Source organism: Muntiacus reevesi, chromosome 11 (assembly GCF_963930625.1).
Source record: "Muntiacus reevesi chromosome 11, mMunRee1.1, whole genome shotgun sequence".
Classification (NCBI taxonomy): Eukaryota; Metazoa; Chordata; class Mammalia; order Artiodactyla; family Cervidae; genus Muntiacus; species Muntiacus reevesi.
This window is the reverse complement of record NC_089259.1, coordinates 18,393,092-18,465,180: the sequence shown is the minus strand read 5'-3', so window position 1 is coordinate 18,465,180 and position 72,089 is coordinate 18,393,092.

Here is a 72,089-nt window from a genome sequence, read left to right as displayed (position 1 = left end):
TCAGCAAGCTGGAAGACTGGGTAGTGGAAATCACTGAAGCTGAACATAAAAAAGAATAAAAAGAAATGAGAAACATTTAAGAACCTCTGAGACAACATAAAGCATAATAAAATTCTCATTTTAGGGGGTCCCAGAAGGAGAAGAGAGAGAGAGAAAGAGGGAGAGAACATATTGGAAAACATAATAGCTGAAAACTTCTTTAACCTTGAAAAGGAAACAGATATCCAAGTCTGGAAAAACATGGGGAGTCCCAAACAGGATCAACCCAAAGAGGATCACACCAAGACATACTGTAATTAAAATGGGGAAAATTAAAGATAAAGATACAATATTAAAGGCAGCAAGGGAAAAGCAACAAGTTACATACAAGGGAACTCCTATAAGGCTATCAGCTGATTTTTCAGCAGACACTCTGAAGGCCAGAAGGAAATGGCACAATACATTTAAAGCGATGAAAGGGAAGAGCTGGATTGACGTGTACACACTACTATAATAAAGAGATAAGTAATAAGAGCCTACTGTGTAGCATAGGGAACTCAACACCCTGTAACGACCTATACGGGAAGAGAATCTAAAAAAGAGTGGATATATGTGTATGTATAACTGACTCACTGGGCTGTAGAGCAGAAATTAACACAACACTGTAAATCAACTATACCCCAAAATAATTAATTTAAAACAAATAAATAAATTAATGAAAAAGAAAAACCTACAACCAAGAATACTCTTCCCAGCAAGGCTTCTACTCAGATTTAACGGAGAGAACAAAAGTTTTACAGACAAGTGAAAGTGAAAGAGTTCAGCACCACCAAACCAGCTTTACAAGAAAAGGTTAAAGGGACTTGTCTACATGAAAAAGAAAAAGACACAACTAGGAACGTGAGTATTATAAAAGGAAAAATTTCACTGGTAAAGACAAACACACAATAAAGGTAGTGAAACAACCACATATAAAGCTAGTAGGAAGGCTGAAAGGCAAAAGGAATAAAATCATCTATATCCACAGTAGGTAGTTAAGAGATACACAAAACAAAAAGATGTAAAATACGATGTCAAAAACAGTAAAAATGGGAGGAGGGGAGTGAAAAATCAGGGTCGTTAACATGCATTTTTACTTAAGACATCACCAACTTAAAATAATCACATATATAGATTCCTATATATAAACCCCATGGTAACCACAGACAAAAAACCTATAATAAATACACACACAAAAAAAGAGAAATGAATCCAAACAAAGCACTAAAGATAGTCATCAAATCACAAGGGAAGACACTGAAAGAAGAAGAAACAAAAAAGAACTACACAAAACAACCGAAAAACAACTTTAAAAATGATAATAGAAAATAAAATAAAATAAAAATGATAACAGTACACATCTATCAATAATCACTTTAAATGTAAATGGACTAAATGCTCCAGTCAAAAGAAACAGGGCAGCTGAATGGATACAAAAGACTTACACATATGCTGCCTATATATATATATATATATATATATATATATACACACACACACACACACACATATATAAAGAATGAAATTTATACTCAGCAACAGGAAAAAAAGAAATCTTGCCATTTGTTGGACTAGAGGATATTATGGACTAGACAGTATTATGTTAAGTGAAATAAGTCAGACAGAGAAAGACAAATATTGTATGATTTTACTTATATGTGGAATCTAAGAATATAAAACAAATAAGCAAACTTAATAGAACAGATGAATGTGAGAGTTGGACTATAAAGAAAGCTGAGTGCCGAAGAATTGATGCTTTTGAACTGTGGTGTTGGAGAAGACTCTTGAGAGTCCCTAGGACTGCAAGGAGATCCAACCAGTCCCTTCTAAAGGAGATCAGTCCTGGGTGTTCATTGGAAGGACTGATGTTGAAGCTGAAACTCCAATACTTTGGCCACCTGATGTGAAGAGCTGACTCATTGGAAAAGACCCTAATGCTGGGAAGGATTGAGGGCAGGAGGAGAAGGGGTGACAGAGGATGAGATGGTTGGATGGCATCATCAACTCGATGGACATGGGTTTGGGTAAACTCCAGGAGTCGGTGATGGACAGGGAGGCCTGGTGTGCTGCAGTTCATGGGGTTGCAAGTAGTCGGACATGACTGAGTGACTGAAATGAACTGAACTGAACAGAACAGAAACAGACTCAAAAGAAAAAAACAAGTGGATGTCAGAGGGGAGGAGGTCAGGAAAAGGAATGAAATAGGTGAAAGAGATGAAGAGGCGCAAACTACCAGTTGCAAAATAAATGAGTCACGGGTATGAAATGTACAGTGTGAGGAAAAAGTCAATAACTATATAATAGCTTTGTGTGGTAACATATTGCAATTAGACTTCCAGTGAGCAATTTGAAATTTATAGAAATATCAAACTACTATGTTGTATAACAGGAACTAACATAGTGTCAGAGGTCACTTACACTTCAAAAACAAACAAACTCATATAAAAAGACATGAGATATGTGGTTATCAGTTTGCTATGATTCACAGAGTCAAAGGCTTTAGGGTCATCACTGAAGCTGAGGTAGACGTTTGGAGGTGTTGGTGGGAGGAAAACTGTATGAAGGCAATCAAAAGGCACAAACTTCCAGTTATATACATGCTCAATAATATATGGATGATATGTCAGTTGAGTTCAGTCACTCAGTCATGTCCAACTCCTTGTGACCCCATGGACTTCAGCACGGCAGGCCTCCCTGTCCACCACCAACTCCTGAAGTTTACTCAAACTCATGTCCATTGAGTCAGTGATGCCATCCAACCATCTCATCCTCTGTCCCTTCTCCTCCTGCCTTCAATCTTTCCCAGCATCAGGGTCTTTTCCAATGAGTCAGTTCTTCCCATCAGATGGTCAAAGTATTAGAGCTTCAGCTTCAGCATCAGTCCTTCCAATGAATATTCAGGACTGATTTCCTTCAGGATGGACTGGTTGGATCTCCTTGCAGTCCAAGGGACTCTCAAGAGCCTTCTCCAACACCATAGTTCAAAAACATCAATTCTTTGGTGCTCAGCTTTCTTTATAGTACAACTCTCACATCCGTACATGACTACTGGAAAAACCATACCTTTGACTAGATGGATCTTTGTTGGTAAAGTAATGTCTCTGCTTTTTAATATGCTATCTAGGTTGGTCATAACTTTCCTTCCAAGGAGCAAGCATCTTTTAATTTCACGGCTGCAGTTACCATCTGCAGTGATTCTGGAGCCCAAAAAGATAGTCTGTCACTGTTTCCCCATCTATTTGCCATGAAGTGATGGGACCAGATGCCAGAATCTTAGTTTTCTGAATGTTGAATTTTAAGCCAACTTTTTCACTCTCCTCTTTCACTTTCATCAAGGGGCTCTTTAGTTCTTCATCACTTTCTGCCATAAGGGTGCTATTATCTGCATGTCTGAGGTTATTGATATTTCTCCCAGCAATCTTGATTCCAGCTTATGCTTCATCCAGCCCAGCATTTCTCATAATGTACTCTGCATGTAAGTTAAATAAGCAGGATGATAATATACAGCCTTGATATAGCCCTTTCCCGATTTGGAACCAGTCTGTTGTTCCATGTCCAGTTCTAACTGTTGCTGACCTGCATACAAATTTCTCAAGAGGCAGGTCAGGTGGTCCAATGTTCCCATTTTTTATCCAGTTTGTTGTGGTCTACACAGTCAAAGGCTTTGGCGTAGTCAATAAAGCAGAAGTAGATGTTTTTCTGGAACTCTCTTGCTTTTTCGATGATCCAACAGATGATGGCAATTTGATCTTTGGTTCCTCTGCCTTTTCTAAATTCAGTTTAAACATCTGGAAGTTCACAGTTTACATACTGTTGAAGCCTGGCTTGAAGAATTTTGAGCATTACTTTGCTACCATGTGAGATGAGTACAATTGTGCAGCAGTTTGAACATTCTTTGGCATTTCCTTTCTTTGGGATTGGAATGAAAACTGATCTTTTCCAGTCTGTGGCCACTGCTAAATTTTCCAAATTTGCTGGCATATTAAGTGCAGCACTTTCACAGAATCATCTTTTAGGATTTGAAAAAGCTCAACTGGAATTCCATCACCTCCATCCACTGGCTTTGTTCGTAGTGATGCTTCCTAAGGCCCACTTGACTTCACATTCCAGGATGTCTGGCTCTAGGTCAGTGATCATACCATAATTATCTGGATCGTGAAGATCTTTTTTGTATAGTTCTGTGTGTTCTTGCCACCTCTTCTTAATATCTTCTGCTTCTGTTAGGTCCATACCATTTCTGCCCTTTATTGTGCCCATCTTTGCATGAAATGTTCATTTGGTATCTCTAATTTTCTTTAAGAAATCTCTAGTCTTTCCTATTCTATTGTTTTCATCTGTTTCTTTGCATTGATCACTGAGGAAGGCTTTCTTATCTCTCCTTGCTACTCTTATATACTGATATATATATATATATAAATTCTTTATGATATACACAATGGCAACAGTGACAGACTATTTTCTTGGGCTCCAAAATCACTGCAGATGGTGACTGCAGCCATGAAATTAAAAGATGCTTGTTCCTTGGAAGAAAAGCTCTGACAAACCTAGACAGCATATTAAAAAGCAGAGACATTACTTTGCCAACAAAGATCCATCCAGTCAAAGCTATGGTTTTTCCAGTAGGCATGTACAGATGTGAGAGGTGGACTACAAAGAAGGCTGAGCGCTGAAGAATTGATGCTTTTGAACTGTGGTGTTGGAGAAGACTCTTGAGAGTCCCTTGGACCTCAAGGAGATCAAACCAGTCAATTCTGAAGGAAATCAATCATTAATATTCATTGGAAGAACTGATGCTGAAGCTGAAGCTCCAATACTTTGGCCACCTGATATGAAGTGCTGACTCATTAGAAAAGACCCTGATGCTGGGAAAGTTTGAAGGCAGGAGGAGAAGGGGACGACAGAGGATGAGATGGTTGGATGGCATCACCGACTCAATGGTCCTGAGTTTGAGCAAGCTCCGGGAGATGGTGAAGGACAGGGAAGCCTGTGTGCCGCAGTCCATGGGCTTGCAGAGAATCAGACACAACTGAGTGACTGAACAACAACAATGATATATATGGAAGCTATTAAGGGAGTAAATCCTAAGAGTTTTCATCACAAAGAAAAAAAAGTTTCTTGCTATTTCTTTTATATCTATATGAGATGATGTGTGTTCCCTAAACTTACTGTGATAATCACTTCATGATGCATGTAGATTAAATCAGGTACACCTAAAACTTACACAGTGCTAAATGCCAGTTATACCTCAACAAAACTGGAAGAAAAAAATAAATTGCCCATACCCACCTCCTGCACACCAAATCTCCTTTATCCTGCTCTTTTTCCAAAGCACCTATCATTTTCTATATATTTTATCATGTATTTATTTTGTCTATTATAATTGTCTTTCTCCCCTTTAATAATGAATATAATTTCCACTAGGGCAGGGATCTTTGTTTTATGCACAGTGTATCCCAAGCAGCCAGAACTGACACTAGCACATAAATTACTTATTAAGTGAATTAACAAATGTCACAAATATATAACTATATCTATTGAAAAATTTCCTAAAGTTAGAATTGCAGAGTCAAAGGGCATTGGCATTCAAAATTTCCATATATATTAAGTTGTTCTTCAGGTGGTTTTATTAGTTTATATCCCCATCAACAATGTACAAAGCTATCTGTTTCCTCAAACATCAAATATGTTGCCAAACTTTTTGTTCTTGGCAAATTGGGTACATGAAAAAATGATACTATCATAATTTTATTTTTTATATTTCATAGTATCAGTTAAGGTTAAGTGCATCTTCATGTTATAGAGCCATTTGTTCTTATTTTTCTGTGAATTCCCTATTCTTGTTCTTTGCTAATTCCTTGGGGATGCTAACACTTTAATTATTGATATATACATTATATATATATTTACTTATATTATATGTTTATATAAATTAATACAGGCACCCTGGAAACGTTCCAATCAGTTTCTTATAAAAGTAAACATGTTTTGCCATATAATCCGCAATTGTGCTCCTGGACAGAGAGATAGGCTTAGGTTCACACAAAATCCACACATGAAGTGTTTGTAACGGCTTTATTTGTAATCACCCAAAATGAAAACAACCTACATGTCTTTCAGTGGGTGACTGATTTTCACCCCAAAAACTATGGTATGTCTATATCATGGACTACTACTCAGTAATGAAAAGGAACACACTGTTGCTACATGCAACAACCTGAATGAACAAATCTCAGGAGAACGTTGCAGAGTGAAAGAAGCCAAACCCAAAAGGTGACAGTACGATTGCATGTAAGGGACATTCATTTAATGGTAACATGATAGAAATGAAGGACAGATTAGCGATTACCTGGGGTCTGAGTTGGGGAAAGTGGGGCGAGAGGGAGGCAGACGTGAGTGTGAAGCAATAACACGAAAGCCACTTTTGGTGCTGAAACTGCTCGATGTCTCAATCCTGGTCATACATACACAAAACACAAAATGTGCAGTAATGTTCTATGCTAGTAAATACACATGCACAATACAAGCTCGTAAGATATTTAAAAATAAGACAGAACAAAATTAAAACCCTGGCGGTTTTAGACACATAGATATCTCATACTACCACGTAAGAACAAAGCAGTAATGCCTCATCTTACATTGCAAATACATTCTCCAGCTTGCTGTTTGCCTTATAACTTTGTTTATACTGTTTTAATGACAAAAAAGTTGTTTTTGTGTGCTTATTTTATTATATTAATCTTTCCTTGAGCAGCTTTAGAAGTTTCTGCCAGGCTTAGGCCTTTCTGTGGTAAATCGTTTTAAAATAATACCATGTTTTCCTGTAGCACTTTTATGACATCAGTTGTCATATATTTAAATCTTGAATGCATTTGATGCACAAAATGAAGCAGGGTTGTGATTGTATGCAGTGTAGGTATACGTATGTGTGTGTGTGTGTGTTAACAATTAGCTACCCAATTATCTTATTGTTATTTAAAGAATAAACAACCACTGCCCATCAGATAAGAGTGTACATCTTTATAATATACTAATATATATTCTGGTATATATGTGGTAATATATTATATACATATGTGGTAATATTCTTTTTTTTATTTTTTATTATTTTATTTATTTATTTTTTATTTTTTTTTGTGGTAATATTCTTACCACATAAGTATCAGACATTTCCAGACTTATTCTCTGTTCTGTATCACTAATTTATTTATTCATAGAACCAGCATTCTGATATCTAAATTATTATAATTTTATGTAATGCTTTAATGTTTAATAGTTCTCTTCCCTTCTTTTTTTTCTCCTTTTTCAGAATTTTTAGAACATTTTAATATGAATTTTAAAATCTAGTCCTTGCCACTAAAAAAATTTTTTTCAAGAAAGGGAGAGGACAATCAGCAGCATCAATTTATACTATTTTCATAATTAATAATCCCAGGATTTACTGAGATCATGCTAAACCTGGAGAATTTCTGCTCTACTACGTACTAGCTTAGGCAAATTACTGACTCTGCTAGGCAGCCTCAGTCTCTTTACCAGTAAAAATGAAGACAACGACAGTGACCATCACAGGGCTTTGGGATAATACATTACAGAGCACTGAACACTGTGTCTGGGATAAAAGTGTTCAGTGGATGTTTGTGGTCATCATGCCTCCTTGTTCCCAGGGGCTTTTGTAAATCTCTTCAACTAAAAACCTTACCACACCAACTGTTTGTTGCTTGCCTATGTGACTGTGAGCACACAGGGACAGAACCACGTTTATCCCCTTTCACACTATTTAGAATGTGGTCCCTGCTTCGTTTCTTCATGGCCTCTCACCTCTACATCATGGCTGTTTTCAGTATCTGCTCCTTCCCAGTTGCTTCATATCCGTCCTGATGTTCCACATTGCCTTCACATTGTTCAGACCCCCTCTCTTGCCTGCATCTGACCTGCTTAAATTGGTCTCTGAAGCTCACAGCTTCAAAAACCCTCCCATCCCCTCATCCTCCTACTCCCTCCTTCTCTGCCCAATTAAGTCCATTCCCTGAGTTGAAGATTCCAGTTGACTTTCCTGGTTACATAGTCAAGTCATAAATGATGTGATGGTACTTAAGTTTAATGCTGTAATCCACAAGCAGGTTAAATCAAATGTATTTCTGATTGATATAATGTACCTAGCAGTTTTCTGAAGTCATCTTACTTTTTCTATTAGAATATAATTACTTTACAATGTTGCATTAGTTTCTGCTATACAATGAAATGAATCAGTGGTATGTATACATTTAGCTAAAACTTTTGTAGCTAAAATTCTTGAGTTCCAACTGACCTGCCACCCAACCCACCTACTACTTCCTTTTTACTCCTCATCCTGTTTAAGTAGTTCTTCTGGAAGTTGAAATGCATTCAGTCATATATCTTTCTCTTCCTCTTTTCAAAGAGATCATTACCACTTGCCTGAAGAGGTTTTGAGGAGCACTCACATTAAAACTATAGAAGGGAAACCCTACAACTCTTAGGATCCCCTAAATTCTGCAGAAAGCTTATCTAGGTGGAGAGCTGTATGCTTAAAGTCCAGTTTTAACAAAAAGATAAGCTTGGGTTTTGCAGGTCAAGACACTTCCCCAGGTTCCTGATATCCAGGTATAGCTTCTAAAGTGGGACTTCCCAGGACAGAGTTTCCAGGGTTCAGAGGCTTCAGGAATTGTTAACATTTTTCCAAATCCAAGCCAGAGTCCAAAGTTGAGATGCCCACCTCTGTCCTCAAATACTGCAGACCCCACAGCAATTCCTGCCAACAGAGCTACTCCTGTGGGGGACCCAGCTCTATTCTACAAGCCATCTTCACAAATTTTATTTTCCAACTCCCTTGTTGAGTCATAAGAGAGGAATTTCAGGGAGGGTAGTGACAGCAGTGTCAGGGTCTTAAGCTCACACCTTACTGTGCTTTTATTACACTTCCTAGTCACATCTGAATAACTCACTGCAGGAGAGAAACACTCTGGCTCTCAGGAGTACGATATGGAGTTACTTACTCTCCACCCCTCAGTTCTCCTTCTCATGGGTTAGCCTCTCTCCAGTATCATGTCCTCCACACTCCTCACCTCACACCTCAGTTCCTAGAACAGCCTCCTCACCGCCTTTCCACCTTCCTTCTTCCCATGTGACTCCATCCCACACACAGCTGTCAGAATCATCTTCCAAGAAATCCACTTACATCATAAAACAAACTTAATTACTCCTGCTCCTCTCTCCCTCCCAACACTCCAGGCTCAGTCTGAGTTCCATCTCCTCCCTGAAAGGGTGGCCTCATCCCTTGCTCTTCAAAGCTCCCATAACCAGGACTGATATTCCTGGTCATGGGTTGTTCACTCCTAGAGTATGCTCTGATTGGGTCCCATCCCTTCTAAGCCCTTCTGATGCCTGTGCAGTAGCATTCGTGTCTAGAGAATTTATTGCTTCTATTATTCAGCTGGGTACTTTATCATAAACTGTATGCTGTTCTTATTTAACTATTCACAATGGGCATACACTTTGACTGTTTTACTAGATTCTGCACTCCCCGAGGGGAATCACTCTAGCTCAATCGCCATGAGCAAGCCCAGAGGCACATGCAGAAGTGGCCCTTAGAGAACACTTGCTGAAGGAGTCAATGGATGAGGTAAATAACTAACAGTAAAAACACTGCCCCTACCCATCATCGTGTCCCCTAGCAGTTTAAGATCCCCTTGTCCTGCCTGGGGGCTTCCTAGGTGGCTCAGATGGTAAAGTATCTGCCTGCAATGCGAGAGACTTGGGTTCAATCTGTGGGTCAGTAAGATCCCCTGGAGAAGGGAATGACAACCCACTCCAGTATTCTTGCCTGGAGAATCCCATGGACAGAGGAGCCTGGCGGGCTACAGGACATGGGGTCAGAGAGAATCAGACACGAATGAGCAGCCTAGGGCTACCCAGCCTGCCAAGTCACTTCACCTCTGTTTCTGCCTCTCCCTCTTCCTGATTATTATTCCCTAGTATGCACACCCCTCCTGGCTGTCTTCTTCACAGATCTGAAAAGAAGCCCCTCTGGGTGTACCCATGTGAGACTCCACAGCTTTAGTGTCAAGACTCCTCCCAATGGCGCGCATGCCTGCTCAGTCACTCATTATGTTCCACTCTGTGACCCCATGGACTACCCATCAGGCTCCTCTGTCCATGGGATTTCCCAGGCAAGAATACTGGAGTGGGTTGCCATTTCCTACTTCAGGGGATCTTCCCGACCCAGGGATTGAACCCATGTCTCTTGCATCTCCTGCATTGGCAGGCAGATTCTCTACCACTGCACCACCTGGGAGTCCCTCTTCCAGATGGTATTTGAAAGTTATTTCTGGGAGACTTTAAATTGACAGTCAAGACTCCAACAAGTCAGAGATTTCTGGGCAAAACATAGATGCCAAGGAAAAAAATCACAACTTCACAGTTGACACCCTTATCAACAACATATTAAATTTATCTAAAAAAAAAGATCATGGAGTCAGCCACCTTTTTTAAAAACTGAAAATAGTCTCTCCCTGTCCCCAATCCTCCAATCCTCTTTCTAACCTTCTCTGCTTTCTTCTATATCACTCATCTCTTCCCCAAAAAAGTTTGTAATATATGTGTTTAATCCCTTTACAATTCATTATCTGTCTCCCCCAAATAGACTATGAGCCTCACAAGGGCAGGGAATTTGTGTTATTCAAGATACACAAAATATAAAGTTTATAATCTTAACGGCTCATAAGTGTACAGTGCAGTAGTATTAAGAGTATTTACACTGTGGCACAACCAGCCATGCACAGAACTCATTTCATCTTCACCACCTGAAACTCACCTGTACCCACAACAACTCCCCTTTCTCCCTTCCCTCCATCCCCTGGCAACCACCATTCTACCTTCAGTCCTCATGGATCTGACCACTCTAGACACCTCATATGATACAGTGATTGTCTTTCTGTGACTGGTCTATTTCACTTAGCATAATATCGTCAAGGTATGTCCATGTTGCAGCTTCTGTCAGAATTTCCTTCCTTTTTTAAAGCTAAATAGTGTTCCATTGATACATAGACTACATCTTGTTTATCCATTCGTCCATTGATGGACAACACATGAGGTGCTTCCACCTTTGGGCTATTGTGAATAATGCTGCTATGAACATGACTGCACAAAGATCACTTTGAGACCCTTCTTTCAATTCTTTTGGGTACATACCCAGAAGCAGAATTGCTGAATCATATGCTAATTAAAAAGATATATATTTTCAGGTAATATATAAAAGAAAAGACATGGGGAGTTTTTGGGGTGGTTAACACCAATGCTATGGTTATATGGTTATATATATGGTTAACACCAGACCATGGTCATTTAGGGCTTCCCTTGTGGCTCAGCTGGTAAGAATCCACCTGCAATGCAGGAGACCTGGGTTTGATCCCTGGGTTGGGAAGATCCCCTGGAGAAAGGAAAGGCTACCCACTCCAGTATTCTGGCCTAGAGAATTCCATGGACTGTATAGTCCATGGGTCACAAAGAGTCAGACACAACTGAGCAACTTTCACAATTTAATGTATATCTTTTCTGTTTGTTTGCTTGTTTATCCATCTTCTCTACCAGAAATGTGAGCTCCAAGTGAGCAAGATCCTTATCCGTCTTGTTTACTCAAGGCCCAGAACAATGACTAACACAATAAAGATTTCAATAAACATTTTTGAGTGGACAAATTCTTTTAAATAGTTACTAATCACCTTCTGTAGGCACTGTACTCACTACTACACATCCTGATATAAATATGACATACCTTCTTCTCTCACAGTTTAATTGGGAGATGGTTTATAAGCAAATCATTAAATACAGTGTGAGTCGCAGAATAAATAAGTATGTAAAAATAATACAAAGAAAGAAGTTATTCTAAGTCTATTTGGAGGCAGAGATCAAGGAAGGCTTTCATAGAAAAGCGCTCCATACAAGGTTCTGAAGGTTAACTGGAGTTTCCCTAGAAGAAAAAGAAGGAAATGATATTGTATGTTTAGAGGATAGTAGGTTAACACCACCAGAGCAGGACACACAAGGATGTGTCCTGGACATGACAACTAATTTTGTGAAGCTAGATGTAATTAAAGGGAAAGGATGGCAGGAGAGGAGTCTAGGGCAGGGACATAGAGGCTTATTAAAACATCATGCTTCTATTTGATCCACAGGCAGTCAGAGCTACCAAAAGGCTGTACACAGAAAGTGACACGGTGAGATAATCATTTTAGAAAGTGGACAGTGCTCTGGTGTAGTAGGAAGCCGGCCAGGAGAATCAGAGCTTCCTGGAGCCCCCAGCATGGGCATGGAACCAAGTAAGCTGCATTCACATTTATAAAGGCTGGAATGGGCTGCTAGACATGCGCTGGATCCAAATTTGCACTAATTCAGCAAATTCAGAGTCTGAATCTCTGTTCTAGCACTTTAAAAGGAAATTTGTCAGGGTTCTAGTCATTTGGGTTTTAGAACAGCTACTTGGGTTAGGATAGTTATATTTGATGTAGAATAATTAGCCACTGGACCCTTGGTTTTCTCATTCTACATCCCAAATTCCTTTTTATCTATGTCATTAAGCTACCCTATACTTTTGTTGGCCGACTAGTAATAAAGACGGTGTCTATTAAGCTGGGGCTAGTCCACGTGATTCGAATGAGTATATTCTGGGTGGTAGGAGGAGAACTGGCCACTTCAGCCCAGATCGCAGACTGCCTCCTCTTGGGTCCAGACTGCATGTGTGTCTGCGTTCTGTCACGCAGGCATGCCCAAATCTTTGCAACCCCATGGGCTGCAGCACGCCAGACTTCCTGTCCTTCACTGTCTCTCAGGTGTCCAGACGGCACAGGGGGGAAACAAAGTCACTTCAAATAGTTTGAGGATTCACATGATGACACCCTGAAATCAGCTTAAAATTTGCCTCCTCTAGTAACTCGGTCTCCATTGGGCCTCTGTCCATCCGACATGTCATCCTTACTCTACATAGATCCATCACCAGGTCCCATGGTGCCTAAGAACACAATGTATTCCACACTATAATAGTTTCTTAGGGCAGCTAGAACAAAGTACCACAAACCAAGTGACTTAAAACAACAGAAACATACTGTCTACAGTTCTGGAGGCTGACACCAAAGTGTCAACAGGGCCACATTACTGCTGAAACCTGCAGGTCAGAAATCTTGCTTGTTTCTCTCCTGGCTTCTGGTGGTTTTCGGGCAATCACTGGCAGTTTGGCTTGTTGTTGCTGTTGTTGTTTAGTCGCTCAGCTGTGTCACCCTCTTTGCGACGCCATAGACTGCAGCCCACGAGGCTCCTCTGTCCATGGAATTTCCCAGGCAAGAATCCTGGAGTAGGTTGCCACTCCTCCTCAGGGGTGGGGGTGGGGGGGTCTTCCCAACCGAGGGATCGAACCCACATCTCCATGTCTCCAAAACTGAAGGCAGATTCTTTACCCCTGAGCCACAGGCAACCATGTAACTCCAACCCCTGCCTCCATTGTTACGTGGCATCCTCCATGTGTATCTCTGTTTTCATGCAGCCAGAAAGACACAGTCATATTGAATTTAGAGGCTACTCTACTCCAGGGTCACTCCATCCTAACTAATTAATCTGCAGTGACCTTATTTCCAAATAAGAACACATTCTGAGGTACTCAGGGTCAGGATTCCAAAATATCTTCGGGGGGAGAGGAGGGGACCCAATTCACTTCTAACACTGCCTCTTCCCTTGGCTGCTTACCTGCAGTGTTTAGTCCAGAGCTGAGAATGTGACAGTGAATGCTATTTACCAATGTGAATTAAGTCACCAGGCCATCTGCCCGTCTGCAAAAGAGCACGGTAGCACTGTGACTACTACGTGCCAACACACCAAACAGCTTCGCTTTCAAGATGACTAAGGAAAACGCTGAGTGGGATTTGATCAAAGGTGTGGTCATCCTGACTGTTTAAAAAAATCGGAGTAAGAATGTTTCAGGGTCACTTCTGACATGAATGCAACACTGAACCTTAACAAAATATAGATTTGTGGGGATGTCCTGGCATGAGTCTGTGCTGCCATGTCATTTTAGGCCGTTCAAAAGCAGAGTATGACTTTCAATCATGGCATCACCATAATTAGTCATGGCAATATTTCCTTCAAGTTGCCCTTGAGGGTTGTAGAATCTCAGGCTGCCACCCCCGCAATTAGACTAACATCTGGCAAAGAGCCAAATGAGGGAGGTGGGGGAGAATTATACTACCAAATCAAATATGGGTTTGTTTTGAATTAAGCATTCAAACTTCTGGTAGAGAAATCTGCTCTGATTACACACTGCCATTTGTATAAGTAAAATATGTTAAAAGAAAAATATATATTGAAGGCCCTTTTAGCCTTTAACAGATGTCAGAGTTCTTTCTCAATAGGCTCTTTCCAGTGGGATCCATTGGACTCAAATTAATGACTGAGGGTGCTGACCTTGTGCCAGAGAAGGGTCCCTGAGAGCAACCAGGAAGACAAGGTTTGTGTGCCCCTCATTTCATTCCGTCCAAGCAAACAGTTGGCAAGAGGAGACATTTCCTATTGCCTGGGCAACGTTTTAATCACTGTTTAAATATTTGCCATCCTGTCTTTGTTTTGGTTAGAATTGCAGAGTTAATGCAATACAGATTTGTACCTTCTGCTGAGTGAAATATAGATTTCATCTTATGAACTAGAGCTATGTTCATTGGAAATAGCTTCCCCCGCCCTACCTCTGCTACCTGTCTTTCATTTTATGCATCAGATTAATCATTTTATATCTGCACAATGCCTTCAGGTTAGCAACAAACTGCCATATTAAGTCTCAGCAAACCTGGCCCTATGTATGACTTATTGGAAAATGTTAAGGACCTCAAGTCAATCTCTCTGAGTACCAGCCCAGAAAAATATGAATCCCAGGCAAGAGCCACACCATCTGATGGACATTCTGGGATCAAGGTAAAATGAGTTTCTGGCCTCAGGATAGTTTCTGATGGACAATTGGTTTGTGCCAAGGACTCTTTTTACTAACAAAGCGCCATAAAGTTTCAGCTGGCTCTAGGCTAACCTGGCCCCTGTGTAACTTGATTTCTTCAAACCTCACTAGCCAGGGTGTTCTTAAAGGGTCATATTAAACAGTAATAACTCAAATTTCACTGGTTCTTGCTCCCAGTTGCTGACGGAGGGCCTCTGGCTCCTTTTTTTTTATTTTTATTTTTGGCAGAATATCAAGTAAAAGTACCCTTTCTGTTTTAACATACAGTCAACTTTCTCTAGGCAACTCTTTAAAAATCCAGTGGGAGCTGGACAAAAAGGGGTATGAATGACTGACATCATACTCACCCCTCCTCTTCTTTGATAACCTAGATTCAGTTCTTGGGTGAAATTCATTTGTCTGGCTCCTTCTCCCTTCAGGATCAGCACCCTCTCAAATGTCTCCTCAATCCTAACCAGAGAAGAGGCTCTTCCACAAGAACTGTCAGACATGCTGGATTCCCAGCTTTGAATCTCACTCAGACTCTACCTGGGACCCTACCAGAACAGAATAACCATTTACTCCTCTGGGAATAACTTGATGGGAATTGAAAGGTTTGGGGTTTCTTATTCCAACAGTTGCAAACAGTAATTACTACCAAATCTTTTGCAAAGAATACTAGGAAAATTAGATAAAGTATAAAAAAAACATATGTTTGATGGCATTAGGAAGTTAAAATGATGCTAATTAATTATCAGGACAGAACCCAGGAGAAAGCACAAGTCAGAAGATGAAAGAGGAGAGCCCTACAACAGCACCAGTTAACTGCCCTGACATGGTTTCCGCCCTGACAGAGGAAGTGGGATGTAGTCTAACAGACTCCCTATGGTGAAGAGATGCAGCTAAGAGTTTCCAAAGACCAACGTGGCTAAAGTTGGCCGGCTAGTAGGAGAAGAAAGAGCTGCAGGGCAAGAAAACTGGACATCCATAGGGAGTCCCCCTCGAGGATTCAGCAGAATACTAATCAGTGCATACTTGCGAAGAAACTAGCAGAGGCCAGAGAAGAACTACCTGAAAGAATTACAAAGAACAGTTCCTGGAGCTCATGAAAGGACAGGAAAAGTAATCCCCCCACCAGACTGAAAAACCTCATCATTTACAGAGAGCTGAATACAGTACTCACAAAGTTCTTGCTTCAGTGTGTGTTAGTTGCTCAGTCGTGTCCCAACTCTTTGTGACCCCAAGGACTGTAGCCTGTGAGGCTCCTCTGTCTATGGAATTCTCCGGGCAAGAATACTGGAGTGGGCAGGCATTCCCTTCTCCAGGGGACCTTCCCGACCCAGGGATCGAGCCCAGGTCTCCAGAATTGCAAGCAGATTCTTTACCATCTGAGCCTTCAGGGAAGCCCTTCTTGCCTCAGTAGTGGGAAACAATAGCCCCCAGACTAAACAGTATTTCACTCCCACCTCACAAATATTAAAGGCAAGATTTCAAAGGATCAAACAATTCCTAAGTAACTTAACTACATCTAAGCCCAGAACACAGTTCAAGATATTTATGGGAATAAAAATAACCAGAACTCTGGTGGTATGTTTTGCCATAGATAATATACATGCTGTTCTTTCAAAACATCCCACCCTCACCTTCTCCCCCAGAGTTCAAAAGTCTGTTCTGTACTTCTGTGTCTCTTTTTCTGTTTTGCATATAGGGTTATCGCTACCATCTATCTAAATTCCGTATATATGTGTTAGTATACTGTAATGTTCTTTATCTTTCTGGCTTACTTCACTCTGTATAATGGGCTCCAGTTTCATCCATCTCATTAGAACTGATTCAAATGAATTCTTTTTAATGGCTGAGTAATATTCCATGGTGTATATGTACCACAGCCACCAGCCCAGGTGGGATGCATGAGTCAAGTGCTCGGGCCTGGTGCACTGGGAGGACCCTGAGGAGTCGGGTGGAGAGGGAGGTGGGAGGGGAGATCGGGATGGGGAATACGTGTAACTCTATGGCTGATTCATGTCAATGTATGACAAAACCCACTGAAATGTTGTGAAGTGATTGGCCTCCAACTAATAAAATAATATTAAAAAAAAAAAAAAAGAAAAAAAAAAGAAAATATTTGTAACAGAATAAAAATTAAAAAAAAAAAAATAATAACCAGAACTCAACAGATGAGTTCTACATGAATATGTATAATTTATAAAGGTGCCACTCTATCAAAAATTATTGGACCTGCAAAGAAACAGGAAAATATTGAGCAGAAAAAAATCGACCAATCAAAACCAACCCAAAGCACACAGATGTTAAAATTAACAGACAAAAGCATTTTAAAAGATATTTTAATTGCATTCCATATATTCAGAAAGTTGAGAAGGGGGAATATATTACCAAAAAAAAAAGACTCAAATCAAACTTCTAGAGATGAAAACACCACTGTAAGGAAGTAATAGCAGAAAAGACATTGCAGAAAAAAAAAAATCACTAAAATAAGTAAAACACAAAGAGGAAAAAGACTAAAATATAATTAACAGAGTGTTAGCTATAGTACAACTTCAAACAGTCTAATATACCTGTACAATATATACTGGAGTCCCCACTACATTCAGAGATTTCAAATCCTCTCTTAATAATTGATTGAATAATTACAGAGAAAATCAACAAGGATAGAGAAATTTGAAAAATACTATCAACCATTTTGATCTAATTGACATTTATGGAACACTCCATTCAACAACAGAAAATACACTTTTTCTTCAACCTCACCCTCACCATTACCAAGATAAACCATATTCCTGGCTATAAAAGAAGTCTCAATAAATTTAAAAAGATGCAGGTCATACAAAATATGTTCTTTGACCACCATGGAATTAAATCAGAAATCAATAGAAGAATTATCTCTGGAAAATCTCCCACATATTTAGAAAATAAATAAAATGCTTTTAAATAACCCATAAATCAAAAAAATAATCAAAAGGGAAATTAGAAAGTACATTAAATAAATGAATATGAATATACAATATGTCAAAATGTATGCTACTGCTGCTGCTAAGTCACTTCAGTCGTGTCCAATTCTGTGTGACCCCATAGACGGCAGCCCACCAGGCTCTCCCATCCCTGGGATTCTCCAGGCAAGAACACTGGAGTGGGTTGCCATATCCTTCTCCAATGCGTGAAAGTGAAAAGTGAAAGTGCAGTCGCTCAGTCATGTCCAACTCTTAGCGACCCCATGGACTGCAGCCTACCAGGCTCCTCCATCCATGGGATTTTCCAGGCAAGAGTACTGGAGTGGGGTGCCATTGCCTTCTCTGCTAAAGCAACAATTTAAAGGAAAATATATAGTTCTAATGCCTACATTAAAAAGGGAACCGAATCAATAGCATAAAGCTTCCAATTAAAGAAACGAGCAAAGTAAACAAAAAAATATCAGAGGAGAAATCAATGAAATAGTAAAAAGAAAAATATAGAGAAAATTAATGAAATCAAAAGAAGGCAAAAAATTGTCATAAAACTGACAAACCTCTACCCAGATCAGTAAGAGAAAAAGAGAGAAGACTCTTTTTATGATTATCATCAAGGAGAGAAGCAACATCATTACAGATTCTACAGATATTGAACAGAAAAGAACAAAATATTGTTAAAAACCTTATGACAATAAATCTGATAACTTAAGTGAAACGGAAAAATCCCTTGAAAGGCACAAATTACCACAACTCACACAAAATAAATAGGTTGCTTAAATAGTCCTTTATTTCTGAAAATGTTAAATTTGTAGTTAAAACTCTTCTTACGAAGACAATTCCAGATCCAAAGGCTTCAGCAGTGAAAGTGAAAGTCACTCAGTCGTGTCCAGCTCTTTGTGACCCCATGGACTATACAGTCCATGGAATTCTCCAGGCCAGAATACTGGAGTGGGTAGCCTTTCCCTTCTCCAGGGGATCTTCCCAATCCAGGGATCGAACCCAGGTCTCCTGCATTGCAGCGGATTCTTTACCAACTGAGCCACAAGGGAAGCCCAAGAATACTGACAGGGTAGCCTATGCCTTCTCCAGAGGATCTTCCCAACCCAGGAATCCAATCGGGGTCTCCTGTATTGCAGGCAAATTCTTTACCAACTGAGCTATGAGGGAACTAAACATATAAGGGAGAAATAATACAATTTTTACACAAACTCTTCCAGAAGATTAAAGAAGAAGAACTACTTTCCAATTCATTCTGCAAGGCCATCATTACACTACTAACAAAAAAAACTAAAGACATTACAAGAAAAGAAAACTACAGTCCAATATTCCTCATAAATATAGATGCAAAAATTCAAAACACAATTTTAGCAAATCAGATTCAACAATATATAAAAAGAATAAGACATCATAACCAAGTGCAATTTGTCCCAGGAATGCAAGGCTGATTTAAACTTCAAAAATCAATCAACTTAATTCACAATGTTAACAAACAAAAAGAAAAGCCATTTATCATTTCAATATATGTATAAAAAGATTATGGCAAAATTCAACCTACATTCTGATTTAAAAAAAAAACTTAGCAAACTAGGAATAGAAGGGAACTTCTTCAAATGGACAAAGGATATCTACAAAAAAAAACCTAAAGTCAGCATTACACTCCCTCTAAGATCAAGAACAAGACAAAAATGTCTGTTTTTACTCCTTTTATTCAACACTATAAAGAAGGATATAACCCATACAATAAGGTAAGAAATAAAAATTAGAGACATAAACATTAGAAAGCAAGAAGTAAAAGGAAGAAGATGACATGATTATCTGTGTGGAAAATCTGATGGAAGCTACTAGAACTAAAAAGTGAGCTAACACAGCAAGGTTGCAGCATTATAATACGATGTACAAAAAATAATTGTATTTCTACATACAAGCAATAAACAATCAGAATATAAATTTTTTTAAAAGCCATGCATAATAACATTAAAAAATACAGAATACTTAGGAAAATAAGAAAATATTACTGAAAGAATTTAAGATCAAAATAAATAAAGAGCTGTATCTTGTTCATGGATTGGATGAGGATATTAAAGGGAAAAACAAATCATCTGAGAAGCCAGCTCTATGGAATACACCTTCCTGAATTCCTTAACAGAGAAGTTAAACAGCCTTAGATTTAACCCTTTTTGGAAGCCCATGACCACACTATTAAAATATGTCAAATGGAAGAAAAGTAGGTGGATTTGTAAACATATATCAAGATAGGTCCTTTCAAAGAACTACATGTTCTGTACACTTCGGATCACTGAAACTTAATGTTTTATCTACAGATTGCTTTTGTGTTCAGGGTTTATTTTAGTCAGCAAATTTTTTATTGATTTCAACAGATCAACTCATCAAGCAGTTCCCCAGTGCCTGTGCACGCCAGACTCTGCTCTAGACACAGGAAATAAAGATGAAGGTTTCATATTGAGACATGAGCGCCCCAGCATTTAAGGAGCCAAACCCTTTGGTGACAACTAGGGCCAAATGAGGACCTCCTGAGGTGGTCCTGGGTGGGAACTTCTCATCATATCACAAACTCAAAGGAACCTGGCAGGGTGGGGCAGGTCAGGAAACACATGTGCACCCGTTATCAGAAGTCCCTCAGCTGCCTCTAGATAGCGTGCTGTTCTAGATAGATAGCAAGGTCTGCTCAGTTGCTCACTCATGTCCGACTCCTTGCAACCCCATGGCCCTCCAGGCTCCTCTGTCTATGGGATTTCCCAGGCAAGAATACTGGAGTGGGTTGCCCTTTCCTTCTCCAGGAGATCTTCCCGACCCAGGGATCAAACCCACGCCTCCTGCATTGCAGGGGGATTCTTAACCCTGAGCCACTGGAGAAGACCCAAATAAACCAATATCTATTATCAGCTACATATGTGTTTATCATCCTGAGGGCTGCAGGCACTGATGGCTCCAGCAGGAACTTTTTCCCTTCTGAACCAGAGTCCCAGGACTAATGATAAATATCTTATATGGGGCTACAGTTCTCTCTCAGGGTCGGACCGACAGTAGATGGCAGTGTTTCAGTGAAAGATCTTCTGACGTGAGTGTGCCCATCACACACTTTGATGGATGTGCACGTGCACATCAGCCTTTTAGGGATAGGTTCGCTCTCTTCCACACCTCCAGCTACCAGCACCACCCCAAGTCTACATCAAACTGATGGTGGTGCTGCTGCAGTCCATGGCATGAACCTAATCCAAGCAAAATACTCCAAGAGGGAGGTAGGGAGTGGGAGGCTTTCCCCCTGGGGTGCAGGAGTTAGTAAAACAGTGGACACGATGCAGTCAACCTCCGATCCCAGACTTCGGGGAAGTATGCCCCTTTAGTGACTGAGCAATCCCACCCTGAGGACAAGTACTCAGCAAACGGATGGCAGGCCATGCTCATCAATGAACCCACTAGTTTGCAGGATGGGTGGTTTATGCCATCACCAGAGTAATGACACTGTGAGAAAACTACCTAGTTTGATACTGTCAGCCTTTCCTCTCCAACTGCAAAAGCAGACATCTCTCAATCTCCTCAGAAACAGAAAGGAAGCATTCCCGCCCCAAGGAACACCCAACAGTGCATATGGGAAAGATACAAGGCTCAGCGTATCCAGGGCTCTTTAGTACACCCCACCCTCTCCCTCCCGCCTGAATAGGCAAACAGGTACCTCTACCTTCATCCCCACATAAGACTACAGCCCAATCGCCCATGTGAAGCATCTCACTGCTAGCAAAGTAGAGTTCCTGCAGTTCTCTCAGACTTTACCTTCTTACTCTTCAGAAGCTTGCAGGGAGCAGGAAATTGGGAGATCTCAATACCTCAGGAGTACTTATTTGCAGGGAAGGCAGTAAACATGGGCACATATAAAGCATATGCACGTATAAACTGTGTGCATATAAAACTGTCATGCTGTTAGAAGAGAACAAGTAAGAACTTGGGCACAAAACACGAATTTTTAAACTTCACTTATTTTCATTAGGTTTCTGGGCTTTTCTTTATTTGTTTTTTTTCTATTTTCTTCTCTACATGAACCAAGAAAGGGAATGGTATTGAAAATGTGTTTGTAAAGAGACTTCTCTAATATTTCCACCTCCTTGGAGATGCAGCAGGAGGAGGAAAGAAGTTGACTTACTTCATACCAGACCTTTAAAAAGTTCAATATCTTCGTATATCGTGAGCAAATGTGAATGATAACGATGCCAGCGTCCTGGACTAAGATACCACAAGTTTCCTCCGATGCAGTCACTCTCCCACCCCACCCCCACCCTCAACTAAAACAGACCTGAAACTCAGAAAGCCTAATTATCCCTGAGTTTAAAATTTTATTGGCAAGTCATCCAGGGACTTTATTTCCTTCCTCTAAAAAACAAGAGCCTCAGAATTTATTTTGTGAAAAAATATAGTACCTTTTCAGTATCCCTGTAGTCTGTAGATGACCCCCAAACCAAATCAAGGCGGTCACGACTATTGGAAAACTGCACTATGACGCCTGTAAGGGTGAACTGCTCTATTCATGTCTTCCTTTCCCTTCAATAGGAAATGAAGATAAACAGTGACAGTGGCATTGTATTGGCTTGTTTAAACACTAGGCTCTCCTCTTTTATTTTTTATTTTTAGGCTCTCCTCTTAAAAATACTGTTACTATGAAATATTTCTGATATGATTTTAAACCCCAGGGCATACCCTGCTAGCTCTGAACACCAGAAGGTACTGTTGACTGCCAAGGGCCATTAATCAGAAGAAGAAATGGATGCACAGGGCTGAAAATGGTGTGGGGATTCTGCTTCTCTGCAGACAGGCTCCCCTCCTCTGCCTCATTTCAGTCCAGGTCCCATCTGAGGACACAGAACCCCAGACAGAACACATTAACTCCCCTGTGATGGTGGGAGCCAGGGGGAAATATCGGGGCTCGGGGAGACCCTGTAGCATTCTGAATCCATACTGACGTCACTGGGTGTCACCATAGCCTGTGGCTAACGCGGAAGGGCAGAAAGGGGCATAACCTGCGCTTACACTGGTCCAAGCCTGGGCAGGCTCGGGGGCCCCTGCCGGGCCGCGTGCCGCAGCCCCAGAGGCATCGTGTCCTTCTCAGCGCTTGGGGCCCGTGCGCAGCTGCACCACCGTGACTGAAGCGGACACCCACCCAACAAGCCCAGGCTGCTTTCCTGACAACTCTTTATTCTTCCATGACATCTGAAAGGCAGAGCAAAGGAAATGGCCTTAGAAGGTAAACAGGTTACTTTCATTTACAGGCTTGATAGTTTAGAACAAGTCTAAACTAAATTATTTCAAGGTCTTAGATTTAATTTGTGCCATCAGTAACTAACCAAACATATTCAAGAGTTAGTGGGTGTAATGAACTGAAAACTAAGACAAAAGATACTATCAACATTCAGACCACTTAGAGCGTGCAGATAGAGCAGTTAGAAAAATAACCAACTGAAATACAGTCAAACCATCCTTCTAATCTTTTTATTTTTATACCTGGGGTAGGGCACAGGGAGAGGTGATGTTAGCTTTTGGTTTTTTGCTTGCAAAAGCACATTTCAGTTTTTGAGCCGGGCTGTGCCAGTTAGTGACATAATGTCCACACGGTAATATGATACGGTAAGCACAAACGAGGTGCACAGACCAGACTGCGGCCTGGGAAAGACAGGCTCTGTCCATATATCAACGGGAATGGCCTGGAACTCAGGGAGTGAGCATTTTGAAGCAATCGCACATGAATTCACCTTCAGGAGATTAGAGGCTGATGTCACCAGGAGAGTGAAGTCATCAGAAATGACCTAAACTAATGGGACATTGCCAGAACAAAGCCACACTGTGCAGACACACAGCTTAACTCCTTCTAGGCTTAAGAGTTCTCCTCCAAAGAGGATTTTTTTTTTTTTTTTTTTTTTTTTTGGTGAATGCGAGGAGCTTTCAACAGAGACACAAAGCCAGTATGACTTTCACTCTCTTTGGCATTAGCTGGTGTTACTTGATGGAAGAGGTTTGAAAATAAATAGGTCCCACTAACCAAATGTCCTAGAGGTAAGCCTCTTTTCATCCCAGAGTTCTACCTTTTCTGTATAGATCCCCAGGGGAAGAAGACTAGCAGGCTTTCAATCAATAGCAACTGAACTCTAGGGAGTAGATTGCTAACAATAGCAGGATCCCAGAGTGGAATAGCTGGGCCCCCAGAATGGTAGTTTGACAACACTACAACAAAACCATCCCTCTGAAAAACAGCTGGCTGTCTGAGTTTGTAATCTCAGTGAAGTCCTCCATGAGCCAGTGAATAATGAGATGTTGGGCCATCCCTGCCTCCCTGGAGTTGCCTAGCATCCAGGAGCCATCCTCTTCCACTTGTGATCTTCATTTTTGAAACCCAGTGCCACTTCCTTGTTTCACTCCCTTGTGATATCAACTCTTGTTTACTAGAGATGTCATAAGCCCAATTATACCTTACTTAAGTAATAGCAACATAACTTCAAAAGTTAAAAGTTAATCAGACACAGGAAATAAAGTCAGATAAATGAATCGCCTCCTAGGCAGTGGTCATATTAGCAATGAATCAAACAGGCTAGAGAATATCCTGCTGGAGGACTCAGAGGCAGGAAGTTGAACCTGGCCTTCACTTGGGGATGAACCTAGCTTTTAGAATCTAGAATCCATAACAAAATGGGATGGAGTAGACAAAAGCACCTTACAAGCAGAAAAGTACTCACTGAAGGATATTTTGATTTCATGATGGTCTTCTACAAAGCAAGGATAAAGAAGCAAAATCAAAAGGAATGACATGAATGAGAAGGCAAACTGGGAGGCTGGCCACCTACATGAAGTGATGGAAGTTACGCACAGAAAGTCTGCTGTCCCTAACCCTCTCTCTCCTTCCTAATGCCTGCCAAATGCCTAAAAACCAAACAACCTGCTGTAAGTCTGTGCGCTTCACATTTTTCTCATTACTACTCATGTAAAGAATACAAATTTTATAGCACTCTTCAGTACTGTCTCCTACATGAACAATTGAAACAAAAATTTTGCAAAACCAAGACTTTCCCTGTTGCCTAAGAACTGCTCTGATATCTTCTACTCTGTTTAATTCTACTTTTTTTTCAGTTCTGGTTTGATCCATGAAGTTAACTTAACAACCACTAATGGGTCAAAGTTCACAATTTGAATAATACTGAAATTTAAAGCCATTTGGGGACATAACAGATAAAATATGAATTGAGGTGTTCAAGGTAAAAAATAGGATCCTTAGGAGGGAAACCCCTCTGCTTTAAGGCAAAGTAGAAGGCTGGGATCACTTCATGAATTACCTTGGGCTCCCAGTGGATACCCTCATCAGAGCCTATCAATCTTCTGACTACATAACTCCTCTATCAGTCAGTCAGTTCAGTCGCTCAGCTATGTCCAACTCTTTGAGACCCCATGGACTGCAGCATGCCAGGCTTCCCTGTCCATCACCAACTCCCAGAGCCTACTCAAACTCATGTCCATCGCATCGGTGATGCCATCCAACCATCTCATCCTCTGTTGTCCCCTTCTCCTCCTGTCTTCAATCTTGCCCAACATCAGGGATTTTTCCAATGAGTCAGGCCTCATATCAGGTGGCCAAAGTGTTGGAGTTTCAGCTTCAACATCAGTCCTTCCAATGAATATTCAGGACTGATTTCCTTTAGGATGGACTGGTTGGATCTCCTTGCAGCCCAAGGACTCTCAAGAGTCTTCTACAACACCACAGTTCAAAAGCATCAGTTATTTGGTGCTCAGCTTTCTTTATAGTACAACTCTCACATCCATACATGACTACTGGAAAAACGATAGCTTTGACTAGACAGAACTTTGTTGGTAAAGTAATGTCTGCTTTTTAATATGCTGTTTAGGTTGGTCATAACTTTTCTTCCAAGGAACAAGCATCTTTTAATTTCATGGCTGCAGTCACCATCTGCAGTGATTTTGGAGCCCAAAAAAATAGTCTGTCACTGTTTCCCCATCTATTTGCCATGAAGTGATGGGACCAGATGCCAGAATCATAGTTTTCTGAATGTTGAGTTTTAAGCCAACTTCTTCACTCTTCGCTTTCACTTTCATCAAGAGGCTCTTTAGTTCTTCGCTTTCTGCCATAAGGGTGGCGTCATCTGCAAATCTGAGGTTATTGATATTTCTCCCGGCAATCTTGATTCCAGCTTGTGCTTCATCCAGTCCAGCATTATTTCGCATGAAGTACTCTGCATATAAGTTAAATAAGCAGGGTTACAATATACAACCTTGACATACTCCTTTCCCGATTTGGAACCAGTCTGTTGTCCCATGTCCAGTTTTAACTATTGCTTCTTGAACTGCAGATTTCTCAGGAGGCATGTCAGGTGGTCTGGTATTCCTATCTTCCATCTCTTGAAGAATTTTCCACAGTTTGTTGTGATCCACCCAGTCAAAGGCTTTGGCGTAGTCAAAAAAGCAAAAGTAGATGTTTTTCTCGAATTCTCTTGCTTTTTCGATGATCCAACTCCTCTATCACCCATTCCCAAACTTATCCACAATCACAGAAAGATAACACACCCTCCTGGATAGAACCTATCGGAAATCATTGGGCATTATTTATCTTAAACCACTTCAAACCAGTGAACTAAAGATCAAAGAGATAATGGCCAATGAATGGACTGAAACCATTATGAAGCTGAGACTGAAGTGGGCCCCAGTTTTCTGGATATGAGTCAAATAACACTGAAGTGAGTACATTCTTGTATCTACTTGACAGTAAATGGAAAAATTAGCTCCACTTTCTCACTTTAAAGGATCTTTGACCAGTCATCAGCACAGGTGGCTTTGAAAGCTAGAGTTGGCTTTCAAGGCCACTGAAACAAGTGGAAGCACCATGAAATTTATGCTGACTCAGTTTTGGACTATTGCAGACACTAATGCAACCAAACATCTTCAGACACTGGGTCAATTTTTAAAATACAGTAAGTATTTACTGAGCTCTTACTCAGCTGGACACTATAATAAATCTGGGGAGTCTTTAACCTGGTTGAATAATCTAGGTGTTTGAACTAACAGAACCGAGTGCTGTGATAGTGCCTATTGTCATAGCTCTGAACCTGAAAAACGGTCAAGACAGCACCATTTGTGGGTTTCTTAAATACTGTTCAACATTCATTGCACTGCAACAAAATGTTACTCTACATCCTTTGGATGTACTTTACTAAAATATCAATAATTTTCAAACATTCAAATCAACGTCAGTATAATGCATTGTCTGCTGAAAGAAGCAATTCAGGTATCTTTAAAAAGGGACCTGAAGTGGTCAGTTTCACTTTCTGTTTCCATTGAGACTACTTTCCTATGTAATTGCCTTAAAATCTAGAATGAGTGATAAATTTAACCTAGTTTTAAAATTAAAACCCATGTTTGTTTGCCTTTTTTTTTTTTGTCTGAAGTATTGCACCAGCCACTAGGAGAGGTCGTATGCAGGCCCATCCCTAACACTGTTAGATCCCAGCAAGAACACACATGGAGACCAGGTCCAGGGCACCCCTTTCTTTGCTCTGAGCTGCACCTGAGGAACTCTGATCACATGCATGTGCAGGCTCTGACCCCTCTCATTCTACCTTCAAATGTAGCAGTTCTTCAGAACAAAGTATGTGTACACCAGGCTAGACACAGAAGTCTAGGTGCTGGTCTAGAAGTGGGTTGTCAGGGTAAGAGTGAGGGGCTGGTCAGAGGTGGAGAGAACAGGCCTGGAGTCCAAGGAAGGAGCCCTGGGTGCTCAACACCTAAGGGAAGAAGGAGGAGCAATTACTGTGCTAATATTAATACATTCTAATGAACACATTCACTGTGCTACTAACTGCACACGCGATATCCACAGCCTGTTAATGAAACTCCATCATGACATCAACAGAGCAAGCATGAAGGTATATCCAGCCCTAGCTCCGAAACCAAATTCTAGTGTATTCACTCTTAGAAAACAAATAAAAGTAAACCCAGATTTGTTTTTACCCAAGTAGCATTTTTACTTTTTGTTTAAAAAAGATAATATTTCTCATATACTCATTTTTTTTTAAACAAGACATTTCAGTTTGGAACCCATTTTAATCTGAGCCTGCTTAGAGCAAGTTCATAACGATCTTCCACCTGACATTCTCTTTTGCTCCTGAGGTATCCTGCCCATCTGCAGGGGGGCAGGGCATGGGGAAATGCAGAGAAAGCATATATTTTTCAGCAGGTCCATATGTGAGAGAAGTGGGGGAAGAAGTCAGGCACTATTTAAGCTCACGTCTCCCGACGTCAGCTGGTATATCATAATAGCTTGTCTGTTAAGAGTGTCAAGTAACCCGTAGGAAAGAAAACATTTCTCCAACACCTGTAGTCCATTCCAGGGGGCAGATATGGCATCCTCTCCCAGCAGGGACCACTCACTGCAAAGTTAAAGTCAACAATTATGAACAGCTGCAGCCTTGCAACTAGCTGCCCTTGCTAACCCCCTTGGAGGGAAGAGAGGGAGAATTCTAAGAGTGGTAATCAGCAGAGGAGACTGAAATTACTTTCTTTGCATTACTTTCTCTTGTAAAATATGTTGAAACTGCCCCTGTATACTGAAGAAAGTCACAAGGCTGCTTTTCAATTTACCAAATGTCCTGCAATATTTCCAAGCCTTATAGACTCTGGTGATATCTAATAATCCATTTCACAGAGCTGGAACTCACAGCTTCAAATTGCTGCAGGAGAAGGTTCAAATATGCAAGGAAATTCTTTTGCATTTGAATAGTTTCTTTGGGAAGAAATCACTAAAATGTGCCATTGGTCACAAGCTGTGGGAACTCTCAAGAGTTAAGAAGGGTCCAACAGCCACTGCTAAAATTATATGTTTGGTAAATTCTCTCAAAGGATTTGACTTGCCCACAGGTCAGAAAAGAAGAGCCATAACCAGGTGATGGGAAGGTTAAAAGGATGAATGGTGGTTCATAGGCATCTTGGGAGAATGAATGAAAGGACAAAAAAGAACTTCAGGATTATTCTAAATTAATGCAACTAAAAGAATCATCAGAGAAAATGAAAATCATCTGAGAAAACTGTTTGATACTGATGGCTTTTTCTTGAGGACTAGCTCTCTGAGGAAAAGGCAAGAAAACTATCAGCTAGACCATTTATAGTAAAGAAGGAGAAAGAATCAGAAAAATAGATTATTTAGAACACTCTCCTCCTCTTCTTCTAGGTCTTCCAGGCTGCAAAATGGTGAATTGAGATTATCTCATGTGCTTTCTCATCTCTTAATCTAGACCAGAGTGAAAACCTGTTTCAGGCTGCATGTCTCCCACCCTCTGCCTGTAGTCTTTCTGCTAATGGGGATGTTCAACACATAAACCCGGTATTTGCTCAATTTTTATTGAGCTTCTCCATTTCACTTTTAAGTAAATTAGGTCATCTTATCAGCACAAATTGTGATTTAGAGAGAAGACAGAAGAATAAATCAGGTTTGAAAGTCCTTTTGCTGTGGATATCACATGTCTGTCTGGGCAATGTTTTGGTGAGCTTAGTGTTTGGTGCTTTCTTATGCTTGCCCACGCTAGGACTTGATAGAGTAAAAAAATCAAAATAAAACTACTAGCAAAAAGTTGATTCTCAGATGTCTGATATCTGGCTTGTCTGATGCCCAGATTGTCTGTTTTTAAACAAAAGCATTCTCATCTATAAATCTATCAACAAATCATAGGAAACCCTGTCCTCTTCGTTTTGCTCTGTCGCTACATTTCAAATGTCTGGTGCAGATGATTTTGGACCTGAGAAGCCAACCTATTTGAAAGGTTTTTGTTCAAATTTTTAAGAAAGCTAATGGCACCTAATCAAGAAGACTCAATCGAACTTACGAAAATAATTCAAGAATCACTCAGTTCTAATATTATAGACTTCTGAGGACTTCCAATATATTTTATCCCTTCTCTTTTGATTCACCATTACTTCACTTTTTTCCTAAAGTAATTCATGGCAACAGATGTAAACCAGTTTGGATTTCTATGTTTCACAAAAGTAAGCAGCATCCAGCACTCTCTTTAATTTCCAGCAAAAGCTTATTAAGGTACACAAGAGACTGTGCCTTGCAGATCTCCAACTATAGGAATATCATAACCAAGGTCTCTACCTGCTGCACCCTGATATAGACTGTTACCTCTGTACCAAGGCCACACATGCCACAGGCTACTCCCAGCCCATGACAGGGTATGGCAGGCAGTCCTGTTCTGGAGAAACAGGCTCCTCTGATAGCCAACGCTGACTCAAGGATTCCACAGTGGCTCTGCTGAACCTTTCTTAGGCTGCACGATGGTCAAGGTCACTTCTACCCAACCTTCCTTCCTTCTCTCTTTCACTTGTGGTTAGACTTGCATCATAGTGTGATGGCTCTGCCAGCTCCTTCTCCATTTTCTCATACAGGCATTCCCCCTAATAAAAACCTTGCACAAATTCCCTTAATAAAATCCTTGCACCATCCTGGTATCTGCTTCTCAGAGAAACCAGACTAATGCAGCTTGATTTTACATTCTCAGTCCCTTTCAACAAATATAGGAAAGCTAGGGTCTTAGTAGACAAATAGAGGCTCCTTGGTTTCTGTACAGTCTAGAAGAAATAGATGAAACTACTGTAGTCAGGAGCAGATGATCTCACTAGAAGAGTTGCTAGGCTCTTCACTCCTGTTAAGTTTAGTTCAATCTAACAGACAAGGGAATAATAGGAACCAGCAATTCCCCGAGTTGTGGCAATGTGATTCCAGCTGGGACAGCAAAACTCATGGAACTCTGCTCATTTGACAACTGGAGAAAGTATCACTTCCTCTGTTCTTCCTTCATCTCTAATAATTTTGGAAGAATTAGCAACTAAGTCAGAATTTGCTAGCTGCAAATACAATGTCCATTCTCTCCTTTTTTCTTATGAGGAAAATCTCAATTTTATTCAGAGTACAGTATGTTCATATACATTTTCCAGTCACTCTTGCTGCTAGAGATGGTTATATGATATAGTTCTAGCTAATGAGATGTAAAGAGAAGTCATTAGTCGGCTCTTACAGGAAACTTCTTTAAAAGAAAGTCAACTGGCACTTGCCTGGTAGTGCAGTGGATAAGAATCTGCCCACCAATGCAGGAGACATGGGTTAGATCCCTGGTCCAGGAAGATTCCACATGCTTCGGACAACTAGGCCCCTGCGCCACAACTACTAAGTCCGCGCTCTAGAGCCCGCAAGCCACAACTACTGAGCCTGAGTGCTTCAACTAGTGAAGCCCACAGGCCTAGAACCTACGCTATGTGACAAGAGAAGTCACTGCAAAGAGAAGAGCCAGCATAGCCAAAAATAAATATAAATAAATAAAAATTCAACTGGAGGGTTTTACATGTGGAAGATGATAAGTTGATGCTAAAATGTAGAAAGCTTCTCCAACAAACCCACAGCTAACATCATACTCAATGGTGAAAGATTTGAAAGCTTTTCCTCTAAAATCAGGAACAAGACAAGGGTGCCCACTATCACTATTCTTATTCAACATATTAATATTACTGGAAGTGCTAGCTATAAAAATTAGGCAAGACAAAGAAATAAAAGGCATCTAAATCAGAAAGGAAGAAGTAAAATTGTCATTATTTGCAGATGATACAATCTTATATATAAAAACTCCTAAAGACTCAACCAAAAAACTGTTAGAACAAACAAATTCAATAAACTTACAGTATATAAAAACAACATACAGAAATGTCATTGCATTTTCTATGCACTAACAACAAAACATCTTTAAAAATACAGAAAACTATCCCATTCACAATAGCACCAAAAACAATAAAATACTTAGGAATAAATTTAATCAAGGAAGTGAAAAACAATACAATGAAAACTACAAGACTCTAATGAAGGAAATTAAAGCAGACACAAACAAATGAAAGATATTCTATGTTCATGGATTTGAAGAATTGTTAAAACGTCCATACTTCCCCAAAGGAGGAGGCTTCCCAGCTGGAGCTACTGGTGAAGAACCAGGAGACATAAGAGACAAGGGATCGATCCCTGGCTTGGGAAGATCCCCTGGAGGAGGAAATGGCAACCCACTCTAGTATTCTTGCATGGAGAATTCTTACATGGAGAATCCCACATATTCTGTAGCCTTGAAGGATACAGTCCATGGGGTCGCAGAGAGTCAGACATGACTGAAGCAACTTAGCATGCACACCCAAAGCAACCTATAGATTCTATGTAAGCTCTATCAAAATGCCAATGGCAATTTTCACAGAAGTGTTAAAAACAATCCTAAAACGTGTACAGTTACACAAAAGATCCTGATGAGCCAAAGAAACTCTGAGAAAGAAGAACAAAGCTGGAAACTGAAACAGGCAAAGAGTTCAGACATCAGTATAATACTATAAATGTATATGACTCATGCAAAGAAAATAAGTAACTTAGGGCTTCCTAAGTGACACTAGTGGTAAAGAACCTGCCTGCCAATGCAGGAGACATAAGAGATGTGGGTTCGATCCCTGGGTCAGGAAGATCCCCTGAGGAGGGCCCAGCAACACACTCCAGTATTCTTTCCTGGAGAATCCCATGGACAGAGGAGCCTGACCCAGTCCATAGGGTTGCACAGAGCTGGACACAACTGAAGTGACTTAGCACACACATGCATGCACATGTTAGTCTTACTACTAGCAATGGGGTATATAGATGAAATGCTGTAATACAAATCCAAATTACCAATGGCTTATATATGGTAAGGACCCAACCCCACTTACATTGCTGCTCCACCATCCCCAGGATGTTGCCTTCATCTGCATGGTCCGGGATGGCTCACCATTACTACTCTGCATTCAAGCAGCAGGGTGGAGGAATGATGGCAAAAGGACACATCTCTCCCTTTAAAAGCACAACCAGGAGTTGTACATGTCACTTCTGATCACATCCAATTTGCCAGAACTTGGTCAAGAACATTAGCAAGAAATGTTAGTAGTGGTTAGCCGAGTAGCCAAGATCTCACTTAAAAATTCAATTTCTATAAAAGAAGAGGAAATGTGGAAATGGGAGAGATGGTGACTAGTAGTCCTGCTGCTACATGGAATAAATACATTTCTACATCCATTTCATCTACCAAGAATCTACATACTACAAGAACAAGAACAAATTTCTTATTTTGTCAAAACAAATTTCCTATAAGTATGATTTGAAAAACAACTTAAATTTTAATGTTAAGCTAATTCTGGCCTCATGATATTTTCCAATTCTCAAAGAATTCTGTTCAAAGTTCACCTTTCCTGTTAAGCTCCCCAGATGAAATACACCTGGTTCCAATTGTTCTAATTACTTCCCCAGTTTCACCAACAGCACATATCTGTCTGTGTGTAGCACTAAATGACTATGCATATGTGTAGACATTTTTTATTGAGCTTGAATGTATTTTTCTGTGATGAGGTAGAAATAATATGGCTTTTGAAGTCTGGTACTCATTGACTCAAATCCCAACTCTGTGGCTAAGTGGCTACATGACCTTGCTACAAACTCCCCACACACACTGATACCTTTGGTCTCAAAAGAGGAGTCTGCTCTGGTTCAACCCGTTTCTTGACCCCATCCCTCCCACTTACTCTGACAACTGTCCTCCCTGTGCCTTCAATCTCTCTTTCTCCACTAACTTCTTCCGTTTACCATATATACAAGCTCCTCTCCCTCTAATTTTTTCAAAACTCTCTCTCATCACTGTATCCTATTCTAGATAACTCTTCTCTGTCACTTCACCACATAGTTTCTTAAAAGTCTATGTCCCATTCCTTGCCTGCTGGCCGTCCCTATGCTGATTTCATTCCTAGAACAAAATGAATCTGTCATTACAAACAGCCCTGACTACTTCTAAAAGCCAATCTAATCATCTGTTTTCTGCAGTCTTCAACACAGTTGACCATTTCTTCATTTACAGAAATTTCCCCCCCCCCCTTGGTTTTCACAACCTCATCCCCTCAGATCTCTGCCTCTCCAGGCTTTCTTTCTGAGCTCCTTCATGAATTCCTCTCCCTCTATTATTTGTCAAAGGTTGATTTCCTCAGGAGCCATCTTTGGTCACCTTTTCTTCTCACTCTCCACTTTCCCTATGGATGCTAATTCATGCATTTGACTTTTGTAAATTCCAAACCACTTTCTCTAGCCCAGACTCTACTGATCTTTAGGCCATCCCAGTTTCCTTGGGTCTGAAGGATTTCTTGAGGCTTGGAACTTTAAGACTGAGAAAGTCTCAGGCAAACCTCAGTGAGTCAGTTGGCCTAGAAACTCAAAGCACCTACCAGACATTTCTACTTCAATATCCTACAGGCACCACAAAATGAACATGTTCATTCCTGATAGCATTGTCACATCCCACCCCAAACCCACTCACCTTTCTGTTTTAATCTTTTGAAATCAGACTTTTTAATGGATTTTTTTTTACTGAATTAAAAATTTCTTAAATTCTATAGTGCTTTACAACTTTCAAAAGTTTCACACAGATGATTTCATATAATCCCAAAATAACTCTTTTTTACCCTCCCCTAGTATTACCCCTCCTCCCTCCCCTCTGCTAACCACTATTTTGTTCTCTGTATCTGTAAGTCTGCCTCTTTCTATTTTATTCATTAGTTTGTTGTATTTTTTTCAGCCTCTATATGTAAGTAATATTATATAGTACTTGTCTTTCTCTGTCTGACTTAATTTCACTAAGCATAATTCATGCCTTCCAGATCCATCCATGTTGCTGCAAATGACACAATGTCATTCCTTTGTATGGCTGAATAGCACTCCATTGTATGTATCTACCATATCTTCCTTATTCATTCATCTCAAACCTGCTCACCTTTTATTCACTTCCTTGGTGAATGATGCCTACATACAGACAACTCCCTCAGCCACTGTGTCCACTAGTCACTAAAACCTGAACGGCAATGTACCTTTGTTGCCTTTGCCTTTCTCATCTCTTACTGAACTATGATTACTACATCCTAACCTCCCTACTCCCAGCCTTGTACACCAATCTATGTAGGCATCAAAGTTATTTTTCTAGAACCAAAATTCAACCAAGTTACTCCCCTGCTTTGCTGAAGGCTCCTATAAGTTCAAACTCCTTTCAGAGGACTCCTACTAGTTCCACAAGATCTAACCCCCACCTGTGTCTCCAAAAATCCTTCTTCTGATCCCTGTTCCCACCCCTTGTAATCTCCCAAACTCCCTACATCAGATACTGCCTCTTTGCACTTTCCTGAGAAAGGGAGTGCTGTTTCTCATACCCATGACTTTGCTCATGCTGTCCTCTCCACTCGAAGTGTCCCTTCCTGCTACCCAACCAGCTCTTATTGATCCTTCCAAGCTTGTCTCATGTGTCTTCATCCATGAGAAGCCATCCCTGTATCTAGAATTTACTTCTGTCATACGTCTTAACACTTGAAAATGCAATTACAGTTGTATTCACATCTATTTTCCTTGCCAGGCTGAGTATAAAATTCTTGAGAACAGGATCCGTGTATATTCATTTTGAATTCAGCGTTTGGAACACACTCAGAACTGAAATATATTTTTGGCTGACTGAAAACTCTCTGGGTCTAGATCCCCACTTCTAAGAGCTCAGATGTTATACCTCTTTTGAAAAGAATATCGTGGGGATTAACACACAGGAAAGTACCTACCACTCTTCCCTCATGTTTCTCTTCCCCTTTTCTGTTAAACTGAGACCTATATTTTCTATACACTTTATGTCCATGGGTAAAACCTAGACAGCATATTAAAAAGCAGAGACATTACTTTGCCAACAAAGGTCCGTCTAGTCAAAGCTATGGTTTTTCCAGTAGTCATGTATGGATGTGAGAGTTGGACTAGAAAGAGAGCTGAATGCCGAAGAATTGATGCTTTTGAACTGTAGTGTTGGAGAAGACTCTTGAGAGTCCTTTGGACTGCAAGGAGATCAAACCAGTCCATCCTAAAGGAAATCAGTCCTGAATATTCTTTGGAAGGACTGATGCCGAAGCTGAAGCTCCAATACTTTGGCCATCTGATGAGAAGAACTGACTCATTGGAAAAGACCCTGATGCTGGGAAAGATTGAAGGCAGGAGGAGAAGGGGACAAGAGAGGATGAGATGGGTGGATGGCATCACCAATTCAATGGACATGAGTTTGGGTGAACTCCAGGAGTTGGTGATGGACAGGGAGGCCTGGCGTGCTACAGTCCATGGGGTCTCAAAGAGTCAGACAAGAAAGAGTGACTGAACTGAACTGAAAGCCTGATAGATATTTCTAGATGACTGACACACTGGTTTGGATCTGGGGGTGAGGTAAAGGCTTTATTCCTCCTAGGATTATTGCAAGAAGTCAATTTAGGGGTTAATCAATATTTATGTCAGTATTGATTCCCAGTAACAATAGGTCATCTCTATATAAAGTTAGCAAATATCTATGCTGTCATGCTGTTCAACCAGGTTCACATTCATGGAAGAACAATCTTGTTTTAAAATAATTCTCATTGGTGCACCATATACATTGCAATTATCACCATAGAATGTTCGATAAAGATAACTGAGATTAAGTATTTGAAAAGAGAGTGTAAGACCATTTCACACCCACCAGATATCCCCATCAGGGGACAAAATTTTTCAGTGGGATTGCCAGATGTTGGCAAAGATGTGACCTGATGGAGATGTTCATGCACTGCCAGTGGAAGCACAGCTTGGGAAAGCACAATTTTAGAAAATAATTGAACATTACCTAGAAACTTGCAAACACCCTGTAATCAAATAATTCCACTGTATGTAGATACTGTGTACAAACTCCTGCATGCGTGTACCAGAAACGTGCACAAAAGTTCAGAACAGCACAGTATGTAGAAGAAAGAAAGAGAGAGGGGAAAATGGAGGGGAGGGAGGGAGAGGAAAGGAAGGAAGGAGGGAGGAAGGAATAAAGGAAGGAAGGAGATGAAGGAGGAAACCCAAGGCCCATAAATGCGAGTGAAATACTTTTATGATGATGGAAATTAATTAACTATAGTGATGTGCTTAACATAAATTAATCCCAAAACGTAAAGTCTGGAGGGAAAAAAAATCAGTGAAATTTCACTTACATAAAGTTTAAAAATCACACCAAACTAAATAATACCTTGTTTAGAGATATACACATATGATAAAGAAAAGCAAATGAATAATGTAAACAAATTTTCAGTTCAAGATAGAGTGAAGGAGCACCCAGGAGAGGCACTGAAGACTTTCAAATGTTGGAGTAATGTTGAGTCTCTTAGATTGCATGGCTAGTATGTGGCTTCTTATTCTATTTTTGTGTTACTATTATATACTATTTTTCTTTAAACTGGACATGTAAGCTATACTCTTTTCTGTATTTAAGATTTACTTTGAATTTTTTAAGTACTTTTTTAGGGAGAGGCTAAGTAACTTTTTCACGATCATGCTAAGAACTAGTGGTGCCACAACCAGAACCCAAGTCTGCCTGACCATAAATTTTGTGGAGTTTCTACCACCTCCCATACACACCGGCTCCCAAAATGGTGCACTCATATACAAGCTGCACATCCTCAGCTCGAAAGTCCATGGAAGGATAACTGGATAAACAAAGTGTAGTCTATTTAGCCTTAAGAGGGAAGAAAATTCTATCACTTTCTGCAAACTTGAGGACATTATGCCAAGCAAAATAAGCCAGTTACAAAAAGACAAACACTGCATGACTCCACTTACATGAGGCACCTAGAGTAGTCAAGTCTATACAGACAGAAAGTAGAATGGTGGTTGCCAGGGACTAGGAGAAGGGGGAATGGGGTTTTTTTAAAAAAGTCATTATTGTTTAATGATATAGAGTTTCAGTTTTACAAGGATGAAAAGAGCTCTCAGGATGAATGATGATAATGATGATGTAAGTGCGAATGTACTTAATGCCACAAAGCTGTACAGTTAAAAATTGTTAAAATGGTAAATTTTGTGTTATGTGCATTTTAACCACATTTTTTTAAAGTTGTCTGTTCTGTGAGTATTAATCAAGGCGAGTAGAATTTAGTGACAGGACACAGAAAAAGATTATTTTCTAAATCTCTAGACATGGCCTAGTCATGCACTGTGGACCTGTTCTCCTGGCTGCACCACTGTCTGAGTTTCTGGGCCATGGGCTCCTGGAAAGTTGGTCTATCCACCAAGGCAACTGCCATTTCAGGTTCGCCCCTGGCCTCATCCCCGTGGTGATGGAATGGAAGGTAGTGTGGCTGCCAAACGGCAGACAAATGAAAGGGCAAGATCTGAGGTCGAAAGAAACAAGAAATAAAGGAGGAGTGGGTGCTGCTGAAGCAAGCCTGGCGCTCAGGGATCTGTGGGCCTCATCACTCCAGCCCATCAGCCTCCAGCCACAGGGTGAGAAGCATAAGAACCGAAAGAGATGAGGCATCAGCGGAGGAAATGAGAAACAGAAATCAGCACCTGCAACACTCGAGCAAGAGAACCAGCATTTGCCACAAAGCTAAGCTGTGAGCCTGAACACATCTCTAGAAAGAATGATTCGGCTCACTTATAATTTGGCAACTCACACTTGACAGAAACACAACACAATGCACAAGCAGACATCCATAGACATATTCCAAAACGGGATGTTGAGAGAGACAGTTTCATCATCTGGATAATTTGTCTACACAATATCACGAAGCCAAAATCTAGATGACCGACTCAGTGCTTTGTGTCTGACTTTTTGCATCTGCTGACCCAGCCTCAGAAGTCCATGTACAGGCTGAAACTCTTCTACCATGGCATGAAATCTACCACACATTTATCTTAAGAATTATCACAGCCAGTAGACAGCATATATATTAAACTAACATTTAGAGATGAAATGCCATTGGGATAACAGTGCTCTTAAGCACTCATGAAGCAACTGATGAGTGAGGATGCTTAGGATTCCATCTTTGGTAATCCTCTAGGAGAAAGGGAACTATTAAATGATCTCTTGTCCATGAGGAGAAACTGAGGCACAAAGAGGTGCAGGGACTGGTCAGGACACCATGCAAAAGGCTCTTTGCAGAGCTGTGATGAAGTCTCCTGGTGCCCCAAGCTCAGGGATGGGCTTGGTTGGTTAGGTCGAGGTACCTCCCTGAGCCGGTCACAGGAGACCCACAGAACTCTGGCTCCTGACCTTCCCCACTCGGGTGTAATCCAAAACACCCAGTACCTGTTTCACAGGCATCTTCAAAGGTCCTTCACACACCAGCTTCCCCTCAGTCTAAAGGTCCCCCAAATGATCAGATCCTCTAAGCCTCATTCAAAGAGGTGTATTAATCTACTTCCAAGTGGTCTGGACTATGCCTGACTCCTATTTCCACTCCAGCACAGACCAAAGCACCAGAGTCAGCCTCAGAAAAAAAATATCAGCCTTACCAAAATCCCAGGATGTAGTTTCATAGCTCCTACTAACTCCATAATCACCTTATCATTCCCATCTCTCAACTCATGTACCTTCAGAGTCCAGAGTTAGTACAGGAGAGCACACACCTAGACAGCCTGTATTTTCAGGTGACACACTCAGGGCTGTGTTGAAAGGGAACTGGTCCATGTAAGTGTGTGTAAATGGGGGAGAGAAGAGTTAGTAACAGTCATTAGTCCTGCTATTTTTTCTGTTTACCACGTTAGCTACTCTTGGGTAGTTCTCAGTTGTGAGTGTTTGGCAAAGGCCCAAAGCCGAATCTTTACTGTCAGTCATATCAGGATGAAATTTCCTACATAGACAATCTCCTCACTAAATATCTATGCTTTGGAGAAAACCTCAAAGAACCATAGAAAGTGATAGAAAACTTCAGGTGATGCTAAGCATCTCTAAAACATATTAGTTTGCCAGATCCATACGGATCATTAGTTAACCAGTCCTTCAAATCCACAACAAGGAGTCATAGATGTTCTCAATATCCAGCTTGCAATTGCTATCCTGGAAAGGTCTCTACAATTAAAGAAAACAATTTTAAACATAAAATGTCAAGAAAAACAGGAATGGAATGCCACATGGCTGTCCAGGTGCCAGCAGCTCCACTGTGTACTGGGGATACTGGTATTCTGACTATGGTTTTCATCACGCTTCTCAGACAGTCCTGTGCATCCCCTTAATTGTTTACCAGTGTGGCTACATCCTAGCTGTATAAGGCTGCTTGCACCAGAACTGTATCTCCAAAAAGCTCTGGATTGCCTTGTTTCCACTGCCACAGAGACGCGACTCAAAGAGGAAGGTATTTAGCTGTGTGGTCCTCCTATCCAGGATAGCACTGGACACCTTAATAATAACCCAAAGCATGAATCACTAAAAGCAAATTCTCTTGATCAAAGGCCACAAATCTCAGGTTTGCAAGAATGCCACTCTGCTTTTCCATCTCAAACTCTAGTTCACAAATGGCAGAACACATAATCTAGTCAACTCCAGATAAATAAAACCTTCAGGATTTTCTCAGTCATTGCAAGTTTTGTTAAGTCAGCTCCAGATTTTCTCCTCTACTCTTCTTCTCCCCTGGACTGACCTCAGTTCTAGGGTGTTTATAGAATGTCTTGGTGTCAGTGTTGGGGATAGAGGTGTTTCGGGTGTGGGATTCCCCTCTCTCCTCCCTGGGATACCTGAATCGGTTAGTCCTATCTGGTTTCCATGTGTGAACCTCTTTCCAGGCTGGGACTACTAACTGTCTGTATACCCACCTTGTCCTTAACTACAGGACCATTACTATCTTCAGCTGCAAAGACCCCTAGGCAGAATCCTAAAAGCCGTTCAGTTCCACTGGCCCTCTTGCTTTCTGGTGCTATTTAGTTTCTTCCTTTCTCTTTCCCTCAGCCAACTTCCACACCTTCCATGGAACATGGGAAAACTCAGCTCTTCCGAGAGTAATAGACAACCACATAGGCAGCTGTGGCCTCCACACTGCCTGGTACCCTGTGAAGCCATCTTAGCTCTCACTTCCACTCCTGCCAGCATGGGGAACCTGGAGGAGAAGGCCTCCTCCCAGGTTTCAAGGAGAATGAGGCACATGCTCTCCTCTTGCACACAAGCTTCTCCATGTGTTGTGTTCTACAGCGAGACAGCGAGAGGGCAGGGCAAGACACAGTCCATTCTCGGAAAACCCACCAAGTTTGTCTAATTCTAATTCTCTCTAATTAGACCTCTGTAATTCTCTCTAATTCTCTGTCACCAAGGCTCTGTCACTTCCTTGTTGGAGAAAATTTGTTCTGTAGGTTCAGTTTCAAATATTTCTGTCTTAGACTTGGATCATAGCAGTCTAAATTCTTGCTGCGAACAGATCCAGCTAACTTAAGCAGAAAAAGGAGTTTACTAAACTAATACTGGGTGGGTCACAGAATCACTGGGAAGCCTGAAGAATCAGCTAAGAGTTCAAAGAGGCTGGAGGGCAGAAACCAAACACTGAAATCGTGAAGGCCTTGCCACCACTGAGCATGTCCTTGCTACCACAGTAACTAACCACTGGGTATCCCTGGATCACCACCTTCACACTCAGTCTTTGGTGGGAGCCAAGAGTAGTTCACATGTTCACAAGCTAGCTGCCAGGTAGGAGAAAGATGGAATATCCAGCCCCCGTGTATTTCCACAGCGAGGGGCAGGAGACTGCCTTCCACCAAGACTTATGTGATTGAGGAATCCCTAAAATGAGGGACTTCAAAATAAATAACCACTGCAAGGACAAGACTCTTTTAAACTAAGAGTTAAGAATTTTATTCTTTGATACCTGGCTCAATTCTCTGATTCCCTCTTATTTAGCTGCCAAAATAAAAGAGGACCACAAAGTGAAAGAGAGTATGAAAGAACAAACACATAAATGAATATCTCACGATGCGCTGCTGTCATTCAGCCTCTCAGTTGTGTCCAGCCCTTTTGCAACCCCATGGAGTGCAGCACTCCAGGCTCCTCTGTGCATGGGATTTCCCAGGCAAGAATGTTAGAGTGGGTTGTCATTTCTTTCTCCAGGGGATCTTCCCAACATGGATCAAACTCGTGTCTCTTTATTGACAGGTGGCTTCTTTACCGCTGAGCCACCAGGGAAGCCCATCTCACAATATGTTATCTCACAAATTTTACCTCCCTCATTTATTAAAATTCCATAGATTGATACTTTAATTCCCATTTTGTATGTAAGGATGTCTAAATTATTAAAAAGGGCTCTGTGTGATACTGGGTAATTTATTTACCATCTATATGCCCCAGTTAACTCATCTGTAAATTAGGATAAACCGGCTCAGAGGTTAAAGTGTCTGCCTGCAATGCGGGAGACCCTGGTGCGATCCCTGGGTCGGGAGGATCCCCTAAGGAAATGGCAACCCACTCCAGTATTCTTGCCAGGAGAATCCCATGGACGGAAGAGCCTGGTAGGCTACAGTCCATGTGGTCACAAAGAGTCAGACACGACTGAGCGACTTCACTTTTACTTTCTTTTTTCAGGACTATAATAATTAGATTACTACTTATAAGCAACTACAGAGTTCCAGGGACAACAGTGAAGTAGGAAGAGCACCACTGAACAGGATATTAGGCAAACTGGCCACTAAGCCTCTGTAAACCATGGACACATCACTTTAGCTCTCTTTAGCAGAATGGGCTTCCATTCTGCCATTTGTAAAATAAGCATGTTGAACTTGTCATTGTTTTTGTCTAGTCACTAAGTCGTGTTCGGCTCTTCTGTGACCCCATGGACTGTAGACCACCAGGTTCCTTCTGTTCATGGGATTTCCCAGATGAGAATACTGAAGTGAAGTGGGTTGCCATTTCCTTCTCCACGGGATCTTCCTGACCCAGAGATCAAACCCACATCTCCTTCATTGGCAGGCAGGTTCTTTACTACTGAGCGACAAGGGAAGCCCATCTCACGATACACTATCTCACAAATTTCACCTCCCTGATTTCTTATCATTCCACAGACTGATATTTTAATTCCCATTTTGAACTAGATGATTGCTAAACTATCTTCTATCCCACAAATTCATCATTCCTGAGTTCATCCTATATATCAACTCCATGCCAGATTCCAAGCAATGGGGCAGTTACCAAGATGCCTAATTTCCCACGCTGTCTCAGCTCCCAAATGGGGCCTAGTCTCTCTACTCATCTAGAATAACAATTTGATAGGATACATTAAACAGTGAAGCATGAAGTAGTGATGCTACCTAGACAGCACCCCCATGATCATTTTCACCAGAAAAAGCAGGACAGCACAATCAGAACGGCATGAGTCAAACAATAAAGCCCACAGGAAAGAAATGAAAAGGCAATGGGGCAAGGGATGATCTCCAATGAGAAGCTTTTAAAGGATGCAGACCCTGGAGGTTCACCATGAGTTTGCACCATTTAAGATTTGCTTTAGTTTGCAGGTTATATTTTTCCCAACATCACCATGTCATACTGAAGGAGTTGAAACTACTAAAGTCACAAGTTGACTCTGAGATCTGGAAAGAAGAAAAGGGAGAGATGAAACTGTCTTCACTCTGCAGAGCTTCCCAGTGGCAGTAATAGACAATGGATGGGTGAATTTGGAGGGAGAGAGACAGGTCAGAGCCTAGGAGAGACAGTCAAGAAGAAAGCGCCCAGCGAGTCGAGTTGTTCACTTGGGAGTGCTCTATACTCACTGCACTCTGCTCCCAGCTCCCAACCTTGGGCAGTTCAGAAAATGAAGCGTGAGTGACGCCCTCCCTTGTGCTCCCAGGGCACTTAGCACATACCTTTATTGCACCACTTCAAATGCTAACTGACCACAGTCTGTCTCCTGCACCAGACTCCTGAGGGTCCCCAGTGCCTGCCCTGTGCCTGAAGCCCAGCAGGTCCTCAGTAATGTTTATTTTACCAATGAAGGCAGCAATTAATTCCAGCAGAGAGGGAGGAGGACTGGGTAAATTTCCACATAACTTTTAGTCTATGAACAGGATTTTTTTTTTTTTTTAATAAAGATTCTTCCATCAGTGTTTTATAGTTTTCTATGTACAGGTCTTTTGTTTCTTTAGGTAGACATACTCCTAAGTATTTTATTCTTTTTGTTGCAATGGTGAATGGTATTGTTTCCTTAATTTCTCTTTCTGTTTTTTCATTGTTAGTATATAGGAATGCAAGGGATTTCTGTGTGTTAATTTTATATCCTGCAACTTTACTATATTCATTGATTAGCTCTAATAATTTTCTGGAAGAGTCTTTAGGGTTTTCTATGTAGAGGATCATGTCATCTGCAAACAGCGAGAGTTTCACTTCTTCTTTTCCTATCTGGATTCCTTTTATTTCTTTTTCTGCTCTGATTGCTGTGGCCAAAACTTCCAAGACTATGCTGAATAGTAGTGGTGAGAGTGGGCACCCTTGTCTTGTTCCTGATTTCAGGGGAAATGCTTTCAATTTTTCACCATTGAGGGTGATGCTTGCTGTGGGTTTGTCATATATAGCTTTTATTATGTTGAGGTATGTTCCTTCTATTCCTACTTTCTGGAGAGTTTTAATCATAAATGAGTGTTGAATTTTGTCAAAGGTTTTCTCTGCATCTATTGAGATAATCATATGGTTTTTATCTTTCAATTTGTTAATGTGGTATATTACATTGATTGACTTGCGGATATTAAAGAATCCTTGCATTCCTGGGATAAAGCCCACTTGGTCATGGTGTATGATTTTTTTTAATATGTTGTTGGATTCTGTTTGCTAGAATTTTGTTAAGGATTTTTGCATCTATGTTCATCAGTGATATTGGCCTGTAGTTTTCTTTTTTTGTGGCATCTTTGTCTGGTTTTGGAATTAGGGTGATGGTGGCCTCATAGAATGAGTTTGGAAGTAAGAAATCACAGAGGACACAAACAGATGGAGAAACATACCGTGTTCATGGATTGGAAGAATCAATATTGTCAAAATGGCTATTCTACCCAAAGCAATCTATAGATTCAATGCAATCCCTATCAAGCTACCAACGGTATTTTTCACAGAACTAGAACAAATAATTTCACAATTTGTATGGAAATACAAAAAACCTCGAATAGCCAAAATAATCTTGAGAAAGAAGAATGGAACTGGAGGAATCAACCTGCCTGACTTCAGACTCTACTACAAAGCCACAGTCATCAAGTCAGTATGGTACTGGCACAAAGACAGAAATATAGATCAATGGAACAGAATAGAAAGCCCAGAGATAAATCCACGAACCTATGGACACCTTATCTTTGACAAAGGAGGCAAGGATATACAATGGAAAAAAGACAACCTCTTTAACAAGTGGTGCTGGGAAAACTGGTCAACCACTTGTAAAAGAATGAAACTAGAACACTTTCTAACACCATACACAAAAATAAACTCAAAATGCATTAAAGATCTAAATGTAAGACCAGAAGCTATAAAACTCCTCGAGGAGAACATAGGCAAAACACTCTCCGACATAAATCTCAGCGGGGTCCTCTATGACCCACCTCCCAGAATATTGGAAATAAAAGCAAAAATAAACAAATGGGACCTAATGAAACTTAAAAGCTTCTGCACTACAAAGGAAACTATAAGTAAGGTGAAAAGACAGCCCTCAGATTGGGAGAAAATAATAGCAAATGAAGAAACAGACAAAGGATTAATCTCAAAAATATACAAGCAACTCCTGAAGCTCAATTCCAGAAAAATAAATGACCCAATCAAAAAATGGGCCAAAGAACTAAACAGACATTTCTCCAAAGAAGACATACAGATGGCTAACAAACACTTGAAAAGATGCTCAACATCACTCATTATCAGAGAAGTGCAAATCAAAACCACAATGAGGTACCATTACACGCCAGTCAGGATGGCTGCTATCCAAAAGTCTACAAGCAATAAATGCTGGAGAGGGTGTGGAGAAAAGGGAACCCTCTTACACTGTTGGTGGGAATGCCAACTAATACAGCCACTATGGAAAACAGTGTGGAGATTCCTTAAAAAACTGGAAATAGAACTGCCATATGACCCAGCAATACCACTTCTGGGCATACACACCGAGGAAACCAGATCTGAAAGAGACACGTGCACCCCAATGTTCATCGCAGCACTGTTTATAATAGCCAGGACATGGAAGCAGCCTAGATGCCCATCAGCAGATGAATGGATAAGGAAGCTGTGGTACATATACACCATGGAATATTACTCAGCCGTTAAAAAGAATTCATTTGAATCAGTTCTAATGAGATGGATGAAACTGGAGCCCATTATACAAAGTGAAGTAAGCCAGAAAGATAAAGAACATTACAGCATACTAACACATATATATGGAATTTAGAAAGATGGTAATGATAACCCTATATGCAAAACAGAAAAAGAGACACAGAAGTACAGAACAGACTTTTGAACTCTGTGGGAGAAGGTGAGGGTGGGATGTTTCAAAAGAACAGCATGTATATTATCTATGGTGAAACAGATCACTAGCCCAGGTAAGATGCATGAGACGAGTGCTCAGGCCTGGTGCACTGGGAGGACCCAGAGGAGTCGGGTGGAGAGGGAGGTGGGAGGGGGGATCGGGATGGGGAATACGTGTAACTCTATGACTGATTTGTGTCAATGTATGACAAAACCCACTGAAATGTTGTGAAGTAATTGGTCTCCAACTAATAAAATAAAATTTACATATAAAAAATTTTTTAAAAAAAGATTTTTCCAAATGAGAAAGCAGGAACACCAGTGCTGAAAATAGAGAAAAATTAAAAGAGAGAGAGGATAAGGCTAGTGTGAAGAAAGATAGGTCTTCTCAGGAGGGTCAGGGGCAGTTAGTAACCAAGACAGAGAACACAGTTAGGGCAAGGGGAGTTTGAGGAGCTCCTGGAGACCCAGGAGAAGATGTTCCCAAAGAGGGCTGGCTGTGTGGGTGTGGGGCTGAAGGCAGGAATGTGGATGAGGGAAGAGAGTTTCCAAAAGTCAAAGAACATGGGCAGCTGAACTGTCATTTCAGATTTAGCCCAAGCAACTCAGCAAGTGGCTCTTACTTCACATCCCAGAGGCAGCTCTGCTTCAGTGGCTCTGGGCCAACAGGGTCCTACCTCGCCCCTGACAGTTTTCATGGAGACTGAGCAAATCCACTTTAACACCAATGAATGGCCGGCCTTGTGTTCCAGACTTATGGCAAAAGACTTGAAGTTCTCAGAACTGGTGTCTTTGGGGGGAGGGGGGCAGGGAAGTGAGGCCTTTTCTAATGCATGATAAAGGAAATGCACAAGAATGTTCCCAGTGTTGGCCTGAGGTTAGCGGTAGTTATTTCCCCATCTCTAAACCTCTGTGAAACAATCCGGGACTGTCCTTCCTTAAAGAGCCGAGGCTGCTGGCAGTGGTCGCCACCTGGGAGCTCAGGTGTGGTTGAAAAGTGATACTGACAGGCCTTGCCACGCATGCACGTGCAGAGGCTGGGTGTTTATTTAAACACTGCAGCTGCTGCTCACCAATCCTGAAGCTGTTTGTGCCTACCTATTAGAATCCTGGATTTTTTTTTTTTTTTTTTTGGTAATGCCTTTAGCTCTACAAGACCCATCCCAATTCTGTTTGCTACATAATGCGTATTTGTGTTTCACAAAAGTGCTTGAATTTTGCAAATGTTTTGCACAGCTGCAAGGATTGAGTTGGTCTGCCCCAATACTTTCTCAGAAACTCACCCAGAGGTGTCGCCTAAGTTTGTACCTTAAATGATTCCTTAGATTCATCCAGAATTCAGATTGGAGAGTTGACACAAGCCCCTGTCTGCCAACTAGTGTCTGAAAATCCTAAGTACAAATTCTTTGAGTGGGAGCTCGGTTCTCTGGGACAAGAAAATGCCCTTGGGCTTCTGGCTTAGAAATGAGAGAACATTCAAAAAACCTTCCACCAAAATCGCTTACATGAACAAAGAAAATATGAAATAAGAAAAACTGTCCATGCAGTAATGTGGAACCTTAGAAATTACAGCACTCTGGATTCCAATGCAAAATTAAACAATCCTCCTTGATACATGGCAGGCAACCAGCATCTGTGCTTATCCCACTTCAGTGCTTCAGGCTCTGGAGTGGGTCTTAGGTCCTGTGTTACCCTGAGACCATTTTGTTTCCACATTGCCACAGAAAACATTTGTATTGACTTCTTCTACCTATGTGTTTGTCTCTGCCTGCTCCTGGCTGATTCAGTTTGCCTGTGGGTCCAGGAAGCGGTCATTTGTTGACTGGGAGAAAACCAGTGAGTCTTTTCTTCCAGGAGCCACTGCGCTTTGTGCCAGGAGGACTCAGTTTTCATGAAATGAAATCTCAGAGTGGGAGCCACTTTTTCCAGCAACACCAACACTTGGTTGTCAGTTCAGTACCTTTAGTCTTTTATCTAATCCCAAAGAGGATCTTTTGTATCTTACTAAAGTGAGACTGTGCACCACTGGGTAGCTTCCATGTCTTGTCTATACTTGCACATTGGTCCTTCATAGGATAAGTAAAGAGGAATAAACCTGGGCATATGAAAATATTCTAAAGCATACAGATGAGAAGAGAGACCAATGTTCAAAGTTTGGGGTTATAAATAATTATTTCATTCTTGATTGTGATATTTCAAAAAAAGACAGCTTTTATGGGGTTAGGCTTTGTTTCTTTAAGGTATATTTCAGCAGAATGAAAAACAGAATGTTTACATTTGAAATAAAACGCAAAGCAAATGGTATATATAGCATAAGTCAGAAGAAAAGGGAAATTTAGAAACAAAAAGTAAAAATCAAAACATCCAAAAGAAAATTTAATTTAAAAGATATGGGAACAAATGTAAATGGATCAAAAGCCTGTACAAAAAAAAAAATGCTTTCAGACTAGATAAATAACAACAAGCTATCTGTAAGAGAGTTCACATATTATTTTTTAAGATTGGCAAGGTAAGCAAATGCAAGATGGAATTCAAAACAAACTACATTAAATTTTAAAAGAAGCAAAAATTGTAAAGGGATAATAATAATATTATGGATAATATCTTACAGTAGAAATCTTTTATATATCAAAGAATAAAACACCAATATATACAGCTAATTCTAAATTCAGAGATACCAGTACCAGCCAGTATCAGATACCAGTACACCACACAATAACCCTGGGATATTTGACATCATTGATGGCCTCACTTTATGGGTAAAGAAAGAGACTTAGGAAAGTTAAATGATTTTCTCAAGGCCATACAAAGTACTAAGTGGGAGAGTTCAGAACCCATTATCAGGTCTTCTGACCAGAAATCCCATTTACTATACCACCAATTTCATGTCATCCACTAATGCTTTGAGCTTTTGCGTTTCCGCTTGTCCAATCAGTGTGGTGGGCAGTAGTGGAGTTCAAAAACTGGTGGCTATCTCCTTTCAGGCACAATTTGCACTCCTGTGCACGTGGGATTAAGTGTGGCTGTGTGTAGCCAGCAACGTTCTGGATGGTGACTACAGCAAAGGCACAGAGCAAGATCCCCCATCTCCCAGGACGGACTGGCACTTTGAGAGAAAAACTAACCTTTATTACTTTCGGCCACTAAGTTTGGAGGGTTATTTGTTATTTCAACATGGATTAAAGCCCATCCCAACTAATTCATCACTAATAAAATTTTTCTCTAAGATGGTGTCAAGAACAAAGACTAGCAGCATTCCACAGCGAAGCATTTCATAGGCCAAAAGCCACTGATCAGTAATTTCTGGCTTCAGCCATTTAACCAATTACTAATCCACCTAACTGTATAATACAATCATGTGGACCACAAGGCTATCAAAAGAAACCTTATCAAAGATGTACTGAAATCCAAAGATACCACGTCTGCTGCATCTCTATTATTTGTCAGAGGAACAATAATGCAAAAATAAAAAAGGATGATGGGACTTCCCTGGTGGTCCAGGAGTTAAGAATCCACCTGCTGATGCAGGGGACATGGATTTGATCCCTGATACGGGAAGATCCCAGATCTTTAGTTGCTCCAGAGCAACTAAACCCATGAGCCACAACTTCTGAGCCCAAAGTGCTGCAATTACTGAAGTTCACGTGCCTAGAGCCCATGCACCACAAGAAAAGCCACCACAATGAGAAGCCCCCTGCACTGCAATTAGAGAGTAGCCCCCACAAGCCACAACTGGAAAAAGCCTGCTTGCAGCAATGAAGGTCCAGCACAGTCAAAAAGGAAAAAAAAAATTTTTAAGGCAAAATGTCTTAAAAAAGAAAATATGATTTTTAAAAGAAGATGATATTCGTGTGGAATGACTTCTTTATCAAATCCACACAGGTTACCAGTGACCCCTGCTTCCTTTCCTAAATGTTCACAACCTCTTTTTTTTTTCCTCAAAAACCTGTCCTATGAGCTAGAGGAAGGTAACATTTGATCTGAATGTTAAAACACAAATACAATTTGTACAGTCAGAAACTGAGAGAAAAGGACATTTCAGGTTGGACGACAGAAAGAATAAAATTGAGAGCTAACCAAAGTGCACACTGAGAGTTAACCATCCCTTTGCTTCTATTTTAGACCAGGGAGCAAAGGTAGAAACAGTGACTTCACAATAAATAAAGGTTTTCATTGCGTGCAAAGAGTTTCAGAAAGAAAAAGTGACAGGACTGAGAAAATTTCATATTTAAGCCTTTGGCAACCTGTAACAACTAATGTAAACTTTGTTATTTTAAATTTACCTAGAAGAATTTTAAAATCATTAAGAATTATATAATAACCTACATCTTAAGACTGCTTCTTAAAAATAACTCATAAATTTACAGTAACAACAGCTAAAACTCCTTCTTAAGATTGCTTGCATGCTAAGTCGCTTTAGTCATGTCCGACTCTGCGACCCTATGGACTGTAGCCCACCAGGCTCCTCTGTCCATGGGATTCTCCAGGCAAGAATACTGGAGTGGGTTGTCATGCCCTCCTCCAGGGGATCCTCCCAACCCAGGGATCAAACCTGTGTCTCTTATGTCTCCTGCATTGGCAGGCGGGTTCTTTACCACTAGCACACCTGGGAAGCACAGGGAGGAAAACAACAGGCTTTTAAAAGTTTTCCGTTTGAGGAATGAATTCTCTCTGCTAGACATTTTTCCCTAAAGTAAATTCATTTCCCGTGCACTTGGTGACTCCACTCAGAAACTTCATGACAAAAAATAATCGAAAGCATCTGCAGAGCAATTACAGGCTCCTGTTGACTTACAAAGAGTCACCACACCTTGCCTTCATACTGTTATCCCTGAGGTCAGAGGTCTCCTGTCTAGTACACAAAGCTGGAAATTTCCAAATAATCTAAGAAAACACCAAAACTGCTTCAGTTTTTTCATTATTTATGATGCAATCCATGATAAGATGGGAATTTTCTTAGGGTCGAACAATAAGCTTCATGTAAGCAAGACGCAGCTAATGGCTTGAGGAGTGGAATTCTGGTGCTTCCTGAACAGGAATCTTAAGTACAATTCCCCCTTGACAGGGTTAAGCTGCCTATAGATTCCTTTGATAAGACAGGGAAAGCAGAAAGTAGAATGTAGATCCAATTCTTCAGCTGTGGTTTTTCCAGTCGTTTTATGTATGGATGTGAGAGTCGGACCATAAAGAAGGCTGAGTGCCAAAGAATTGATGCTTTTGAACTGTGGTGTTAGAGAAGACTCTTGAGAGTCCCTTAGACTGCAAGGAGATCCAATCAGTCAATCCTAAAGAAAATCAACCCAGAATATTCACTGGAAAGACTGATGCTGAAACTGAAGCTCCAATACTTTGGCCACATGATGCAAAGAGCAGACTCATTAGAAAAGACCCTGATGCTGGGAAAGAGTGAAGGCAGGAGGAGAAGGGGACAACAAAGCATGAGATGGTTGGATGGCATCACCGACTCAATGGACATGAGTTTGAGCAAGCTCCAGGAGATGGTGAAGGACAAAGAAGTCTGTTTTGCTGCAGTCCCTGGGATCACAAAGAGTCAGACACAATTGAGCTACTGAACAACAATAGACCCAATTCTAATGCTTCAAGACAAAAATGACAGAAAATAGCAAATTAACAAAGAGCAAGGCTCTTCCAAAATGCAAGGCATGTCTCTTTTACATCCTTCAGTTTGTCTGCCCCCACTGAAGACTAAAATGACAGAAAGCTAAACTGTTTCAGTATGTAATTAGCCATAGAGCTAGGCAAGCATTTTCAAACTGAATAAATCAAACCCCAAATTTTACCAAAATTGCCAGCGAATTTGAACCACAGTTTTGTTTTTGTTTTTTAATTTCTGATAGTTGTATTCAGTTTACTACATGGCCATCATTCTGAGCATGTCCTCATTTTGGTTTTTGGTCATAAGACAGTAGGATGTAATAATGATGCCAACAATAGGAAACCCTGAAGAGGTAAAGGGCTTGCTCCTGCTGTCAGTTAAACAAGTCTCACCTTTGTGCATCAGAGACCTATTCTGTTCTGCTGACTAGGCAGCAGGCAGGAGCTCATTCTGACATTTCTTAAGTCCTCTCTAGCTCGAATTTTATAAAAACAGGAAGTAAAAATCCTAGAAAAGTACAAGTTCCTATTTTCACATTTCTCAGGCTACTCTGGAGTTTTGAAACACTAAGCTGATGCTCAAGCCAGTTTTGGAAAAAGCAGAAGAACCAGAGATCAAATCTTGCCAACATCTGCTGGATCATCGAAAAAGCAAGAGGGTTCGAGAAAAACATCCATTTCTGCTTTATTGACTGTGCCAAAGCCTTTAACTGTGTGGATCACAATACACTGTGGAAAATTCTTCAAGAGATGGGAATACCAGACCACCTGACCTGCCTCTTGTAGGTCAGGAAGCAACAGTTAGAACTGGACATGGAACAATAGACTGGTTCCAAATAGGAAAAGGAGTACGTCAAGGCTGTATCTTGTCACCCTGCTTATTTAACTTATATGCAGAGTACATCATGAGAAACGCTGGGCCGGATGAAGCACAAGCTGGAATCAAGATTGCTGGGAGAAATATCAATAACCTCAGATATGCAGATGACACCATCCTTATGGCAGAAAGTGAAAAAGAACTAAAGAGCCTCCTGAGGAAAGTGAAAGAGGAGAGTGAAAAAGTTGGCTTAAAGCTCAACATTCAGAAAACTAAGATTATGGCATCTGGTCCCATTGCCTCATGACAATTAGATGGCGAAACAGTGGAAACAGTGGCTGACTTTGTTTTGGGGAGCTCCAAAATCACTGCAGATGGTGACTGAAGCCATGAAATTAAAAGACGCTTGTTCCTTGGAAGGAAAGCTATGACTAACCTAAACAGCATATTAAAAAGCAGAGACACTACTTTGCCAACAAAGATCCATCTGGTCAAGGTTATGGTTTTTCCAGTGGTCATGTATGGATGTGAGAGTTGGACTGTAAAGAAAGCTGAGCAGCGAAGAATTGGTACTTTTGAACTGTGTTGGAGAAGACTCGAGAACCCCTTGGACTGCAAGGAGATCCAACCAGTCCATCCTAAAGGAGATCAGTCCTAAGTGTTCATTGGAAGGACTCATGTAGAAGCTGAAACTCCAATAGGTTGGCCACCTGATGCGAAGAGTTGACTCACTGGAAAAGATCCTGATGCTGGGAAAGATTGAAGGCAGGAGGAGAAGGGGACAACAGAGGATGAGATAGTTGGATGGCATCACCGACTCAATGGACTCTGGGAGTTGGTGATGGACAGGGAGGACTGGCGTGCTGCAGTCCATGGGGTCACAAAGAGTTGGACATGACTGAGCAACTGAATTGAAGCTGATACCTAAAGCTATGAGAATAGAGAATTTTTAAAGCTTTAAGAGACTTTAAAATCATCTAGTCCACCTTAATAGGCAAAAGACTTGTACTCTGAAAACTATAAGACACCCTGATGAAAGAAATCAAAGATGGCACAAAAAGATGGAAAGATATACTCTGTTCTTGGATTGAAATAATCAGTATTGTCAAAATGACTACACTGCCCAAGGCAATTTACAGATTCAATGCTATCTCTGTCAAGCTGGCATTTTTCACAGATCTAGAACAAAAAAAAATTTTTTTAATTTGTATGGAAACACAAAAGACCATGAATAGCGAAAGCAATCTTGAGAAAGAAAATCAGAGCTGGGGGAATAAGGCTGTCTGACTTCAGACTATAATTAAAAGCTATAGTAATGAAAACAGTATAGTACTGGCACAAAAACAGAAATATAAATCAATGGGACAAGATAGTCCAGAAATAACTCCAGAAAGCACTTATAATAATAAAGAAGTAGAAACTCTCAGAGGAAAACTATTAATGATGGCAATGCTGGCGTCAGAGCAAGGTCCTCCCTCATTCCCAAACTGGAAAGTATTTCCTCTATGCTATACTGCCATTTTTGTCCACAATTAAAGCCCATAAAAGCCCAGAGGTGGAGTGGACAAATCCTACCATCTAAATATTTCTTGACTCTCTCTAGCCCAAACAACACTACCTTCCCAATTTCTTAAATATCATTGATAAAGGTAACATTTTCTTTCCTAAGGTTATACAGATTCAAATCTTATCTGCCCAGCCCTCTTCTCTGCTGTTTAGAGTAAATAGAATAATTTACCTGAATTTCTCATTGTCAGTTTACTCAGTGTTCCTCTCATGCTTAAAACCTGGGGATGATTTTCCATCTTTTATCATCCTTTTTCTTTTTGTTTGACTGGGTAATACTTCCTCCTCTTTCAAGATGTGGCTTGAAGAATTGTGCTAATGACCAATGTCTACTGAGATCAAACTATTAGCCAAACATGAAGTAACCATACCTCATATTCAGAAGTGCCATGTTAGGCACTGCATGAGTTTGCTGAAATATCTTATGAGCCCCACAATGAAAATTCACCAAGATAAAAAACACACAGACAAAATGGTATCTGATTAATAAGACTTTCCAAGCATAAAAGCAATAGAAATCATGAAGGAAAATAAGTAGATCTAACTATCTGAAAATTAGAAACTTTTGTAAGCAAAAAAACTTGAAAAATTTTGCATAGGACAAAAGATTTGTATCCTTAATAAATAAAAAGCTCTTACCAAACAATAAGAAAAATATTAAAAAACACAATAAAGGAATGAGTAAAGAACATGAACCAAGATTCATAAAAGATGTATAGATGGCTAACAAACATTTCTAAAAATTAATCCCATTAGTAGATTAAAATAGCAAGTTAAAATGTTTTTCAACTATTTATAACAATGATCATATTCAGTGATGATGTGTAATTGGTAATAATAATCACTCTCATATTTTGCTAATGGAACTAGATTTATATTATCTATCTGTAAAGCATCACAAACCTTATAATTTCATTCTTATGACTGTGGTTTGTTTTTTTTTCTATCTCAAAATCTAGCCTGAGAAAACTGTCATAAATTACAGAGAACTGTACTTCATAGTATTATTTATGGTAGCAAAATGGGATATATTATTGTGTACAATAAAGAAATAAAAAAATAAATTATGATAAAAACATAGGATATAATGCAGTAAATAAATGACATGAGAAATGCTTACAATTCAATGAAAAATCGTTTAAATTGAATTGAAAAAATTTTTTGCCATATGATCCAAATTATATTTTAAACATATGCATGTCTAGAAAAAGGACTAGAAAGGCATATATCAAAATGTTGAACCTCCCTGATGGTACAGTGGATAAGAATCTGCCTGCCAATGCACAGGACATGGGTTCAATCCCTGGTTCAGGAAGATTCCACATGCTGCAGAGCAATTAAGCCTGTGCACCGTAACTCCTGAAAACTGTATTGTCTAGGGCCCATGAGCCACACTACTAAGCCTGCATGCTGCAACCACTGAAGCCCAGGCACCTACAGCCTGTGCTCCACAACAAGAGAGTTGCCGGTGCAATAAGAAGCCCATGCACCACAGCTAGAGAGTAGCCTCTGCTCTCCGCAACTAGCGAAAGCCCATGCACAGAAATGAAGAATCAGTGCAACCAAAAATAAAACAAATACATAAGCTATTTTTTAAGTGTTAACATTGATTATTTCTGGGGAATTTTTATTTTTCTCTTTGTACTTTTTATGATTTTCCAAAGACTCTTTGAGAACTTTACACTGCTTTTATAATCAAGGAAAAGAAAGTGAAAGTGACTCAGTCATGTCTGATTGACTCTTTGCCATTCCATGAACCATACAGTGCATGGAATTCTTCAGGCCAGAATACTAGAGTGGGTAGCCTTTCCCTTGTCCAGAGGATCTTCCCAACCCAGGGTTTGGACCCAGGTCTCCTGCATTGCAAGCAGATTCTTTACCAGCTGAGCCAAGGGAAGCCCAAGCATACTGGAGTGGGTAGCCTATCCCTTCTCCAGCGAATCTTCCCAACCCAGGAATCGAACTGGGGTCTCCAACATTGCAGGCAGATCCTTCACCAACTGAGCTATGAGGGAAGCCCCTAATCAGGGAAAGATACTAGTTTAAAAAAACAAAAAACATTAAATGTATATAAAATTTACATATATATATACACAGAGATATATTTTTTCTGTGTGTGTGTTTAAAACTAGTTCGATGCAGCAGTCCATTTACAAACTACATAATTAATCATTTTTTTAGCCAGGATATTCCTTTTAATACCTAATAAAAGTATCTAGGCTTCCTGATATTTATAAGAAAATAGAGTACAGCAATCCCACCAATGGTTAACCCTTCAAACAAAAAATTAAGTCTTCTCTAACAGCACCATAAACATCTTCAGTCACTCAGTTGTGTCCGACTCTTTGTGACCCCAGGGACTGCAGCACTCCAGGCTTCCCTGTCCTTCAGTCACAGTTTCACAATACTTTGTATAGTTATTTGATTAAAATTCATCTTCCCTACTAGACTAAGAATTCCAGGAGAGCAAGGGCTACCTACATTCTTAATCACTAGCATGTGATCTGAGGTTGTATGCCTGGCTACATATGAGGTACTCAATAATTGATTTTTAATTGATTATGAAAGACACAGGGGGAAAAATAATCAAGGATATCAAAGGCCATGGAGTCTCTAAAAGAATGGGACAAGAGATAAATCCACGAACCTATGGACACCTTATCTTCGACAAAGGAGGCAAGGATATACAATGGAAAAAAGACAACCTCTTTAACAAGTGGTGCTGGGAAAACTGGTCAACCACTTGTAAAAGAATGAAACTAGAACACTTTCTAACACCACACACAAAAATAAACTCAAAATGCATTAAAGATCTAAATGTAAGACCAGAAGCTATAAAACTCCTAGAGGAGAACATAGGCAAAACACTCTCCGACATGAATCACAGCAGGATCCTCTATGACCCACCTCCCAGAATATTGGAAATAAAAGCAAAAATAAACAAATGGGACCTAATGAAACTTAAAAGCTTTTGCACAACAAAGAAAATTATAAGTAAGGTGAAAAGACAGCCCTCAGATTGGGAGAAAATAATAGCAAATGAAGCAACAGACAAAAGATTAATCTCAAAAATACACAAGCAACTCCTGAAGCTCAATTCCAGAAAAATAAATGACCCAATCAAAAAATAGGCCAAAGAACTAAACAGACATTTCTCCAAAGAAGACATACAGATGGCTAACACACACATGAAAAGATGCTCAACATCACTCATTATCAGAGAAGTGCAAATCAAAACCACAATGAGGTACCATTACACGCCAGTCAGGATGGCTGCTATCCAAAAGTCTACAAGCAATAAATGCTGGAGAGGGTGTGGAGAAAAGGGAACCCTCTTACACTGTTGGTGGGAATGCAAACTAGTACAGCCACTATGGAGAACAGTGTGGAGATTTCTTTAAAAACTGGAAATAGAACTGCTATATGACCCAGCAATACCACTTGTGGGCATACACACTGAGGAAATCAGATCTGAAAGAGAGACGTGCACCCCAATGTTCATCGCAGCACTGTTTATAATAGCCAGGACATGGAAGCAGCCTAGATGCCCATCAGCAGATGAATGGATAAGGAAGCTGTGGTACATATACACCATGGAATATTACTCAGCCGTTAAAAAGAATTCATTTGAATCAGTTCTAATGAGATGGATGAAACTGGAGCCCATTATACAGAGTGAAGTAAGCCAGAAAGTTAAAGAACATTACAGCATACTAACACATATATATGGAACTTAGAAAGATGGTAATGATAACCCTATATGCAAAATGGAAAAAGAGACACAGAAGTACAGAACAGACTTTTGGACTCTGTGGGAGAAGGCGAGGGTGGGATGTTTCGAGAGAACAGCATGTATATTATCTATAGTGAAACAGATCACCAGCCTAGGTGGGATGCATGAGACAAGTGCTCGGGCCTGGTGCACTGGGAAGACCCAGAGGAGTCGGGTGGAGAGGGAGGTGGGAGGGGGGATCGGGATGGGGAATACGTGTAACTCTATGGCTGATTCATGTCAATGTATGACAATGTATGACCACTGCAATGTTATGAAGTAATTAACCTCCAACTAATAAAAATAAATGAAAAAAATAAATAAATAAAATAAAAATAAATAAATAAATAAATAATAAAAGAATGGGACATTTGCCAATAAAGCTCTTAGTTATCTCACATCCTACTTCCATGCCTTCACAGTCACCACCCAGAAGGAAATCCTAGGAAATACTAAAATCCAACTTGTCTTCTCTTTTTCTCAAATTTACTCTAACTTAAAGTCCTCTTAACAAAGACAAATTCCTTCTAGATATTCTGCCTAATTAGAGCTATGGACAGATAATGATCATTGACACTTGGCAAGATGCCTCCAGGAGGCTTCTGAATCCATAAGTAGGCTCTTACTTTCTAGAATGAAATCCTAGTTGACAAAATGATGAGTTAGGGAAGGTCTTTGTGGGCCATGTGCAGGCCAAGTAGCTTCAGTCGTGTCCAACTCTTTGCAACTCTGTGGACTGTAGCCTGCTAGGCTCCTCTGTCCATGAGATTCTCCAAGCAAGAATACCAGAGTGTTTGCCATGCCCTCCTCCAGGGGATCTTCCCAACCCAGGGATCGAACCTGCATCACTTGTGTCTTTCTGCCACAGGCCTTCTAACAAACCTTGGGCTATATTTCTCACAGCCAGCAAGACCTGCTCTGATCGTCTTAAATGAGAAAAAGAGAGAGACTAAAATAAAGAGACACGCCAGTGCTTATTAGTCAGTCTCCCATCCCAACCTATCCTCTCCCGGAGGTCCTCATCTCTGAAATTTCACTTTATTTCTGCTTCTATTTAGCCATGGTGATGATGGCACACAATTCATTTAATTTGTCCAAGTCTTAATTTCTCAACTTCAAAATATGGGTCTCAGTAAATGCAGCCACTGATAGCTAAAAGAGCATTGCAAATTGGGCCACTTACTGGAAATGAGAAAAGAGTTTGCATTGGGAGGTTCATCTGGGTTTCTCAATTCAACAATTCCCTCAGGGCAAGTGAACAATTAGACCAAGAGAATAGTAAAGAAAAATGATGCTGTTTTACTGTTTCTGAGACTTACAAGCAAAGACTGAGCTGATAAATGCTTTTTAAGCTAGTAAAACATTTCTGCTTGTTTATAAGGATTGTATGATAAGAATAAATTCTACACAAAGAATGAGTGAATGAAGAGAAAAATGAAAATTTTCTAATGCACCAAATGATTGCTAATTTCCCCTGAGCCTCCAAAGTGTGAGACTTATTGATACTATCTGAGTTTATATTCAAGAGAAAAAAAGATTATCTAAACTTTTATGAATCCTCTCTTGCTCTCAATTTGCAGAACACAAAACAACAACCACAAAACATTCATTGTTGCATAATAGTCTTTGCAAGTAGAAGGGGTGCTGACTCAACCTTCAAAGAAATCTGATTTTCAGTCTAGCTCAGGCACTAGACAGTGAAGTGACATCGGCCAAGTCTCTGCCATCTCTCGAAAGGAGAATGATGGCAGCCACCTCAAAACGAGACACACAGTAAATTATCCTGATACACCAGACACACAATAAATGGTCAGTATGCAGATCTAAGCAAGAATAAAGTCATATAACACAACATTTATTAATAGATGCTGACTTAATTATACATAGGGCTTCCCTGATGGCTCAGATGGTAAAGAATCTGCCTGCGATGTGGGAGACCCAGGTTCAACCTAGCTCTAGAAGATCCCCTGGAGAAGGGCATGGCAACCCACTCCAGTGTTCCTGCCTGGAGAATCCCATGGCCAGAGAAGCCGAGTGGGCTACAGTTGATGGGGTCTCAAAGAGTGGGACACGACTAACAGACTAACACTTTCTTTTCACGAAGTGTGTATAGACCTTAATTTAGATCATTTCCTTTCCTTGAATGAATTTTAGTGAATCTCCTTGCTTGCAGCAACGTCTTCTCCTTTCACTTCACACTATGACTGAGAAGTAGCAAAGGAACACATTTTGAAGTTGAGAAATTAAGTTTTAGACAAATCAAACGAATTGTCTGTCATCATCACCACAGCTAGAAAGAACGTGAAATAAAGTGAAATTCCAGGAGTTCAGAGTATTCTAAGTACTTTACTCTTTCCCCCAAGTAGCATGGTTTCTAGATAAATAAATTTGAGCTACCCACTGGACCAACACAGTCAACTAAACAATTAACTTTAGGAAAGGTTCTCAAAACAGATGATAGAGACATAAAGGCCATGTGCAATAGGATGTCTAGCAAGAGCAACCCTGCTGTTTGTAGTAAAGGAAATATGTACTGGAAAGCCAGCCAGCTCAGCAAAGAGCAACAGATAGTAAGATCATAAGTGAGGTGGGAGAGCAGTATATGGAACTTCCAGATAGAGGAATTACTTAATTTATAACCAAAAAGGATGTCGTAAGAATATATGTGTCAAAAAGGACAAAGATGCTCCAGTGGCTCTAAAATAATATTTTAAGTTGAAATAACGCTTTTAGATTAACACCACATCTGATACAACTCAGAGAGGCAAGATGAGGAATTTCTCATCAGTAATTTCAAAATGCTCTGAAAATCAAAAGTTGATTTCCTAGGTTTGGCATGAAAACCTCATATGGTGAGCAAACATGAGGTTATCTGATGTACTCTTGAGTATTCAAAGGTTCCACATCAGATTAGCAGTATTATCCTAGACCCTGACTAGGGAACTATGTAATATAGCCAGCATATTATCTCTCTAATATCTACAAAAGTTTTAATTCTTTTTAAAAAAATTTTATTGAGGTAACTGATTCATAACATGTAGATTCATGTGTACGACATTATATTTCTACTTCTGTATACCCTACAACATGCTCACCACCAAAAATTTATTTTCCATGCACCATCATAAGTTGAATTTTTAAGTATATGTGGCTCCAAAGGTTTCAGACAAGAACTTGAAGACCTGTATTATTATCTTCGTTTTAAAACTGGGAAGTGGTTCAATCTCAAATTAACTTTTATGCTGCTTTGTGTGTAATAATAATCTCTAAGTAAGAACACTCAAAATTATTTAGTAGAGAATCCTGCTAAGCAGAGAATCCATATGACTGTCATTTAAAAACTCCTCATGTACCTGGAAAGAAACCCAGGATATGTCTATAAAACAAGAGCAATTAGTTCAAAAAGGAACTAAATCATGCATAGAGTTCCCAAGGTTACATCTTAATGACTGTAACATGACTGCTAAAGAAAATGTTTTTATCAAACTGTGTTGTTAAAACCATTGAGTTCTGATGCAAGAGGAAGATTTCGGCCAAGTCATCTGAGTAGTGTTCATAAAGACATCCCAGACCATTTGCCTGTATTTTCATCTCTGTCGTGATGTGTGTCCCGGGACGGGCCGAGGACTTCAGACCCCACCTCTCTTGGATAACTGCCTGGAGACCAGGCTTGAGAAGAAAACAGAAGAGTTACATCCTGAAAACAGCAACATAAAAAGATCAAACACAGCCACAAAATTCCTCTATTTGAGGAAGGTTTTTTAAGAGTTATGAGGCTTCTGGGTGGGGCTTGGGTGAATTCAGAGTTTGTGTGTCTGAATTGTTTGGGGTTGTCACAGGGAGGTGGAGAAGGAGCAGGCTCCTGGGGGTTTGCTGAAAGTCATCTGCTTCAGATCATATGATTAGCTCAGAACTAACCCCTAAGAGGACCAAACCTGAAAGGAGGAGGTATGTGTGCATTTAGGGGGCAGGGAGGCGAGAGGAGACAGGAAGGAATGGAGAAAGCATTACACCCTGAGCCAGCCTCTCCAGAGTTTCCCTGGTTCTTTATAAGCTAAAGATGAGCCCTGCCGGGAATCCTTCCTGCTTGCTACCTCCCAGCAACAAACCCTCCCTAAGACAGCAACAGCGATATTTCCTCTGCCTGGAACATCTTCCCTCCTCTTCATCACTCAGCTCCACTCATCCTCCTGGCCTCAGTCTAACAGTCTCTCTCTGTAGGAAGGCATCTTTGACATACCCTCTGACATGCCCCTGCAATGTATTAGATCTTCTCTTCTATAATCCACAGCTCCTTATATCCTCCATCAGAGTACTTTGCTTTGTTATAATTGCTTTTTCTCCTCTGCCATCCCTGTTAGATAGAACCTCCTTGAGGGCAAGGGCTGCACTTATCTTGTCACTATGATATTCACAGCACCTACTATAATGGTCAGTCCACAGTATAGTTCCATAGATGCCTATTAAATAAATGAATGAATCAATTAATAAATTGATGTCTAACTGCTTGGGGTTTGGTGTGCATTTAACAAAGCTCCAAAAGTGGAACCAGTTGGAATCTCTCAGGTACTGGTAAGATAGAGTGGACTGTATAATACACGGCACCTAGAACTTCAAGAATCAGAGTGCTTCTTCCACTGTAAATGAGGAATAAACACGGAGTAGCAGCAGGAATATGCCTGGTGTGTTCCAGAGCAATGATGAACCTAACTTACCTTCAACAGAAGGTCTGTGTGAGGGAGTAAAAGGAGAAAAATGTTGGCATAAAAGTAAGGATCAGTCCCAGAGCATGGTAGTTATGAAGCGAAGATGTCTGAACTTTGTCCCATGGATAGTGTAGAACCAAGAAGTGTATTTGACCTGGTAATAACATGCAGAGATGAACTACAGGGGGACTGAGGGCAGAATGAGGGCTAATTAGGAGATAGTTTAGTCATAAGACAATGAGACCATGAGAATCTGGACTGCAAAGATGAGAACGAAAAAGAGAAAATACTAAGAAATATCCAGAACTTCTCTGGTGATCCAGTGGTAAAGAGTACACCTGCCAATGCAGGGGGCAGGGGTTCGATCCCTGGTCCAGGAGGATTTCACATACCAAGGGGCAGTTAAACCCGTGCACCACAATTGCTGAAGCTTCAGTGCTCTAGAGCCCCTGCTCCACAACAAGAGAAGCCACCTCAATGAGAAACCTCCACAGTGCACGGAAGAGTAAGTAGCCCCTGCTCACTGCAACTAGAAAAAGCCTGCACGGAGCAACCAAGACCCAGGGCAGACATAAATAAGTGCCATTAAAGAAGTATCCAGACTGAGCGATTAGCTGAGTATGCCTAAGAAAAACAGCACAGTCTAATTAGGAAGTTAGTTTGAAAAAAGATTACAAGGAGTAATAATGATTTCAGTTCTCACTTGCTGAGTGTGTGCCACATACCAAGGGCCTTATATTTAACTTTCACAGTAATTCTCTTGGGTATTATTCTGTGTTTTACCCATTAAAAAATGTTCAGTGTTTTTTAAAGGCTGTTGCAATTACATAGGTTAGTAGTTTTCAAACCATAACATCTTCTAGTACTGCCTCAATGGGGAAAGGGTGGTTGCTCCAAGATCCTTTGCCTCACCTTCAATCAAAGAAGCTCCTCTTCACCTGTTTTATCTAACAGTTCTCTATGTAGGAGTTCATCTCTATAAGCTTTCTCTTTTCTTTAAAGAAAAGAAAGTTTGATAACCACAAAGCTAGGCAATAGCAGTTGTGCATGCTAAGTCACTTCAGTCGTGTCTGATTCTTTGCAACCTCATGTACTATAGACCACCAGGCTCCTCTGTCCATGGGATTCTCCAGGCAAGAATACTGGAGTGGGTTACCATGCCCTTCTCCAGGGGATCTTCTTGACCGGATCGAAACCACATCTCTTATGTCTCCTGCATTGGCAGGTGGGTTCTTTACCACAAGCACCACCTGGGAAGCCCACAACAGCAGTTAGGAACATATAAATCAGAGAGTAGGGAAAGACATTTCACTTGCATCAATCGAATTTGGTATTACTGAAACAGGAAGGAAGGGGTGGAGGATGATCTTATGTCTTGGACTTAGAACCTCCTAACTGGGTAGTAGGGAACTTTACTGAGAGCAGGTTACAGGAGAAAAACATTTAGGAAAGAGAATCCCTTTGGTTTGAATTGGGCTGATTTCAAGAGACCTCTTGGAAAACTCCTGGAGTAGGGAAACGCAACCCACTTCAGTATTTTTGCCTGGAAAATTCCATGAACAGAGAAGCCTGGCCAGGCTACAGTCCATGGGGTTGCAAAAGAGTCAGACATGACTGAGCAACTAAGCACGCAGAGGATAATTCCATGAAGAGAGTCAATTGGAAACACAGGTCTGGACCAGCATATTGATGATAGTGAAGCCGTGGAGTTGGATAAGATCACCAAGGAAAAGAGGGAAAGAGAAAAAGACCAATAATAGAACCCTAAAGAAAACATTTCATTCATTCCTCCAACAAGTATTTATTATCTACAATGAATTTGTAGAGAGAAAAGATAGTAAAAGAGACAAAAAAGAGAGGAGTAATAAGAGAAACAGTAAGTCACACAAAGAAATGAAGAAGTAATTTTAATGATAGTGTGGTAAGCAGAGCCAAATACGGCAGAGTTCAAATAGGACAAGATTAGAAAAAGAGGAGATGACAATTTGAAAGTCACAAGTGACCCCTGAGATAAGAAATGCCACTTCTCTTTATCTAACAAGTATTTTCTGAATATCTCTGAAGTACTAGACACTGGGTCAGCCTCTGGTACTTAGCAATGAGCACAATCATACAGGTTTCTGCTTTCATGGAATTTATACATTAGTGAGGGAGAAAAGACATTAATCAAATAATGGCACAAACTAAATGTAAAATGGAAATTATAAGGGCCAACGAAAAGACACAGGGCAGGCCTTAGAAGTCTACAGCAGAAGAACTGGATCTTGCCTGGGAAGGTTTCCCTACTGAAATGATGCTTGTCAGGGAAGGTTTCCATATAGAAATAAACTAAGATGGCAGAGGTAAGGAAAGAGGAAAGAGCTCATGTAAGGCCGTTTACTAGGAGGAAGCCCAAGATGTGTTTGAGGGGTTGAAACTTCAGTGTGTCTACAGTATAGAGAGGAAGAGCAAGCAAGAGGTAAGAATGCAGAGGCATGCAGATGCCAGACTGTGTAGGGCTTGGAGGCCACACTGAACAGCTTTTTCCTTATGATATCCTAAGAGTAACAGTATTAGCCGACTCATTGGAAAGGACCCTGACGCTGGGAAAGATTAAAGGCAAAAGGAGAAGGGGATGGCAGAGAAGGAGATGGTTAGAGAGCACCACCAATTCTCCGGACATGTATTTGAGCAAACTCTGGGAGATACTGAAGGACAGGGAAGTCTGGTGTGCTGCAGTCCATGAGGTCGCAAAGAGTCAGTTGTGACTTAGCGACTGAACAACAACAGAGAGTAACAGGGGCCCCTAAAGTGTTTAAGCATTGGGGGACAGACAGGAAGGCATGGTAGAGATAGATCCAGGTGGAGTGGCTGAAGACGTAACAGAAGCAGGATAGCCAAATAAATTTCGGAGTGATGCAAGAGGATCAGCCAGAAAAAGAGTAAGGGGCAAGGATAATTTTGGAAAGGATGCCTCATCCTGAGAGATAGAAAGGAAGAAGTTAAGATGCGAGGAAATGACCTTACTTTGAAGTAAAGAGGACATTTTGTTGAAAAGCTGAAATTTTTATCTGCTAAGAATGAAGAAAACATGAAAAGAAGGTGGGGGTACAGTGCCTGCTATAGAGAAGACTGCAGTCAACATTTATTGGATGTTGATGAACGTAAAGGTTTGGAACAGCTGCTTCGGCAAACCCAAAAGGGATCCAGCCAGAATGACTCTAAGGATTGCCTAGCAACCCGCGGCCCCACTTTGCTAGTTCTGCTTGGTGTGTGCCATCCATGCCTAGAGGGTAAAATGTGCAGGCTTCAAAATATCATAAACGTCGAAGCACTGTGGACACCTGCACTAGGAAAACCTGCATCGTGGCATCATATTGCTTTAAAAATGCTCAAACTTAGGGGGAAGGTATTTAAGGTGCTTGATTACCACCTCGCTAGGGAAACACAGGTCATCCTGAGATTAGTGTGATTGGCCATAGGTGGTCTGAATATTTTGGAAGTAATTTTTGCTGCTGGCATTTTCTAAAGAAGCATAAGTTATTACTAAATCTCTCCTGTTTATATACAATGCCGTTTCTTCCCACAGCTTTCATCAACAAATAGCAATCAGAGCAATATGGCTAAGCAGCAGCTATGCCTTGTTTCTAACGTTAGCCAAGCCAGGCTTCTAACTGCTGCCTTATCTCATCTCTCCCTCAAGTTACAGAGGCTAAGACGTAAGTGGCTGCTTCCCTGGAGACCAAATTCAGAAATAACAGTACATGATATAGTTTTGATCACTGAGAGGAACAGGTGCGATGTTTTAATCTTTTATAGCACCGTCGATATCGGCAGTGCTGAATATTCACTGGAAGGACTGACGCTGAAGCTCCAATAGTTTGGCTGCCTGATTCAAAGAACTGACTCCTTGGAAAAGACCCTGATGCTAGGAAAGATTGAAGGCGAGAGGAGAAGGGGATGACAGAGGATGAGATGGTTGGATGGCATCAACCACTCAATGGGCATGAGTTTGAGCAAGCCCCGGGAGTTGGTGATAGACAGGGAAGCCTGGCGAGCTGCAGTCCATGGGGTTGCAAAGAGTCGGACATGACTAAGTGACTGAACTGACCTGAAAGGTAGGGATTTTACCAGTATTCTAAACAGGGAGCATCATTCCCAATATTGATGCATTGAGACACAGGAAGAAAATATTAGAATTTGATTTTTAATTTATTTTTTAACACAAAGAATTAAGCTTTATTGGTGTTGAATTTACTATACAAATCAGCACTAGCATTTTACTTAGTCTGAAAGTCAGATGCCGCATGTCACCCCAGGGAAGCGGAAGAGTTAGGAGGATTTGGCTGTGGCGTTGTCTCTTTCATTGTGCCTAACTAAGATTTGTGAGCAACCTCAGAAGATACGATTTTGTTAGCCTGGTCAGTTCTCTCCTAATTGACTTATTGTTTCAGTGTAATTTAAATCAAAATTCAATTTTTTAAATATCTGACGGCCAACTTTCCTGTAGAATCTAATTCTTAAATTCACATGGAAAATGCAAAGGATTTTAAACAGCTAAAGCAACTTTGAAAAAGAACAGTGTTGGAGGACTTCCATTCTTTGGTTTCAAGACTTATTATAAAGTCACAGTTATCAATACAGTGTGGTATCAACATAAAGACATGCAGATAAATCAATGGAACAGATAAATCACTGGAGAGTCTAGAAATAGATCCACACATACACGAACAATTGATTATAAACAAAAACTATAAAGGTAAATTAGTGGAGTAATAATGATAGACTCTTCTGAAAATGGTGCTATACAATTTGGTATCCATATACAAAAACATAAACTTTTATCTATACTTTGCATCAGAGAAGGCAGTGGCAACCCACTCCAGTACTCTTGCCTGGAAACACCCATGGACGGAGGAGCCTAGTAGGCTGCAGTCCATGGGGTCGTGAAAAGCTGGACACGACTGAGCGACTTCACTTTCACTTTTCACTTTCATGCATTGGAAAAGGAAATGGCAACCCACTCCAGTGTTCTTGCCTGGAGAATCCCAGGGACAGAGGAGCCTGGTGGGCTGCCATCTATGGGGTTGCACAGAGTCAGACACGACTTAATTGACTTAGCAGCAGCAGCAGTATATTTTGCATCATATACAAAAATTAACTCAAAATGAAACACAAACCTAAAAAAAAAGAAATGTAAAACCTCAAATACTTCTACTAGAAAACAGTGGAAAAAACCTTTGTGACACTAGGTTAGGCAAAGCTTTTTTAAATATAATAAAAAATGCACAATCCATAAAGAAAAAGAAATTATAAAACATTAAAGTTTTAAAACTGCTCTTGAAAAGCTCTGAAAATAATGAAAAGATAAATTATAAACTGAAAGAGAATATTTGTAAATCACATCTGATAAAGAATATCTAAAGAACTCAATAATAAAAAAACAAAAATCCCAATTTAAAAATGGGCAGTGACTTCCCTAGTTGGTCCAGACTCAGGTCTCCACTGTAGGGGCACAGGTTCAATCCCTGGTCAGGGAGCTAAGATTCCACAGGCCATATGGTGCATCGCAGCATGGCCACACAAAAAAATGCACAGAAGATTTGAATGAACACTTGACAAAATAAGACATACAATTAGCAAATAAGCATATGTAAAGATGTTCAGCAACATTAGTCTTTGGCAAAATGCAAATTAAAATTGTACTCTGTCACACTTATTAGAATGGCTAAAATTTTAAAAACTGACCATACTCAGGGTTGGCAAGGAAGTGAAGCTACTGGAACTCTCACAAACTGTTGGTGTGAATGTAAAATAGTGTAATCACTCTATAAAACAGTTTGGCAATTTCTTAAAAGTTAAACACACCCTTACCATATCACACAACAATTCTACTCATAGGTATTTGCCCAGAGTGGGAAAAAAGTATGTGTCCACACAGAATTGCTGTTGTTCAGTCAGTAAGTTCTGTCTGACTCCTTGCAACCCCATGGACGGCAGCACGCCAGGCTTCCCTGTCCTTCACTATCTCCCGAAGTTTGCTCAGATTCATGTCCATTGAGTCAGTGATGCTATCTAACCATCTTATCCTCTGTTGCCCCCTTCTCCTTTTGCCTTCAATCTTTCCCAGCATTGGGTCTTTTTTTTGCATCAAGTGGCCAAAGTATTGGAACTTTAGCTTCAGCATCAGTCCTTCCAATGAGTATTCAGAGTTGTTTTCTTTTAGGATTGACTGGTTTGATCTCTTTGCAGTCCAAGGAACTCTCAAGAATCTTCTCCTACACCACAATTCAAAAGCATCAATTGTTTGGCACTCAGCCTTCTTTATGGTCCAATTCTCACATCCATACATGACTAATAGAAAAACCATAGCTTTGACTATACGGACCTTCATCAGCAAAGTGATATCTCTGCTATTTAATAGGCTGTCTAGGTTTGTCATGACTTTCCTTCCAAGGAGCAAGTGCCTTTTAATTTCATGTCTGCAGTCACCAACCACAGTGATTTTAGAACCCAAGAAAATAAAATCTGTCACTGTTTACACTTTTTCCTCTTCTATTTACCCAGAAGTGATGGGACTGGATGTCATGATCTTAGTTTCTTTAATGTTGAGTTTCAAGTCAGCTTTTTCACTCTCTTTTTTCACCCTCAACAAGAGTCTCTTCAACAAGTGAAGAGTTCATCTTCACCTTCTGCCATTAGAGTGGTACTGTCTGCATATCTGAGATTATTGATATTTCTCCCGGAAATCTTGATTCCAGATTGTGATTCATCCAGCCCAGAATTTCACATGATGTACTCTGCATATTAGTTAAATAAGCAGGGTGACAATATACAGCCTTGTCATGCTCCTTATCAAATTTTGAACCAGTTAGTTATTCCATGTTTGGTTCTAACTGTTGCTTCTTGACCCACACACAGGTTTCTCAGCAGACTGGTAAGGTGGTCTGACAATCCCATCTCTTGAAGAGTTTTGTTGGGATCCACACAGTCAAAGGCTTTAGCATAGTCAGTGAAACAGAAATAGATATCTTTCTGGAAATTCCTAGCTTTCTCTATGACCCAATGAATGTCAGTAATTTGACCTCTGACTGATACACAAATGTTCATAGGTATATTTTTTGTAACAGCCAAAAACTGGAAACAACCCAAATGTCCATCAATAAGTGAAAGGATAAACCAATTGTAATATAACCATAAACTGAAATACTGCTTACCAACAAAGAGGAATGGACTATTTACACATCAACAGCATCAATAAATCTCAAAACCATTATTCCGAGTGAAAGAAAGAAGGCTTAAAAAATAGCCAATACTGTGTATTTCAACTTTTATAAAATTCTAGAAAGTGCAAGCTAATATATAATGACATAAAGATCACTGGTTAGCTGAGAAATATGTGTGTGACTGTATATATGTGTGTATGTATATATATGTTAAAACTTATCAAGGTACACTATCAGTTCAATCGCTCAGTTGGGTCGGACTCTTTGCGACCCCATGGACTGCAGCACTCCAGGCTTCCCTGTCGATCACCAGCTCCCAGAGCTTACTCAAACTCATGTCCATCAAGTCGGTAATGACATACAACTGTCTCATCCTCTGTCGTCCCCTTCTTCTCCCACCTTCAATCCTTCCTAGCATCAGGGTCTTTTTCAATGAGTCAGTTCTTCACATCAGGTAGCCAAAGTACTGGAGTTTCAGCTTCAGCATCAGTCCTTCCAATGAATATTCAGGACTGATTTCATTTAGGATTGACTGGTTGGATCTCCTTGAAGTCTAAGGGACTCTCAAGAGTCCTTTCCAACACCACAGTTTAAACGCATCAATATTTCGGTGCTCAGCATTTTTTATAGTCCAACTCTCACACCCATATATGACTACTGGAAAAACTATAGCTTTGACTAGACGGACCTTTGTTGGCAAAGTAATGTCTCTGCTTTTTAATATGCTGCCTAGGTATAACTTTTCTTCCAAGGAGCAAGTGTCTTTAATTTCACGACTGCAGTCACCATCTGCAGTGATTCTGGAGCCCAAAAAAACAAAGACTCTCACTGTTTCCATTGTTTCCCCATCTATTTCCCATGAAGTGATGGACCGGATGCCATAATCTTAGTTTTCTGATGTTGAGTCTTAAGCCAACTTTTTCACTCTCCTCTTTCATCAAAAGGCCCTTTATTTCTTCTTCTCTTTCTGGCGGTGTCATCTGCGTATCTGAGGTTATTGTTATTTATCCCAGCAATTTTGATTTCAGCTTGTGCTTCATCCATCCTGGCATTTCTCATGATGTATTCTGCATATAAGTTAAATAAGCAGGGTGACAATATACAGCCTTGACGTACTCCTTTCCCGATTTGGAACCAGTCTTTTGTTCCATGTCCAGGTCTAACTGTTGCTTCTTGACCAGCATACAGATTACTCAGGAAGCAGGTAAGGTGGTCTGGTATTCCCATCTCTTTAAAAAATCTGCCACAGTTTGTTGTAATCCACACAGTCAAAGGCTTTGACATAGTCAATAAAGCAGAAGTAGATGTTTTTCTGGAACTCTCTTGCTTTTTCGATGATCCAGCGGATGATGGCAATTTGATCTCTGGTTCCTCTGCCTTTTCTAAATTAAGTTTGAATGTCTGGAAGTTCACGGTTCACGTATTGCTGAAGCCTGACTTGGAGAATTTTGAGCATTACTTTGCTAGCATGTGAGATGAGTGCAATTGTGTGGTAGTTTGAACATTCTTTGGCATTCCCTTTTTTTGGGGATTGGAATGAAAACTGACCTTTTCCAATCCTGTAGCCACTGCTGAGTTTTCCAAGTTTGCTGGCATATGGAGTGCAGCACTTTCACAGCATCATCTTTTAGGATTTGAAATAGCTCAACTGGAATTCCATCACCTCCACTAGGTTTGTTCATAGTGATGCTTCATAAGACCCACTTGACTTCTCATTCCAGGAGGTCTGGCTCAAGGTGAGTGATCACACCATCGTGGTTATCTGGGTCATGAAGATCTTTTTTGTACAGTTCTGTGTATTCTTGCCACCTCTTCTTAATATCTTCTGCTTCTGTTAGGTCCATACTATTTCTGCCCTTTATTATGCCCATCTTTGCATGAAATATTCCCTTTGTATCGCTAATTTTCTTGAAGAGATCTCTATTCTTTCCTATTACATTGTTTTCCCATTCCATTGTTTTCCTCTATTCTTTGCATTGATCATTGAAGAAGGTTTTCTTATCTCTCCTTGCTATTCTTTGGAACTCTGCATTCAAATGGGAATATCTTTCCTTTTCTCCTTTACCTTTAGCTTCTTTTCTTTTCTCA